We start from the raw sequence: 72089 nt of genomic DNA on the forward strand, positions 1-72089 counted from the left end.
TGTGCCAGGATTGCAGTGTTGAAGCTTTGGTTCAGAGGGGGCCCAGTGCTGTTGGGAGATATTCTCTTTTGAAGATGCAAAACCATTGTCCTGCTGACCATTTGTCATTAAAAAAATCCACTGTGTTTTGCTTGATTGTTTTGCAAGAGTAAGGCTGTTAATCCCAGTGTTGTGGCCAGCTGCCCAAATCTGGATACTGCATTCTGTCAAAGTATTACAAACAACATTCCTTGGAGATTGAGCTGGACAAGGTATCATTTCACACTCGCTGTCCTAAGCTTCTGTGTAGCATGATTGCTTAATGATAAGTAAGTGCTGCATTTTAGTTCAGATTCGCATAGGGTCAATCTGTGTATACAGTCCATAAAATTGCTTTGGCATCCCTTCAGGAGAGAGGGCAATGCAGAAAGTCTAAATTATTATTTACAATTCAGTTCATAGATTATATACAGAGAGAAATGTTTTTATTCTGTGAACTTTCAGGCTGCTGGTCATAACACTGGGAGAAAGGGTCTTTTTTAAATGTTTTAGAACACTGCTTGTGATAGAAATCAATTTACAAAATGTTGCAGCACATACAGATCAGAATTATTGGGCTATATTTCTTGTGACCGTTATATCCTAATGGTGATAGAAGAAATGAGGACAAAAGCTATTGTGATGGGGTTCCTGGGGTGCAACCTGGATTGTGGATTCGCTGAGTTCTCTGTCCCACTCCAGCCTGGGCTGCCTCTCACACTGTGATGGTGATGTCAAGGTGAAAACTTCTGACAAGTACTGCACTTATACAGACTTCCACAGGCAGGGACACATCCAACTGTGTTACATCAATGATCTCCCAGCCACTCATGAACCAACTAGAGAGAGACTCCAGCCAATTCCCTCCAGCTCCCCAGCCTTGGACCCCAGGACTTTACTGTCTTATACTGCTCAGGGGTCCCTTGGGCAGTGCAAGTTCATTAAGTAGTTCATCACTCTGACAAAATGGTAGTGGACATGCAAAAGCCCTTGTTAACTTGAACTGAGATTTCCCAAACACTTCAACCAAAACCTGCTGTTTTAGGTAAAATATAAAATAGATTTATTAACTACAGAAAGATAGATGTTAAGTGATTCTAAGTAGCAGGCACAGAGATCAGAGATGGTTACTTGAGAAAAAAATAAATTTGCAGTCTAAGTTCTACAGACTAAGCAGGATTTGAATTAAGCAGTGTCTCACCCTGACAAATGGTACAAACAGGTTACAGTTCCTCAATACACAGGCTGGGATTACCTTCCAGCCCTGGACCACCCTTCCCCAGTTCAAAGACTTTGTCTTCCAGATGTTCCTCCAGGTGTTGAGCTGACAGTGGTGACATGGGAGTTCCAGCATGCTACTCTGAGTGCAACAGCTATATATTGGGCTTCCTTGCTATAAATCATGAATTGGGACATAGCTCTACGCCCTTAAACAGAAAGAGAGGATCAAATGCCAAGTCATTAGTAAGAATGAATTCAGCAAAGTTCACTTTGAAAATAATAAAACTGCTGACCAGTATTTATTTTATATAGAGAGAACGAGAGAGAGAAAAGGAATTTCACGTGTGAGAATACTATGCTTTCAGATTTACATCTACAGAAGCACACATTTTATAAACAAAGTTGGTAACAAGCTATATCTCCACTTGCGCCCTCAGTTCTCCTTTACATCCAGATGTGTGCTTGTATGTACATATACCTCTGTGAAAGTTTTGCACCAAAACTACAATAAGGTCTTATCAAGTCACAACCAAAGATTGTTTTCCCAATTAAGCCAGCTATTAAAGGCAACTTCTTAAAAATAGCAGCCTTTAATTGGAAAGAAAAACATCTTACAATAAATAAAAGGCAGACATTCACCAACCAAAAATCTGACAAGATCTCTCAAAAAATAGCATTTGCTAAATGCCAGCTTGCTTGTTTCACAGTACAAAAGCTGCCCCAATGAACTAGAGACAAAACAAAAGGTTAGGAAAAATCAATATGAATACATGTGTTTGTCCTCTGCGAGACAAGAAACTATTCCCCAAATTGTCCTGCATCAGTTGAGCAGAATTTTCTCAATCCAATTCATTACATTTTAAAGAAACAGTATGAAGGCAGATGGGACTAACATTAGATCTCTAACTGCTGGCTCCTGGTCTCCAACAATAATATTTTGCACTTTCACAGTATCTTTCATTGGAAGATCTCAAAGCACTTCTCAATATGTTTAAAAAATACAAAAGCATTGTAAATAGGGAGGACCTAGATGAAAATCTGAAAGTGGAAGGTAGCTTGGGTGAAAGTGATCATGAAATGAGAGTTCATGATTCTAAGGAATGGTATGGGGGAAAACCAGCAGAACGGACTCAAGAAGATGGATGTTAGCAAAGTCAGAGAATTGGTTGGTAAGATCCCAAGGGACGCAAGTCTAAGGCAACAAAAGAGTTCTGGAGAGTTGGTGGGTTTTTAGAAAGACATTAAGGGCTCAAGAGCAAATTATATCTATGTGTAAGAAAGACAAAGTATGGTAAGGGGATACTCTGGCTTAACCAGATCATCAATGACCAGAAATGCAAAAAAGAGTAATTCAAAAAGTGGAAACTAAGTTAAATTACAAAGGATAAATATAAAAAACAACACAAGCATGTAGTGAAAAAATTAGAAAGGTCAAGGCACAAAACAAGGCTAAACGAGCTAAGGATATAAAGGATAACAAGAAGGGATTTTATAAATATTTAAGAAACAAAAGGAAAACCAAGGACAGCCTATCCCCATTACTCAATGAGGAGGGAAAGACAACAACAGAAAACACAGCAATGGCCAAAGTGTTCAATTCCTTTTTTGTTTCAGTTTTCACCAAAAAAAATTAGCAATGATTAGATGACTAACATCAGAGTAAATGGGGTAGAATCTGAGCCTAACATAGAGAAAAAAAACAAGTTAAGAATTCCTCAGACCAGTTAGATCTCTTCAAGTCAGCAGAGCCTGATGAAATACATCCTAGAATATTTAAAGAGCTGGCTGAAGAGATCTCTGAGCCATTAGCAATTATCTTTGAGAACTCATGGAGGACAGGATACCAGGGGACAGAAAAAGGGCAAATATAGTACCTTTCTATAAAAAGGAAAACCCATGGAATTATAGACCAGTCATCTGAACTTCAGTACCCAGAAAGATAATGGAGCAAATAATCAATCAATTCATAAGCACCTAGAAGAAAATAAGGTAATAAGTAACAGGCAATATGGATTTGTCAAAAACAAATCATGCCAAACCAACCTAATATCCTTCTTTGACAGGGTAACAAACCTTATGGATGGGGGAAAGCAGTGAACATGATATATCTCTACGTTAGTAAGGTTTTTGATACTGTCTCACATGACTTTCTCATAAACAAACTAGAGAAAAATAGCTTAGCTGAACCTACTATAAAATGGATGCACAACCAGCTGGAAAATCGTAGTCAGAGAGTAGTTATCAATGGTTCACAATTAGACTTAAAGGGTATGTCAAGCAGGGTACCACAGGGATTTGTCCTGGATCTAGTTCTAGTCACTATCTTTATAACTGATTTACATAATGGCATAAAGAGTACCCTTATAAAGTCTGCAGATGATACCAAACTGGAAGGAGTTGCAAGCACTTTGGAGGATAGGTATAGAATGCAAAATGATTTTGACAAACTGGAGGAACGGTTTGAATTAAACAGGATGAAACTCAATGAGGACAAATGCAAAATACTACTCTTAAGAAGGAATGAATGCCTAGGAAGGAGTACTGCAGAAAAAGATCTGTGGATTATAGTGGGTTACATACCAAATATGAGTCAACAATGTAATACTGTTGCAAAAATATGTGACCATCATCCTGGTATGTGTTAGCAAGAGTGTGATAAGCAAGACACAAGAAGTGATTCTTCTACTCTACTCAGCACTAATAAGGCCTCAACTGGAGTATTGTGTCCAGTTCTGGGCCCCATAGTACGAGAAAGATGTGCACAAACTGGAGAAAGTCCAGCGGAGTGCTACAAAATGATTAAGAGTCTAAAACAGTGGTTCTCAACCAAGGGCATGCAACCCTGGGGGTACACAGAGGTCTTCCAGAGGATACATCAGCTCACCTAGCTATTTGCCTAGTTTTACAATAGGCTACATAAAATGCACTAGCGAAGTCAGTACAAAGTAAAATTACAGACAGATAATGACTTGTTTATACTGATGTATATACTATACATTGAAATGTAAGTACAATATTTATATTTCAATTGATTTATTTTATAATTATATGGTAAAAATGAGAAAGTAAGTGATTTTTCAGTAATAGTGTGCTGTGACACTTCTGTATTTTTATGTCTGATTTTGCAAGCAAGTAGATTTTAAGTAAGGTGAAACTCAGGGGTATCCAGATCAATCAGATTCCTGAAAGGGGTACAGTCATCTGGAAAGGTTGAGAGCCACTGGTCTAGAAAACATGACCTAAGAGGAAACACTCAACAAAAAAAAATGGGTTTGTTTAATCTGGAAAAGAGAAGACCAGGAGGGGACATGACAACAGTCTTCAAGTACAAAAAAAATTATTACAAAGAAGAGTGTGATAAATTATTCTCCTTAACACTGAGGACAGGACAAGAAGGACTGGGATTAAATTGCAGCAAGGAAAATTTAGGTTGGATGTTAGGAAAAACTTCCTAAGTGTAAGGGTAGTTAATCACTGGAACAAATTACCTCCGTTACAGGAGATTTTTTGGAACAGATTAGACAAACATCTGTCAGGGATGGTCTAGATAATACTTGGTCCCTCCTCAATGCAGGGGACTGGACTAGATGACGTGCTGAGGACGTGCTGAGGACTCCCTTACAGTCCTACATTTCTATGATTATTATGCACGATTTACCAATGGGTAAACCAGGCACAAAGAGGATAAGCATTTTGCTTCAGAATGCACAGAAAATCAACAGCAGTGCCAAGAACAGAATCTAAGGGCTTCCCTACACTTACCGTGGATGGATGCTGTAGCCTATGTGGCAGTCTGCTGCTCTAACCACTCAATGACACCTCCTCCTGAAATGTAATAGTTACCTAGCACTCAAGGCCAACATAAAAAAATGGGAGCTTCACAGGTCACAGAAACAGTGCTCTAGTACAAGCCCACTTTATCTCCCTGCTCCTAAATAGGTGCACAGCAAAGTTTTAAAGCCTTGCATTAGATAACCCCCTCTCCTCTGCCTACTTTGTCTGTTATTGTGAGCAAACGTGGTACTGTACAATGATCTGCATCAGGACCTAGATAAATAAGAAATCTTCTTAAAAGGAAGTGTCCAGAAAACCAGTCGATTCCCAATGCAATGGGAAGAATTAGCACTTACTGGCGACAGTCATACTACTTTATTGAGATACAAGCTACAGTTCTTTCTATGGACAATCCCTCAATTTCCTGATTATCTGCATCCCAAGATACTGTGGTGTTTCTAAGTGACCCAGAGAATGAGGTCATTCTAGAGTTTCTAAAGCCTGCAGGAACAGAGCTTTTGACTCTGGTGCAGTCTAAACGGATTTTAGGACCCGTACAAAACCACCTTTAGAAAACTCAGAGGGCCAATGACAGGCAGTCCCCCAAGATATCCTGATGAAGCAGAAGCTACTACACTGAATTATCTTCTCAACTTGTATAAATTGTCATAGCTCAAATCAAGTCAACAGAGGTATGACAATTTACACTAGCTGAGAATCTGGCTCTAATACTCTTACATTGAGTAAGAAATCATCAGATTAGGAATAAAACCCAAAAGTTCCAATTCCTAGGCTCCTGACACTAATATCATTAGATGGCACAATATACAATATCAATGATACTACTCAATAAGTAATGGGCTACTGAACAAGAGTAAGGGTATCAAAATCTCAAAGGATTTTACAAAACAACAAAAATTAAATGAACACAGTCAACTTGAAAAAGATATATTTCTTTCTGAAAGCATACCTACTATTGTTACACATAACACCTAAGAGTACTGTAAAGGAAAGACTGGTTTTGCAAATGTTCTCTACTTCCCTGTTCATTTACAGTTCTTTGTGTTTGACAGCATTTTGTGTATAGTCAGTTTCACTTTTTCTGATACATAGCCCATTGCATTGGAAATAAAAGAACATTTCCAGACAACCTAAGAAGATTTCTCATTTATCTAGATCCTAATCCAGTTCACTGTTTCACAGAAATTCATCAAGTTGTCCCTGCTTTTTGTGTGGGTCTTTCACATTTAAATAAACAGGAAAATGTGACTATAAAACCAGAAAAATTGGTATGAGAACTCGGAAGCAGGTGTAGTAGAGATTAAATTACTTTAAGTTTTTTATTTTAAACGAACTAAATTTCAAATTGATGATGTCCCTTTAAGCTTTTACAACAGCCTTGAGAGATTAGCAAATGAAAGACTGGACATGAATGGAGTCACACCAAAAATAACTAAGAGTTATAGCTGACAATATCTTACTGCAAGCTCAAAATTATATGGCTTTCCCTACCAGCCATGTATCTTTCCCATATAGCAAACATTCCTTGACATCATCTCAGCTGGGTCTCATCTAAGCTGAAATGTGGTTCCTTCAGTTTTACTTCAAATATAACAATCATATATAAAAATTACTCATTTTTCCAGATATGCCAAACAACAGGCATGGAAATGGTGTTAGATGTCCAGCACATCCATCTTGATCTTAACTACTAATAAAAGATCACAGAGAATGAATTTTAATAATATAACTTCCTTTCCACCATTTATGCCATCTACTTTTCGCACTTAACTAGAAAATGAAGTTATTAATGGATCAGTTTTCCTTTCAGTTTTACGTTCAGATTCCCATGGACTAGTTCAATATTATGTCTGGATTGCAAACACTGCAGGGAATGTTTAGATCCAAAACAAGAACAGCTTCCATTGATTTTTTTATTTCTTAAATGTCAAGAGTCACTAGAACGTTTTAATATTTTCACGCCGTATTTTATCTAAATGTTAAATGGAAATTTTGGGCCTAAACTATCTATGATATCAGTGCCTCTATAACGAAAGTGCCTAGACAGGTAAAACAAACTTGTAACAATAGTAGACATTTCACTATAAACCTTAAAGATTCCAAATTAAGGTTTTGTTAGGAGATATGACAACACATTATACAAACAGACATGGTTTTCAGTTTTTAGGAATTGTGGAAAAAGTTGGAGATTTAAATCTTCCCTGATATGCTGGCATCTCAACTCAAGAGCACTGGGTTTGAGAACCATAAAGTGAAACTTAACACAAACAGAAAATAAAAACGATTCATCCGAAATTTTGCTGTCCACACTCAGTGACACTAAAAACAGCTTAAGTAGTAAAAGGTGGTCACGTTTACATTATTAAAATTTTTGAAACTGTCATTAATAAACTATAGTAAAGAATCATTTCAAAATATGAATTTTGTGTTAGGGCCCCTTTTGGTTTTCCCACTATAAACGTGTCTCTCTCTCTCTCTCTCACACACACACACACACACAATTTTTGCTTAGACATTTCATCCTCCCTCAAATTAATTCCTGCAGTTATCTTGTAGCAGGACTCTACAACTTGGTCATATGCTGCAACAAAACACACCTATGTTATTAATGTATTTGGCTTTCAATAGTTTAATGTATCTTTGGGTGGTAAATTGAGATCAAGGACACAGAAAACTTCAGGTGTGTTAAACAAATCTCTCTATTATTACTTGTGCCTCTTATTCTATTACCATCACACACTCTAGAAACTAACGTCACACATCTGGGATACTTGAAAGATCATACAACATGCCTTAGATGTGATCTAAACAACTGTCCACTATGGGTTGCTACCTTTCTGGAATTCTGTGTGGTCTCATACACACTTTTTGTATAGCTACATTGCAATTAAAACCCATGGTTGGCCTGTGCCAACTGATTCAAGCTCACAAGGCTCGGGCTAAGAGGCTGTTTAACTGCAGTGTAAATATTTGGGCTAGGACTGGAGCACAGGCTCTAGGACCCTGCAAGGTGGAAAGATCCCACAGGTCAGGCTACAGCCCAAAACTGAACATCTGTACAGGTGTCTAATTGCAGTGTCAACATACCCATAAAGTTTTAGGCCAGAAGGGACCATCATGATCATCTAGTCTTGACCTGCACACTGCAGACCACACAACCTCACCCACCTACTCCTGCCCATAACGAAGGCTAAGATTTTGGGACGTGTATTTTTATTATAAGTCACAGACGGGATGCGGGCAATAAAAAATAAAATCACAGAAATGTACACAGGGCTAGTGCTAGAGGGTAGCAAGCAGGGCAACTGCCCAGGACTCCACGCCTCATGGGCCCTGTGAACATAAGTTATGGGTGGCAAGGCTCTGACTTCAGCCCTGGGCAGCAGGGCTCCATCTTCAACCGAAGCCTGAGCCCTGCCACCCAGAGCTGAAGCCCAAGTCCTGCCACTCGGGGCTGAATCAGGGGAATTTCGAGGAAGCCACAGAGCTCTCAAAAAAAATCACTGAACCCATGATGTTCGTGACAGACTTACCCATAATCTGTCACTGACTTACTGAAATCCTCAAATCTTAAGTTAAAGACTTGACATCACAGAGAATCCACTATTTAATCTAGTTCAAACCAGCGAGTGACCTATTCATACTGCAGAGGAAGATGAAAACTTCACAGGATCTCTGCCAATCTGATCCAGAGGAAAATTCCTCCCCAATCCCAAATAGGCTGATCAGTTAGAACCTCAGCAGTTAGAACTTGCAGCAAAAAAACTTCAGGACCAGATTTCAAAAAGAAACTGCTAAACTTCAGTTCATCTGCAAATTTGACACCATCAGCTCAGGATTAAACAAAGACTGTGAATGGCTTGCCAACTACAAAAACAGTTTCTCCTCCTTGGTTTTCACATCTCAGCTGCTAGAAGTGGACCTCATTCTCCCTGATTGAACTAACCTCATTATCTCTAGCCTGCTTCTTGCTTGCACATATATACCTGCCCCTGGAAATTTCCACTACATGCATCCGACGAAGTGGGTATTCACTGACAAAAGTTCATGCTCCAAAACGTCTGTTAGTCTATAAAGTGCCACAGGACTCTTTGCTGCTTTTACAGATCCAGACTAACACGGCTATCCCTCTGATACTTAACCTCAGCATGTGGGCAAGATCCACCAACCAGACATCTGGGAAAGAATTTCTTTAGTAAGTCAGAGTTCTCCCCATCTAGTATCCAATCAATGACCTATGCCTGCAGGCCACTAAAGAAAACCAGATTTTTTTCCAGTCATTATCATTTGTATAGGGCAAGGACCCTTAAATAAGAGGCACTGTGTAAATGTAAATATTATTATTATAGTTTATTCCAGGTAGATGATACAAAGCCACTGATTTTTATAATGCATTATTAATGCAACCATCTCATAATTCACAGCAATTACAATATGATGAGTGTGTCCATGGGGATAGCAAATAATAATATTAGTAAGCATCAGTATGCGAAAGGCTGGCATCAGTAAACACCAGTGTGGGAAAGTGGCTGCCAACTCACTGGTTGTAAGCAGCATAGAAAGGATGTGATTTTAAACGTATTTTTAAAGGGACAGAGGGAAATGAGTGGAATGGAGTGAGGGGATCAGACAGTTCCAGGCACAGTAGCTGGATCATCCTCTGACACAGAGAGGAGGGATTGTAGAAGTGAGTGCAGGCAAAAGCCAGCAGAGTCACAATGTGTGACATACTGTACATGAAGTTTTTCTTTTTCATCCCATGCAAGGCAATACAATCCCTGGAAGGCAGCAACTTTTCAACTGCTGTGGTTTACAACAGGATATGAGACTGCATGTACATTTCCTGGTGCTTTCTGACCATCCTTAGTCTAATCAGTTCAAAGGCCGCTGTGCACGTAGGGTGCTCCAGCAAACACTGATACAGGGGTTCCCAGTCCTTCCAGGGCATCACAAGAATGGTACTGACTAAGCCCTGTTGCTTTCATTGAGGGACCGCAGAATAGGGCACAGGGGGCACATGAGAAAGAGTCTTCTGTGGTCACAAAATCCTTAGACCCTCTTATTTCAATCAAGTCAGCGCAAGGAGGTGGATGGGGAAAGGGGGTAGGACCTAACACACATTACAGCCATCACAGAGCATGCGGATGCCTTTACTTCCAATGAAGGGCTTCCTAAAAATTGGTGGGGAGGGGGTTGGCCTGCTGGGTTTGCCTGGTCCATACCTCTCATTGTTAATGTCAGAGCCGTTGGGACTTAACAGGGCTACTGTGGTTACGTGGGCCACAGATGCCACCCCCTAATGCCCACAAGGGCCACTGTGTCAGACAAGCACCTCTGATAACTGGGGGGTACCCTCCAGCTGCAGGGCCCGCCGGCACCCAGTGTCATTAGCAGCTTCTGAGAGCCCGGGCTCCCTGCGGCCAGAGCCTGAGATCCCCACTGAGGCTAAGCGGCCCCCTCCCTCCCCCACGAGAAATGGGGGCCTCCTGCAGCTGCAGGGTTTGCTGCTGTCCAGGGGTCCCTGGCGTCTGGGGGGTCACTCGAGTCACGGCACCACGGGCGTCCCTCAGCTCTGACAAGCGGGGCCTCGCGTGGCCAAGGGCACCCCGCTGCTGGAGGTCCCTGCTGCAACCGCAGGGGGCGGGCCTCGGGGTGGGGGGTCACCCCAGTGGCAGCTCCCCGGGGGCCTGAGGGGAAGCGTAGCCCAGCGAGCCCTGCTGAGCGGGGCTTGGAGGGGACGTGCCGCCCACATCCTCGGGGGGGGGGGGGCTGCGAGCTCCCGTCCCGCCCTACCTGATCACAGAGATGAGCAGCCCCGAGGGGTCCTTGCTCTTGCTCATGGTGCTTCTGTATCGCCCAGACGCCTCTCCCGCCATCTTGAGCCCACCCTCTACACAGGGGCGTACACCCTTGCTGGCTTCAGCTCGACCAATAGGAATAGAGGAGTTGAGCGACTAAGACTCAACGCTCCATTAAGAGCCGAAAGGAGGCGGGATATGGGCTATCAAGCTTATATGCAACGTGTGGGACTGGCCCTGGGCACGCTGGGAGTTGTAGTTTTCACGGTGTTCTGTTCCCTGCTGCCCGTGTTCGCCTAGTTGGTCGATGAAACTGAATTGATCTGGGCTAACTTGGCATAAAATGTTCTAGCCTTGGAAGAGGTTAGTGGGAGGGGCTTGGAGCCCGTCTGACGTGCCTGATTCAATAGCCTCAATATGTCCAGCATGACCCCAATTGTTATTATGATGTTGTGTTTTATGTAAGTTAAATTGCATCAAGGGAGGATAAGGTTTGACATTAGGAAAAACTTTCTGTCAGGGTGGTTAAGCACTGGAATAAATTGCCTAGGGAGGTTGTGGAATCTCCATCATTGGAGTTTTTTTAAGAGCAGGTTAGACCAACACCTGTCAGGGATGGTCTAGATAAGACTTAGTCCTGCTTTGCGTGCAGGGGACTGGCCTAGATGACCTCTTGAGGTCCCTGCCAATGATTCTATAATTCTATATAATAGGTGGGCACTTTCCCAAACACTGAAGAAAGATAGTCCTGCTCCAGGCAACTCACAATCTAATGTATTATTATTGGTATTCATGTTTAGTTTGGTCTTGGACTTTACCAAGATTTAAAAATATAGAGGATTGAAGGGAGAGAGGAGCATAAAGTCCTCACCAGGCAACACAGCATCATGATTTCATGTTTCTGATGCAATGATGTTATGTCACATGAGATGAGATGCTGTTATGTCATATGCCACGCGATGATGCTTTGGCTCAATGACATGACACTGAAAGGGAATGAGGTTTTGGCATTGCATAATGAAGCAATAGCACAATGCATGATAAAGCAACATTATGGTGTGGTATTGTAACAGGATGAGTTTTCTACATGGCATGATAACACTTTCACTGAATGTGGTGTGGCGTAATTGGATGAAGCTTTAGCACCACATGATAGCATTGCAACATGATGTCATGGAGCTGTGTCATAGCATGATAATATCTTGGTAGAGCTGTTTTTTTAAAGCAAAGTGACTTTTTTGATAGAATGGTAAGTTTTGCAGAAAATGTTGATTTTTGTTAATATATTTCAGGCTATCATCAAAAACCCCAAAAGCAAACAATTTTTTTTATTTTCAGTTGCCAAAAATTGGAAAAAAAAAGGTTTGGGGGTTTTCAGATAAACATAAGAACATAAAAATGGCCATACTAGGTCAGACCAAAGGTCTATCTAGCCCAGTATCCTGTCTTCCAACAGTGGCCAATCACTGGTACCCCAGAGGGATGAACGGAACAGGTAATCATCAAGTGATTCATCCCTTCTCACCCGTTCCCAACTTCTGGCAAACAGAGGTAGGGACACCATCCCTGCCCATCCTGGTTAATAGCCATTGATGGACCTACCCTCTATGAATTTATCTAGTTCTTTTTTGAACCCTGTTATAGTCTTGGCCTTCACAACATTCTCTGTCAAGACATTCCAGGGGTTGAGTGTGCAGTGTGTGAAAAAATACTTCTTTTGTTTGTTTCAAACCTGCTGCCTATTAATTTCATTTGGTGACCCCTAGTTCTTGTGTTACGAGGAGTAAATAACACTTCCTTATTTACTTTCTCCACACCAGCCATGATTTTATAGACCTCAGTCATATCCCTCATTAGTCATCTCTTTTCCAAGCTGAAAAGTCCCAGGCTTATTAATCTTTCCTCATATGGAAGCCGTTCCAGACCCCCAATCATTTTTGTTGTCCTTTTCCGAACCTTTTCCAAGTCCAATATATCTTTTTTGAGATGGTGCAACCACATCTGCATACAGTAGTCAAGATGTGGGCATACTATAGATTTAGATAGAGGCAATATGATATTTTCTGTCTTATTATCTATCCCTTTCTTAATGATTCCCAACATTCTGTTTGCTTTTTTGAGTGCTGCTGCATATTGAGTGGATGTTTTCAGAGAATTATCCACAATGATTCCAAAATCTCTTTCTTGAGCAGTAACAGCTAAGTTAGACCCCATTATTTTATGTGTATAGTTGGGATCATGTTTTCCAGTATGTATTACTTTGCATTTATCAACACTGAAGTTCATCTGCCATGTTACCTTCATCTGAAGAAGTGGGTTTTTTTACCCATGAAAGCTTATGCACAAATAAATCTGTTAGTCTTTAAGGTCCCACCTGACTCCTCGTTGTTTTTATCTGCCATTTTGTTGCCCAGTCACCCAGTTTTGTGATACCCTTGTGTAGCTCTTTGTGGTCTGCTTGGGACTTAGTTACCTTGAGTAGTTTTGTATCATCTGTATAAAACTTGAAACATTTAATCACAAACAAGAGAACTGTCATTTTCATTAAAATATTTCAGGGGGGAAAAAATAATTTTCCTACTAGATCTCTATTTTAGCTTACTGTGATGTCAGACTACGTAACAGAATCACAAGCTGGTCATCATGACAGATATGATTTTACTGTTGAATGATAAAAGCTGATATCATCATAGAATTATCACCTACTGATTTTGGTCTCTTTGCTCAATTTATCAGTTTCCAGATGAGCTCTGTGTTAACTGGGGCCTGGTGCATTCCACAGTATCAACTGGTGCTAAATTTGTATCTGCCTCATACAAGCAGATCATCACAACTAATGGGTCTCAAACCTGAGCCTGTAAGGCTTATGGGAGAAGCCATGCTCTAATCTTCCACTTGGCAAAATGCTAACAATAGCTTACCTGGGACCCACAAAGCCCAGCCCCAGTGAGAGGCTCAGCCCCCGCAAAGTCTGATTGTCAGAGTCCAGAGCAGCTGATTGGCCCACTGGCCCTACTTAAGCCAGAAGCAAGAATAGGAAACTGCCGGAATATTTGTTCTCCATTCTGCTGCTACCCCAGATTGATTTTGTGGCATCCTGACCTGGCTTGACTTTTGGCATCTGACTTGTGCTTCCCAATCTCTAGTTTGTCTCCTGCCTCTGACCCCCTGGTATCCTGACCCAGGCTGACACTGGTGCCCACCTTGTGATTCTGATCTCCAGCTTATCTTCTGTTTCTGACTTCCCAGTATCCTCATGGAGCTCACTTTTAGCTCCTGTCTCATGATTCTGGACTCTGACTCTGTTTACTAGGTTGGCCACCCATGAGCCAGCTATGATGCAGAGTGGTTTGTAGGTGGTGTGCTGCTCAAAATGATCCAGGGCCAGATGGAGATGCTGAATCCTGACCATATGGACAGAGAGGAAAAACAACTGACTCCTCCCCCTGTATTAACAATGTGGCTGATAAAAACGGTCCACAGCGCTCCCAGTCACAGGGTGGAAATAGATACCCTTAGCATTCACGTAGAGGCCTCTTCTGTGCCTCCAGGGTGACAGAACCTTCCTTGTCTCAGAAACCTACAAACATTATATATAGCTTGCTCTGCAATAGCTATTCTGGTCAATTTCCCCTTGTAAATAAGCCCTCAGCTCTAGAACTTGCTTCCTATCTGATCTGGGAAAACTCAGCTTTATTGACTTTCTGGGAAGATTTACTCATGCCTTTGCTTGAAGATGATGTGTTGAATTAGAGTATTTATATGCTGGCTGGAGGGAGTTTTTCCAAATTGAATTTTTGCCAGTGTTGGGTTTTCTTAATTGGTGATTCGTATTGATTATGCTGTACACACACATTGCAGAGATTACAGTGGGGCTGCAATCAGTAGGTCCTGCCTCTTGATTCCTGGTGTCTACAACAATCACCTTATTCAGGAGGAGCTTCATCAATCCAAAAGTGAACTTTTCCAAGAATTGTAACTTTCTTGGCTTTCAGTCCTTTATGCTAATTGCTAGATCACAGCCGTACTGCATTTGCAATCCACTTTGTCCCCCACACCACTGCTTAGCTCCCCCACTCTCCTTGCTCTCACTCTTTAAGCCCTGCCCCCCTCTCCCTGCAGGTGGGCCATGATTACTGCCAAACTGGTGACTGTATGCTCACTGACTCCGGTCGCTTTCTTCACGCTGCTGCTGTCCAGATCCTGCTCCTCAGCTTGCTACCTCCTGCAGAGGGGAACTGGGAGTGGTAGCCAAGCAGCAATAGCAGTGTGGAGGAAGCGGCCAGAGTCAGTGAGCAGACAGTCAGCAGCCTGTTCCTTTATCATGTGTGCCCCTGTGGCGCTTCTTCAGGACTGCTGCTGTCTGGATCCTGCTCTCCATGCCTCTGCCTGCTGCTCAAGAGAAGTGAGAATGTGGGGGTAGGAGTGAGCGCCTCCAGGGCACAAGTGACCCCTTTAGACCCTTCACATGATCCGTAAGTGGGTTGGGACCTACCATTTGGGAAACACTAATATAGAGGGAACCTGATTTCAGGACCTGTTTTGTTAATAATACATAAGCCTACAATTTTGTCATGGAGGTTGCAGAAGTCATGGAATCCATGACTTCCATTGACCTCTGTGACTTCAGCCTACGGTGGTCGGGAGCTGCCGGGTCCCCCGCTGTCTAAGGGCCAGGGAGCTGCGTAGTACCCCCGCCACCTCTGGCGGCCCCCGAAGCTCCCAGCCACCACAGGCAGCAGGGAACCCTGAGCTCCTGGCCTCTGTGGATGGCGGGGATCCCCAGAGCAACAGGCGGTGGGAGAACCCCAGGCTCCTGGCCACCAGGGGTAGCGGGGAACCCCAGAGCTGCAGGCAGCAGGGGAACCCCCAAGCTCCCGGCTGCCACGGGTGAACTCCTGAGTTCTCAACTGCCATAGGCCCCCAGAGCTGTGGGCGACGGGTATCCCGCAGCTTTTGGTCCCTGCGGGCAGTGGAGGACCCCTGGAGCTGCAGGCCGCAGGGGTACTCCGCAGTCCCCAGCTGCTGAAAGTGGCTCCTGGCACCTGTGCAGCTGCCCCACTTCCGGCAGTGTGGGGACCCGCAGATCCCCATTTTGTCACGGATATTTTTAGTAAAAGTCATGGACAAGTCATGGCCTCCATGAATTTTCCTTTTTTTGCCCGTGACCTGTCTGTGACTTTTACTAAAATTATCCATGACAAAGTCTTAGCCTTAGTAATACATGATGCAATGAGGAGGGAGAGTTATAAGAAACAGTTCTTGCTATATGTGTTGTATTTGAATGTATTGAGCAAAGTGCTGAATCTGTTTATGTGAATTTGCAGTTGTAGTTTCTAAAGCAGATGATCATGTTGAATCTCCTGTTATATAGTGTGACTACTTTGTTTTTTTTCTTCCTCTGTGCAATACAGAGTCAATCAGCCATCATGGCTCCAACTGTCTGCATAGTCTGCATGTGTCTGTGTTTGTAATCCGGGATTTGTGCTATGTTCACTATACGTAACCAGACTTAAAAGTGGCCATTCTTCAACAGAAAAACAGACTGCAATGAGAAACTGCAGAACTGGAATTAATTTGCAAACTTGACACCATCAAATTAGGTCTGAATAAAGACTGGGAGTGGCTGGTTCACTACAAAAAGTAATTTTCCCTCTGTTGATACACTCTCTTGTCAACTGTTAAGAATGGTCCACATCTACCCTGATTGAATTGGCCTTGTTAGCACTAACCCTCCACTTGGTAAGGCAACTCCCATCTTTTCATGTGCTGTATATTTATACCTGCCAACTGTATTTTTCAGTCCATGCCTCTGATGAAGTGAGTTATAGCCCACGAAAGCTTATGCCCAAATAAATTTGTTAGTCTATAAGGTGCCAAAAAGACTCCTCCTAGATTTTGCTGATACAGACTAACACGGCTACCACTCCGAAACCTAGGCATCAGAGTAGCAAAACAATCTGTAACCTTGCTTGCAGTCCCCATGGGAAGAGATGATTGCTACAGCTATGCATACTCTGAACAACTAAACTAATAGCAGTGAGGTAAAATGGCAAGCTATACTGGAAAAATTGAGGACTTCAGTATTGGCCCACATGTATAGAGACTGGAGCAGTATTTTGAAGTAAATGAGATTCCCCCAGAAAAACATGTAGCACCATTACTGAGTGTGATGGAAGGGAAAACATACAGTTTGCATGCAGTCTGATCACCCCAGAGAAGCCAGCCAGCAAAACCTTTGAAGTGATGGTGCAAATTGTTCAAGAGTACTTGTCCCCCAAGCCCCTGATCATAACAGAAAGGTTCAGGTTTCATAATCGGAATCAGGTTGAAGGTGAATCTAGTTCCTTCTTTGCAACAGTTTCAAGATTATCAGAATTCTGTGCTTTTGAGGATGGGTTTTACAAGGTCCTAAGAGACACTTGTGCGTGGACTGCTTACTGAAAGTGTACAGAAGAGGCTCTTAGCTGAGGAAAATCTTACATTTAAATGTGCAGTAGAAATTGGAATAGCAATGGAAACTGCAGCTAGAGATGCAATATAATTGCATAAAAGCACTAAAATAGAAGTAGGATTGCATAAACTATCTGTAACCCAGTGCAAGAGTCAGTCCACTCAAGCAAGCAGACAAATATGTTTTTGGTGTGGAAAAGGGTCCCGTGCTCTTTCTGATTGTCAGCAATCTGGATAACACCTTGGGTGGTGGGAATAATGCTTAAAATGGAATTGGACACAGGCTCCGCAGTGTCTCTTATCTCATGTTCAGAATATGAGAAAACTGTTAAAAATACCAAAATGAGGGAGATACCGATGTTACTAAAAACTTATACAGGAGAAAAAATAGGATCAATTGGAATGATGTAAGTAGGGTGACCAGATGTCCTTATTTTATAGGGACAGTCCCGATTTTGGGGTCTTTTTCTTCTATAGGTGCCTATTACCCCCCCACCTCCTGTCCCGATTTTTCACACTTGCTGTCTGGTCACCCTAGATGTAAGTGAATGTGGAGGATAACAATAAGCAGTGTTTATTAAACTTATATATCATTGAGAAAGTGGGGCCCAGGCCTGTGGGGCCATGAATGGTTACGTAAGCTTCCTCTGGATTGGAAATCTATGAAGATGCTGCAGTCACTTTCAGCAAACTCCACTAAAACAGTCAAACAGGTGGAAGGGATACTAAGTCAGGCATCAGGAGTATTCAATGAGGGAACTCTAAAACACATGAAGACTGAAATAATCCTAGATGAGAAGGCACAGCCCAAGTTCCATGGAGGTTGATCTGTCCCTTACAGTGTGCACTCAATGGTAGATGTTGAATTGGAATATCTGGAAAGGGAGGGCATAGTTTCAAAAGTGGCCTGCAGCAAGTGGGGAACTCCTATCATTCCAACAGTTAAAAAAAAAATGTGGTGCAGGAAGGGTATGTGGAGATTTTACGGTCACCATAAACCCTGTACTGAAATTTGAAAAATACACCTTGCCTCGAACTGAAGATATTTTTGTTACACTGGCAGGAGGACAATGATTCGGGAAAGCTGATTTGTCATAGGCCTACCTACAGATGGAATCTGAAGAAGAATCTAAGGCATACTTCACAATCAACACACAAAGGGATCTGTATCAGTACAACAGGCTAGTGTTTGGTATTGCTTCGGCTCCTGCTATATGGCAACAGGCAATGGACCAAGTTTTGCAAGGTATCCTGAGAACACAGTGTTATTTGGATGACAGCATTGTGATTCGTGGAAGTGAGGAAGCACATATGGAAACTCTGAAAAGGGTATTAAAATGTCTAGAATAATATGGGTTATGAGCTAATCAGATAAAATTTTTCAAGGACTCAGATAGCTTATCGTGGTCACATTATTGATGTGCAGAGCCTACATAAATCTCAGGAGAAAACTAAAGTAGCCCTGGAAGCTCCACTGCCAAAGGATGTGTCACAACTTAGATCATTCCTGGGATTTATCAAACACTATGACTATTTGTACTAAACCTCGCAACTGAACTGCATCCGCTAAACTGTTTAGTGCAGACTGGTCAAAAGTGGGTTTGGTCACATGAGTGTCAAAAACCTTTCCTGGAAGCAAAATAACTGGTCACCTCAGACAGTGTACTTACACACACTTTAACCCATCCTTTAGCATGTGATGCCTTCTCACATGGAACTGGGGCCGTTATATTGCACACAATGCCAGATGGCAGTGAGAGACCTATAGCATTTGCCTCAAGATCTCTCACAGTGGCAGACCATAATTATGCACAAATAGACAAGAAGACTTTAAGGCTGGTATGGGGTGCGTAGCAGGTGGTCACCCTGCTCCTGCCCTGAGGGCTTAAAACAGCCCTGAGAGAGGGCTGTGCAGGGCCAGTGCTTCCATTTAGGCGACCTAGGCGGTTGCCTAGGGCACCAAGATTTGAGGGGGCGGCAATTCGGCGGCGGGGGGTCCTTCCGCGCTCCGGGTCTTCGGCGGCAATTCTGCAGTGGGTCCTTCACTCGCTCTGGGACCCGCCGCCGAAGTGCCCCGAAGATCGGGAGAGCGGAAGGACCCCTGCCTAGGGCACCAAAAACCCTGGTGCCGCTCCTGGGGCTGTGGCAGCGGAAAAGATGGGGGAAGCAGCCACAGGTGGGGCCATGTCCCCAATCAGACCACAGCTGGTCCTATAAGAGGGAGGAGGGCCAGAAACTGAGAGACACTCTCTCTAGTTTCCTGAGAGAGAAGGACCTGGCTGCCTGGGAGCTGGGAAGGGTACCTGAGGTGGAACAGTACTGGGGAAGGGATCTTGGGAGCTCCAGCCTAGTAAAACCCCAGGCTGCAGGCCTTGCAAAAAGGGCCAAAAAGGTACTGGGGCTGCGGGGAGCAGCCCAGAGAGAGGCAAAGGCAACAGATCCTAACCCTGCTTTCTGATGATGAGTGGTTTACAGACTGCAGTCTGCTCCAGTGAGCAAGGGCTAGATCAGGCCTGCACAACATATGGCTGGCCCGCGGAGGCTCACTGTGTGGCCCGCAACAGGGACTCAAAGGGCTCTGGGCTTCCTGCAGTGGCGGGGAGACCAGAGCTCTTTAAATCTCAGCCGCGGTTGGGATTCATAGGGCTCTGGGCTGCCAGCAGCCGCGGGGAGCTCAGAGCCCTTTAAATCCCAGCCACGGCAGGGATTCAAAAGGCTCTGAGCTGCCTGCAGCAGCGGGGAGCCCAGAGCTCTTTAAATCTCAGCTGCGGCCGGGATTCAAAAGGCTCTGAGCTGTCCGCAGCAGCAGGGAGCCCAGAGCCCTTTAAATCCCAGCCACGGCTGGGAATCAAAGGGCTCTGGGCTGCCCGCAGAGGTTCCCAGCCGCAACTGAGATTTAAAGGGCTCAGGGCTCCCCAGCAGCTGCAGGCAGCCCAGAGCCCTTTGAGTCCTGGCCGCGGCTCCAGCGGATGGGCTTGGGCTGGGATTTAAAGGGCTCGGGCTCCCCTCAGTGGCAGGAGCTCTGGGTCCTTTAAATCCCTGCCCCAGCCCCGCAAAGCTCTGGGTTCCGCCAGCCGCCAGAGCCCCCGGTCCTTTAATTTGCCCCTGACAGCTCCCAGCCACCTCTTCAGCTGGGAGCCCCTGATTGATTTAAAATCAAGTATCACCTCCCCACCCCCAACCTTCCTTTTTGGCCCACAGCTGTTTTGGTGGGGCGGCGCTGGGGAAGGAGGGTTTGTTTCTGCAGGGCTGGGTGATACTGGAGCAAAGTGTTTCAGTGGGCCGGGAGGTCCTGGGGAGAGGTGATTCCGGGGGGCTGGGGGGTTTCGGCCCTCAGCTGTTTTCTTTGGAGAAATGTGGCCCTTGCTGCTTTACAAGTTGTGCAGGCCTGGACTAGATGGAGACTGGCAGTAGCCACTGAGGCAAGGTGGGGATAGAGGGTTGAGGGTTCCCCTGGGTAGGGAGACCCAGATTGTGGGTTACTGCCAGGAGCAGAACCCTGTTGTAAAGGGCACTGGGGTCTGGGAAGGACATGGGGCCACTGGCAGGCAAGACACCGGCCTGCAGAGGGCGCTCCGGGCTGGAAGAGCTAATTCCCAGGACGACCAGCAGGAGGCGACACACCGGTGAGTTCTTCCAGGGGTGTGAAGAAATTCAAGAAGTATCTATATCAGAGTGAATTCATCATTGTCACAGACCACCAACCCCTTGCAGCAATCCTTCATCTGAGGAAGGGAGTTTCTGTGACAAGGGCAACACATATGCAATGCTAGGCTTTCTTCTTACCTGGTTACATCTGTGCCACTGAGTTCAAAATAACAAAAGCCCATACAAATGCAGATGAGCTCTCCCACTTGCTCGTGCTAGTTGAAGGACCACCTGTAACAGAGACAAAAATCTATCGAATTTGTCAGTTTGTTTCAGATTGAATGTGCCCTAGTGACTTGCAGTTTGAGCAAGAAACCAAGAGGGGTCCCACACTAGTTCAGGATTATGCAGTCACTTTGAAGGGTTGAAAATACACTGACAGCCCTTTTACACATGCAGAGGTGCTTCCCATACATCAAAGGTGTATCACATGAAGAATTTGTGTTATTATACCTGGTAAACTGCACACAAAAGTATTAGAAGAGCTCCACGTAGGTCACCTAGGGGTAGTAAAAATGAAAGCTCTTGCCAGACGTTTTGTATGATAGCTAGACATTGTCCAACAAATACAACAGCTTGCTAAGGAATGTTCGAGATACCAACAGATACAGTGCATGCCTAAACCAGCACCATTACACCTCTGGAAATGGCCTTCAGCTCCCTGGCAACATCTGCATGTTGATTTTTGCAGGACCATTTTTAGGAATGACATGGATGCACACTCCAGATGGCCAGAATTTTTTTGCATAAGAATCACCATAGCTCCACAGACAGTAGAAAAACTTTGAAGTTTGTTTGCAAGAACTGCACTGCCAGAGCAAGTTGCGAGTGACAATGGTCTTCAGAAGAGTTCCAGTGATTCATGAGGAAAAATGTGTTTGACATATTACTGTGACAAAGTGGGGTTTTCCCCCTTGTTATGTTGTAAGTGAGCCTGTAAGAGTCTTACTTTTTTGCATGAATACTGTGTGTACTTCAGTATCCCTGTGTATTATGCCAATACCTAAGTGGTGGAAATAAGGGTGCGTGACTTTTGCTGAGACCCTCAGGGTCAGGTGAGGCTGCATCAGCTGTCTGCCCATAAGCGATGGCCAATGCCCTTTGGAACCTGAGAAGCAGGAGGGGGATGTGAGCAGGTGACACTTTGCCTGGGAAGCAAGACAAAGGCCAGGAGGAGGGGCACTGAGGTGTCGGAGGTCAGGATGCTGGAAGCAAGTCAGTCTCCTGTTGGGCATCGGAGGAAGCACCCAGGGGGCACCAGGCCTTGGGTCCTCCCAAGATGACCTTTGCTGATTGGTCCTGTTGTCTGTTTTAACAAGCTCTGTTCTACTCTGTGTTCCTGTTGACTAATAAACTTTCTGTTTTACACACTGGCTGAGAGTCACTGCTGACTGCAGAGTTGGGGTTCTGGTCCCCTCTGACTTCCCCAGGGGTCCCATCCAGATGGACCTACTGCGGGAGGTGCACAGTGAGAACAGGGGTGCTGAATGCTCCTAGGTCAGACCCAGGAAGGCCATAGCCAAAGAGGATCATTGCCCTGGGTAGAGTGCCTGGAGGTGAGTGACACTGCCCCAGAGTCCTGTCTGGCTTCATACAGTGCAGTTCCAGAGCATCAGACCTGTGACTCAGTGACAATTACCACAGCACCATATCACCCAGCCACAATTGGCTTGTGCCATAAATATAAAGGGAAGGGTAACCACCTTTCTGTATACAGTACTATAAAATCCCTCCAGAGGCACAAAATCCTTTTGCCTGTAAAGGGTTAAGAACCTAGCTGGCACCTGACCAAAAGGACCAATAAGGGGAGAAGATACTTTCAAATCTGGGGAGGGGGAAAAGGCTTTGTTTTGTTTGTTCTTTGTCTGTCTGTTCTGTGGCTTTGGCCGGAGCAAGATCAAAGAAGCAAGCAATCTAACTCCTATAGAGTTAGTAATTATTTAGCAAGGAAATGTGTTAGATTTACTTTTATTTTAGCTTGTGAATTTTCTCTGTGCTGAGAGGGAGGGTATTCCTGGTTTTCTTTTTGTAACTTTTGTGATACAGCATGGCCAGAGGGCAGCATGAGAGTGTTAGCAGGGGGCCTCTGATTCCCTGCCAAGGGAGGAGATTTGCTTTAGGATTAACTAGAACACCTGTTAGCCATTGGCACTAGAGACCTGCTCAAAGCGCACTATTCAGTCATGTGAAAAAAACCCTGCTTCAGCCAGACAGTGTGGGAGTTGAAGGAGAAGTTTGATTGGAGCAGATGTGCAGAAGAAAGGAAGAGAAAGCGAAAGAAAGAGAAGAGAAGAGAAGGAGAAGAGAGAAAAGAGAAAGTTTGAGAGGGCTGCAGGGATGTGAAGTCCAGAAGAAACCTAGTTAAGGGCACCAGGTTGTGTTAGAAGGGAGGCAAGAAGCCCTTCACAGCTGAAGGGTAGGAGAGGGAAGTAACCCAGGGGAAGGAACCCTAGTTCAAAGTGTTCACCACAACCCTCAGGCCCCTGGGTTGGACCTGAGTAGGAGGTGGGCCCAGGTCCCTCCCTCTCCACTCCCTCCTCCAAGGACATAGTGGAGATATTAAGAACCGATTCGAGCAAGCAATAGCGCCCTGAACCTACCCAGAGGAAGAGAAAGCGTATAGACCCGCAGAACAGTACCAGTCAATTTGCCACACTTTAAAGTTTTGCCCGGGGAACCCTCTGTTTTGATCTGATTGCCTGTGAGATCATCTTCCATTCTATTTTACAGGGTACTACTCCTTTCACCTTTTTCCTTTAATTAAAATTCTTCTTTTAAGAACTAATTGATTTTTCCTTGTTTTAAGATCCATGGCTTTGGGTCTGTGTTCACTTTACCAGTCGGTGAGGATATTATTCTCAAGCTCTCCCCAGGAAAGGGGTGTTAGGGGCTGGGATTATTCTCAACCTGCCAGAAAAAGGTGTAGGGCCTGTGGGGATTTGGGAAGGTAGGCTCCAATGGCTCTCCCTAAATGTTTTGTTTAAATCATTTGGTGTGGCAGCATACCTAATCCAGGTACAAGGAAAGGTATTTGTGCCTTGGGGAGTTTAACCTAAGCTAGTGGTAATAAGCTTAGGGGTCTTTCATGCGGGTCCCCATTGACTGTACCCCAGTATTTCCAGAGTAGAAAAGAACCCTGACAGCTTGGTTGAAAAGTTTGTACAAACTTTTCAACAAGTCGCAATCCATGATGTTGGTGTCACTAGCATAATCTAGGCCTTAGTGAACCAAATCCTCCATGTTGAACTCTACTTATCTAGAAGCTAGCAGCTGTGAAATTAAATGTGTAACAGTAAGTTATCAGTTGCAGCACCAGTTGAAACCTGTCTGCAGTAGTGATAAGGCCTGTGCACCTTTAGCAGAAGGACAAGATAACTTGCAGAAGGAAAACTTACTACGAGCTGCCTGGCCAAGAAATACTTAATGCCCATGCACTTCCGTAACTGCTATAGGGGGAGGGAGAGGAGGAGGAGGGGGGAAAGAAGGAGGGAAAAAAACTTATTAAAAGGGTAAAGCCGCTTTGTTAGGGGTGCATGATTGAGGCGTTCGTCTTCCTTGCACCGCTTTGAGATCTTAAACTTTGCTGTCTTCTATCACCTGTTGTGTGTTTCTATTGGCGCTTCGCACTCTGGGCAATAAACCACTTGGCTGCCTTGGCACCCTTTGTGTCGCAACTCGATACGGGAGAGAAATCTTCAGCAGGAGCTATCACACTTGTGGCCAGCATATCGAAAATGGTGCGTAACATACGGCCAGGTCTACACTACACTGGTAAAATCGATTTTAGTATACGCCATTCTCAGCTACGAGAAATAGCGTAGCTGAAGGTCGAAGTATCTAAAGTCGATGTTTACTCCCTTCTTGCACCGGCTCTGTTGTGAAGAGAGGAGTCTATGTGTGCCGCGGGCTACGCCACATAGTCGGATCGCGGAACTCCCTGTTGGTTTGGTGAGTTCCGTGAATCAGATAGTAAGCAATGCGTCAGGGGATATTGAAGTATCCTCCAGTCTAGCATCAGACGTGATATATCGATCCCCGAGCAATCGATTTTAACGTGCCGATAGGGCGCGTAGTCTAGACGTGGCCTGCCACGACGAACCAAACACCTGCAATGCTGTTTATGGGCCAAAATCTCAGGTCACACTTGGACTTGTTAAAGCCAGATCTACATCTACAAGTCAGAAATTGTCAAATAAGTCAAGCTATGGTGAGAGAGATCAGTGCACCTTGTCAGCTGCAAGTGGGTCAAACGGTACAGGGACCCAGTACATGGCTTCCAGCAATTGTCAGTGCATTCAGCATGTGCATTCGTGCCCCAGCTTGACACAAGAGCCAATAACATCAGACCAAAAAGCAGCTGTGCTGAACAACCAGCATCTTCTGAGGGAACATCTAAGTCAGACATTGCTTCAGACACACCCCTTGCTCAAGGAAATGTTCAAAATCTTGGCAGACACTATCCAGAAAGAAAACGCAAGCCACCTGAAGGACTTGACTTGTAACTGGCTGACAAACACTTCTGAATTTGTGTACCCATTTCATTGGTGGGGAGGGGGATAGATATGATGTATTTGAATGTATTGAGCAGAGTGCTGAATCTGTTAACGTGAATTTGCCATTACAGTTGCTTAAGCAGTTGTGTATGTTGAATCTGATGTTTATAGAGTGCGGTTACTATGTTTCTCTCCTTTGTCTATGCAATGCAGAGTCAGTCAGCTGTCATGGCTCCAAGGGACTGCAGGCTGTGTTTCTAACCCAGGATTTGTGCTATACTGCAATACACGACACTACACTCATTAAGCCCCTGCACCACATGGTTCTCTCCCCTCCAGGAGCAACCTTACAGCCTAAGGGCCAGATTCTCCCGTCCACTTTAGACTGTGAGCTCTTTGGGGAGGGAACTGTCTCTTTGTGCTGTGTTTGTACAGGCCTAGTACAACAGGGTCCTGGTCCCTGGTAGAGCACCTAGGTGTTACCATAATAATAAGTGGCCTTAAACGATCAGTGAAGAATTCCCCCTGGACAAGGGAACAATCTGGCATAGGCAGCCTTGCTGCCCCCTGCCCCATCATTAAGGAGAGGGAGTTCCAGAGATGGGCCTGGGCAGGACAAGAGAGGGAGCACGATGAAGTACCACTCTGCTCTGTCTGATCCTCCAGACACAAGGGACCCACAATTGTGTAAAGCAGAGCTACACCAATGCAGCCCTAAGTTGTTCTGGAACCAGGCAGCCCTGTACCAGGCTCCCTGCAGCCCCTGCCATCTGAACACAGCCCAGAATCAAGCCCTGTGCCTCCAGTCACGCAACAATGTATGTCCCTCTTGAAGCTTGATCTTTTTCCATCATGCCACAGGAGGACCCAAACTTCCTCGCTCCCTGAGTGAACAGGCACTGGGATCATCATAGAAACAGTATGTCCTGCCCTCCCACCTTTCCCCATCCCCCCAGAAATGAGAAGGAGCACCCTACACTGCTCTCAAGCAGGCATTCCAGGTGACTCAATCACTATGAGGCATGTTTTCCAATCAAGAGCAACTCCACTGATGTCAGTTGCGTTACACTGAATACAATGGGTGAAAGACCAGAAAATGCAGTCCCGTGCTTTCTGCTCCTCCAGACGGGTAGAATCCTGATATCTTCACTCAGTTTTAATACAGTCCTTAAAAGTCTGCCTGAGTAAGAACTGAATTAAGACTTATCAGGATTTGGCCCTATGATAAATTGTGTCTGAGTGACCTTGTCTTTCTACTTGGCATTATTTATATCTGTGTGAAAGGTCTTTTGTTTTTAATCTGATTTCCTGTATAACAACAATCCCAGCTCATAGCTGCCTTCAAGACGCTGTGTTTCTGTTTGTGAATAAGAACTAAGCACTCTATGGAGCAGATGAAAAAGTCACCTGTCTTTACACTGGGAATGAAGACGGAGATATGATTCAAACATATTTCTTATTGTTCTTTCCTTCCGACATTTCCCCAGGCACATTGTGTGTCTCTTCCCCAGAAAAATAGTAATGGAGATTAAGTTAAGTGGAAAAGTAGGGCTGCATTTCAACTATCAAAGCAACCAAACCTGGATACTGCAATCCCTGCAGAAAATCAGATCAGAAGTGTGAGGTATTTCCCCTTTAGAAGCAAGTGGAAATCTCTGAAGAAAAATGGGCTGTTCTCCTGGTGGAAACTGTGAAAGAAGATTCTTTGAGGTTTTTTTCTCCTTCACTTTATTTATTTTTAATCAGGAAAATTTCTTTTAAATGATGGGTTTGATAGGAACACACTGTTGCTATATTAGGAAGCTGAGAGGGGATAGGATTGCTCTCTAAATACATCCAAGGGTAGGGTGACCAGACAGCAAATATGAAAAATTGGGACAGGGATGGGGGGTAATAGGAGCCTATATTAAAAAAAAGACCCAAAAACTGGGACTGTCCCTATAAAATCGGGACATCTGGTCACCCTATCCAAGGGGTAAACACCGGGGAGTGAGAATTGCTCTTTAAGCTAAAGAATAATGTTGGCACAAGGAAAAAGGATGTAAACTAGCCATGAGTAAATTTTGGCTGAAAATTAGAAGGAAGTTTCTAAGCATCAAAGGAGTCAGGTTCTGGAATAGCGTCCCAAAAGAAGGAGTGGGAGCAAGAAACCTAACCGGTTTAAAATGATGCTTAGTAAGTTTATGAACAGGATTCTATTGAGTTGCCTGCAAAAGCAGAGTATTGAATTCGATGACCAAGTGGTCCATTTCTGTCCTTTGTGCTTATGGATCTGACCAATTGGTTTTATATCCCTTCTCATTTTTTCATCCTATTGAATATAACCATGGATATCTTTTCTTTGTTCTTTTTATGTAACCAGCACTTTCTAGCAGCAAAAAGACTAAAACTTGGCTCCATATAACTAAAAATCCCAATGCCTCAAATCTGCTTATGTATTTCCAGGGAAAGCAGAGGTGGAGTCTACCATGGCAGCTGGGGCAGAGGCAGAGGCAGAGGGGAGAGAGGGAGAGGGAAGGAAAAGAACTGAGACAAATTTGGATGCGATTTGCAATTCCATACATTTGAAGAATGACTATTTTGTAGGTTTTTTAAAAAGACATCTCAGAAACTCAGCAATGACTCTTAGAAGGTTTTCCACAATCTGCTGTCTGCCAGAAATATTGTCATCCACAACATGTGATTGATATTTTTATTGCACTGCATTTTTGCATTGAGACACACACAAACCATTTATGTGATGGGGAAGAACTTATTTTCTTTTGTTTATAAATAGTCACACAAGAACCACAGCTTGAAAGATTTCAGAGTTACTCCTGAGAGGTACTTAAAAAAACTAGCTCGCTTTTAGGAAATAAATTCTGTGTGGGGAAAATTTATTCGAAGAAAAAAGAAGAAGAAGAAGAAAGGAAAAAAAAGTGCACCAGACTGATGGGGCATGATTCTCAGTTAATTTATTCCTGAACTTGGGACAGGGATGTACAATGTGGGAGCTAACGTGACTTTAATTCACTTTTGTACTGCCTGCATTCTGGAGTTATGGAGGAGACCTCCATAGCCTCTGCCTCTAGAAGTTAGAAGACTGCTCTAACTTCCACTCTGATTCCCGTAGAAGTCTATGAGTCCTGGGAAGCAGAGAATAGCCATAATGCAGAGCAGCAGTTCTCAGCCAGGGGTCTGGCGTCTCCTGGGAGGCCGCAAGCAAGTTTCAGGGGGTCCACCAAGCAGGACCAGTGTTAGATGCACTGGATCCCAGGGCAGAAAGCCAAAGCCCTGTGGTGCAGAGCTGAAGCCTGGGGCCCCTGAGCTCTGCCACCTGGGACTGAAGTTGAAGCCTGAGCAACTTAGCTTTTCAGCTGCTCACTCGTTCTTCGTCCATGTAAGTTGAAAGCCACACAGAAGGAGTTCATGCAGTGAGGAGTGGCATTAACCTACACAGCAATCTGCACATTCATTGCAAATGGCAGTGGTCATGATGGGGAGTGACCATTCCCCAGCACTTGACTCTGTGCCTCGGCACTGATTCTTAAATCTTAATGTTAATATGCGTGTTACAGGGTCAGTTCAGCTGCATCTTCAGTGCCCTCTCAGGATCAGGGGTAGCTCTCAGCATCATGCCTGAGTTTTCCCTCTTTGTGGCTCCTCAATAAATGCCACACACTGGCTTCTTTCTGTCTAAACACCCCTCATTTGGGTCTCATAAAGTTCAAAAGAAAAAAGTCCCACAATAAAGTCTACAAAGTTCAGATCAATTCCCTGCTTTGAGCAGGCCACTCCCAGCCTTCCCTAGTTGGAGTGTTCTTTTCTTCTTCCCAGAGTTCACTCGCAACAGCTTTTCCCTGCCTTGGCAGATCTCTCTCAGCCCTACCAAGCTGAAGTCTTTTTTCTACTCCCCTGGCATCTGTGCATTTTGGCTTCCAGGCGCAAACCCTTCCCCATGGATCATACTGTATTTGACTTGGCCGAAGAGCTGATTCTCCAAAGATCCACCAGAAGCAGAGAGCGTGCCGGCATGTGCACTTGGCCAGGGGGTGCTTGTGAGAGGTGAGTGTGACCCTGTTACAACCACCTAATCAGGGACTCTAGAGATCTCCTGTCAGGTCCCTGTGGGTGGTATTTTTAGTGGCGCATAAGGCCTGAGGGCCCCCAGTTCTCCAGTCACTGGTAGAGCTGCAGAGATGACCTGTGCCTGCTGATAGCAAAGTGGCAGAGTGAGGGCAATTGGCTTTGGCAGTGTTATTGAGCATGCTCAGTACAAGTCAAGCAGCAAATCGGGGGGGTGGCAATGTGACACTGCATGCCCCTGCCACAAGTTGCTGGGTGGTGTTGTGGACATGGCAGCAGTCCAAGGACCTGGGTTCAGGAGCTGGGTATCCTTACACCCAGTTCAACAGCTCCAGTTGCTCTATTATTAAGCCAGAATGCAACACCACTAGGGAGACTGAGGGAGCGACCCCATCAGAATATCCCATAGCTCAGTGGTTAGAACACTTTTCTGAGGAGTAAGTAACCCCTGATCCATTTCTCCTCCAGCAGAAAGGAGGAATTGAACCTGGGTCTCCCACATCCAAGGTAAGTGCTCTAACCACTGAGCTAAAAGACATAAGGTAGGTGCCTTCTCCAGCCATTGTGTATGAATCAAGCAGGCCTTAATTCATTCCCTCAAAAAGCAGCTTAGGTGCCTGAACCCACCTGACTCCAGGAGATGAGTTCCCCTTCATGAATCACTAAGCTGATGTAGGGCACCAGGTGCTCCGCACAGCTATGTGCTGCTCCAGCCCTTGCCCCACCTCTTCCTCATGGTCTCTTCCTGCCCCCACTCCCCCCCTTCCCCAAAGCCCCCCTGCTCCACTCCTGAGGAGTGCAGCAGGGCCAGGTCTGCACCCACCAGTGGAAAGTTCAGTGACCCAGATCCAGACGCGCTGCTCGTGAGTGGTCCCCCCTAACACCCCACGTGGAGGTCTGGGGCCAGCCTGCTTCCTGCACTGGCCTGTCCCCCTATGGGGGTGTGCGTGTGTGGCTGCATAGGGCCCCAGAATAGCTAGGGATGGCCCTGGGCTTAGCATACACCCTTCTTGGCAGCATCTTCCACTGGTCACCTTAGGTGGCTCGGACAGGCTAACACTTGTGGCTCACATTCTTAGATGCCTGTCTCTCCCTGTTCATTGCCTAGGGAGGCTAGGCACCTAACTCAGCTTTGTGGAATGCAGTCTCGTTCCTGTGATTTTTCTAGACACAGTGACGCTCAGTGTTGCAACATCTAAGTCCCTTGGTGGATCCCAAGGTTCTCCTAAGATCACTCAGCAAGTCAATGCCAGAATTGGAATTTAGGAAGTAGCATTATCTGTGGCCCTACAAAACCCAGCATATGTCATAGGACGGCTGGCCCTTAAGGGGAACTGGGCCCAGCTCCACCTGTGAGTAATCAGCTGCCTCCTAGCTAATGCTGTGAGGTCAGTGACCAGGTGATGCTTGAAGATCACCTGGGGCTAGTTTCACAACAGTACTGAGATGCCTAACACTCCCCACATAATGTATAAGGAGGCTGGGTGCCTAGCTTAGGGCTGATAATTCCATTAGGGGGAAGGGTGCTAGGAGTTAGGTGTTGCAATGCCTAGATCTCCTTTGTGACTCTAGCCTTGTGGGCCTCATAAAAGCCAGCAAATAGTTCAGTTGAAGGAGAGCTGTAGGGAGCAGGTAGGCTCCTACAGGAGTGCCTAGGTCAGGGGGAAAACCTTGTTTACATGTGGCTCGTAGACCTGGGGAGTGTAATCCTGTACAGAACAGGCTAGGAAGGAGAAGGGAACAGAGAAACTTGCCCTGAGTCCCAGGCAGATAGACATCTGTGGAATGTAATCCTGCAGAGGGTAGGTCGTGGGAAGGAAATTTGCTTTGTTTTGATAGTACTCATAAGTTTTATGCTTACTTAATAAGTTGTACCCTGAGGCAAGGGCCTGGAATGGAGGGAGGAGGGATAGCTCTGTGGTTTGAGCATTGGCCTACTAAACCCAGGGTTGTGAATTTAATCCTTGAAGGGGCCATTTAGGGATCAGGGCAAAAATCTGTCTGGAAATTGGTCCTGCTTTGAGCCGGGGGTTGGCCTAGATGACCTCCCGAGGTCCATTCCAATCCCAGTGTTCTAAGATTCTATGACATGAGCCTGGTGTTGATTCCCTCTAGGGGTGAGGAGAGAGAATAACCACTGGTGATGCTGTTCTGGGTCTACCACTCAAGCAAGAAGACTCCACAAACAGTTCTCCTGACATACTTCCTGCAGGGTAGCATCTGTCCCAGCCTTATGTAGAAGTTATAAAACTATGAATGTGAAAGAGGAACTTTCACAAGTGGAGATGAAACTATGTGATCTGCAAACAGGGTGACCAGATGTCCTGATTTTATAGGAACAGTCCTGGTTTTTTGGGTCTTTTTCTTATATAAGCTCCTATTACTCCCCACCCCCAGTCCCAATTGTTCACACTTGCTGTCTGGTCACCCTATCTGCAAATGATCCAGAAAAGTGGTTGCAAATACCAATTCAAGGCTGGTAAAGCAACATTAAACACTGAGCAAAACCCAAAATGTAGCCTGTATGTCCATAAAACAATACTGAGTGTGATAAAAATCAAACAAAGCTCTTTTCTCTGGTTAAAAATATTACTGAGTGGGATGGATTGTTGACAGTGAAGGTTCACAGTCAGTGACCCCCAGCACTTTCCCACCAGAGAGCATTGCAATCTATGCAGCATCTTCCCTCCCCAAACCCATCTGGGCTTTGGGAAGAAAAATTCCAGGGACCAGCCAGATGCTGGGCTGGGGAAGCTCAACCCAGTATAGCAGGCACAGAAGCTGGAGAAGGGACTGTCAGATGCTGACGTCATCAGTCAGGTTTCACACTGGCCGTTCTCTCCCTTGTGCTGATTGGTTGTTTGCTCCAGCCACCTCTCATCCCCTCTCATAGTCTCTTCACTTGAGCTCACTACCACTGTGCTTCATGCTTCCCTTTCTGTTTAACTAATTCCCCTTATAACTGAACCCCAAAGATTTTTTTTAAATGGCATTCACATGATGTGTGCAAACCATCACTCTGTTCCCTCTGTCTGTGCTATCCCTTTCCTCCCCCTGCTTACTTATCTGTCTTGTCTTTTTAGACTGTAAGCACTTCTGCCTCTTATTCTGTTTTCTTCGGTGCCTAGCACAGTGGGGTCCTGCGTGTTGCAGTATCTTATTGACAAGCAAAACTGGTGTTAAGAAACACTTTATTGGTATCGATGGTCTCCCTTCTTCATAAAGTAAAAACTTCCAACTGTTCTCTAGCTGTAGCTTGTAACTAAACCTGCCCTGTTTGCCTTGTTTTTTTTCCATATGGCTCATAGGAAAAATCAAATGACTGCAGCAAGAATGTACAGAGATGCCACATTTCCTACACTTCCTGGAGGGCTGACTTATAGCACAGGTGTTTCTGTAGTACAGATAAACAGTGAAATAACTAAGGTGCATCCTAGTGAAGACTGAACCTCAAAATCTGGAGTTCAGGTTGAGTTCCTGGAATCCAAGGCCAGAAAGGACCATTATGGATTATCAACCTGACCTCCCATATAACTTAGGCCAGAGAACCTCCCCCTAGTAATTCCCACTTCAAGACCAGTTGTGGATATCTAGGTGTGTGTGTGGTGTTTTTTTTTTAAAGAAAGTTGTCCAGTCTTGATTTAAAGACTGTAGATGGAGAATCTACCACATCCCTTGGTTAATTGTTCCTCTAATTAATTACCCTCACTGACAAAAATGCATATCTCCTCTCAAGTCTGAATTTGTCTTGCTTCAACCTCCAGCCATTAGCTCTTGCCAAGCTACAAGTGCTGATGCTTTCCCAGGTTTTATCCAAACCTCTTAAATCTGCATGTCTGGATTCTAACCATTGCGATAAGAATCTTTCTTGTGAGATTCCTACTCTTTCCAGTCCCAACCAGAAATGTCTGAGGACAACCACACACAGCAAGCCCTGGGTGGTGCTAATTGGAATGCAGAATCTTCCCATTGTCTTCAGGGAGCACTGGATCAGACCCCGTATTGTAGCACTTGCTGTTCTGATCTTGAACAGAATAGCAAGAGTGTATACAAAAGGCCATTAGGCTCCTCAGGAGCTACCCGTGTGACATTCCATCTATCCACTCATGGGTGCTCCTGCGGGTCAGCAGTCCAGCAATAGAGAAATCAGACAATTGGAAAAAGAAGAGAGCAGCTTGCTGCAGAAACTATTTCTGCTTCCTACAAACATGGCTATGTAGCAAGGTCTAGCTGGCACGCTTTTCCAGCAAGCACGCTGGCACAGGCAGCAACAGTGCATGCAGGCAAGTCGTGAATTAGATAAGTGGGTAATGTACCATGAATTCAAGCATACAAACCGAAGAGAATCAATAGCTGCAGAACAGTGAGCAGCATTTTGGTAGTGTGGCTTTCTCGGGGAGAGGAAGGGGAACTGGAATGGGTGTAATAAAACACACATTGACTTTTATTTTCTTACAGAAAAAGCAATAAGTACGTAGCCTTAGGTAACTAACATTTCCTTGAGATCACTCAATCTCGTCCTCACCAGTTGACTGCAGGCAATATAAGCTCAGTAAATTTCAGAACCTTTGGAAAATTGCTGCTTCCTTTGCAGTTTTTTAAAAAAAAATAATACACAATCCCCCGTTCATCTGAGGTGTAATCCCCTTCTGGATAGTTAGCTGTGCTAACTTAAAAGGCACTGGGACATGATGGGTGAACAAGCCCATTATAACCTCTATGAGTTTCTTATCAGATGCTTCCTTTAATCCTTCCTCAGGCAACATTCACACTGTAGTCATGTATGTTAAATATGGCTAGGATGTCCAGTAGCATTTTGTACCCATGCACAAGCATTTCTTTGCTGTATGAATGGTAGGTTCAGATTCTACAAGTTCTCTCACTGATGAAATTCAAATATGATTGCTGTGAATGTTTGTGTCTTACTGGCACTGATCTGGTTCAGTGTTTAGGGGACTAGCTTGAGACTTGGGAGATCTGGATTCAATTCTCTGCTCTGCTACAAGCTTCCTGTGTGATGCTGGGCAAGTTGCGTAGTCCATGGGAATTAGACACCTAAATAACCCTGAGTTACTAGGCCTCAGTTCCTCATCTGTAAAATGGGGTTATAGTACTTTCCAAGCTTACACTGGAGATTGTGAGGTGCTCGGATACCACAGTAATGGGGTTCAATTAAATACTTGAGATATAAAGGCAGCAAAGCCCGCAGATCTCCCTCCTGGGGAATACATCTGATATAAGACACTAGGCCAGCAGAATGACCATACATGGCACCCTTCACAGCCCCCAGAGTAGGGTATGTCAGACAGATGGACAAGGGGGAGGGAGGTGTGGTCCAAGCCCACTGCAGTCCAACTTTTCTGGCGTGCTGCAACAGAGCACTCACCACCCAGCATCCAGGTGTGTAACGTCACCATGCAGAATGCAAAGAACGGGGACCAACAGTTCTAACAAACAGAGAAAGGTGAATATCCCCAGATATTCACTTGTTCTTCACAATTTCTTCTCTATTTAACTTTGTTTTACAGAGGTTTTTTTCCCTGGAAGTCTCCATAAATAAGTATGAAACAAACAAAGAGATCAGGATGCTGCATCTAAATTTCCAGTGTTCCAAGCACAACTATCAGAGGAGAACCAGTGCAATTCAGGTGAAGAAAGTGGGCTGTGGAAATCCTTGACTAGAAAAGCCTCAGAGGATCCCAGAAAAAAGAATGAAAACATTTCAAATGCATGAAAGGAATTGCTCTGGAGTTGAATACCAAGAAACATCCATCCAAATGCAAAAAAAAAACCTCCCAGGGAAAATCCTACAAGAGGGAGAGAAAGGTGCTTGAAAATTTTTTCCTAGGTTCATCTTCTGGAATTAATTATCATGACATTCCCCCTTCAGTAGGGACAGTGTTGTAACCACACAGAAAGAGTGGAGGATGTGTCCTAGGAACTCCATAAAGCTAGAGGATATATGAGGAAAATCAGCTTCCAACTCAGCTGGACCCCCACTCTGACATCCTTCCTTCTTCTTGTCCATCCTCCTGATCCACATAGATCTGCACAGAGAACCAACCCTCTGTGCTTTGTCTCAGCCATGCCCCAACAACATGGCTCACTCAGCAGCTGTTCCTCTGGCACTACCCTCCACCATCATGCATGCTCCTCTTGGAGATGATAGAAGTTACAAAAGGGGAGATAATGCTGCTAGCACAATTATTCTTGACTGGATTTCCATGGGAGACTGCCAGGTGTTTAGGGGAGCATGCTTCTTGCTCATGCCCCAACATAGCAAAAATCCCATCTTGTTGGCATAGGGATGGGTCATCTGAAGGTTCAGGGCACAGGGGAGCATTCCAAGGAGCTGCAACATCTCATTTGGTTTGGGGAGTGGGAGTGGGGGCAGAGGGGGGCTCATGCACTTCTTTGCTCCTGTCCATGCTGTACAACATTTAGCCACATACACATAAAGTGTCAGTGAATTGCAGCTACCTCTGAGGTGGTAGGAAACAGCCAATGTACAGCATGCTTTGCCTGGGGAGAATGGGATATTATTAACCAGGCACCCCTTCTCTTAAAGGAAGTGCTAGGGGTCTGTAATATTCACACAAAGCAGACAGGATTTTGAAGTTTTATATATGTCCACCAGCTTCAAGCAGGTTTCACCAAACTCCTGGCATAACTCAGAGTAGAATTTAGCCAACAGCCACTATTGAAATGACTTAGGACGTTTCATCTTAGGGATCTCTTCTTTGTTTTCATTTCCTCTTTCTTTTATTATTGTTTATTTCATTTCAATCCTGGCTCAGATTATTCTACTGGAAAATTTGAACCTATTTGAAACACCATCACAAAGATTAATAAACAAATGGACAGCTACATTCTAAATATATATTGCTGCACAGATGGCAGAATCCATTGTCAGATGTACTGGAAAACAAATGCACATGGAGGTCAGAGCATCCGTTAAGGACTAATCTGGCAATTAAATTAGTCTATTTTAGGGGGCAATGTGGGGTGCTTTTAAGATCAAACAAACTAATGATCATATGAATGTTTTGACTTGTCGACATCAGCAATAACAAATCCACCAAGTATTGAAAAGAAGTTTTAGGAGGCAGTTCATTCATCCCTCTTTTCTCTTCTTTGACTACACTATTCATTGTTCACTGTTCGCATGTACACATGAGACAATTTTACCTGAACAGCTTCCAACTCTGGAAGACATCAGATCCAGATCAGAATCTTAACTCTGTAGGTGAGAAGCCAGAACAGCAGACAGGAGTTATGGGGTGCAATATCTGAATGCTTAAGGTGACGTGATTGGGGGGCAGATTTTCAGAAGATGTAAACCAGCCTAATTCCATTGAACTCAACACAAATACATTCTCTCAGGAGCTAGTAAATATTAATGCAGTGAAACTTCGTATTTCTTTCCTGGTTTTTAGTAGCAATAACTTGGCAATGTCAAGCAACCTCATTTGGAACTGCCTCTTACTATCGCTGTCCCTATGACCTAGTGGGCAAATTGTGCAGTGCTGTACAGGAAATGTCAGTTCATTTATCATCTCAGGGCTTCATCTGGCTCCTATTCAAGTTACTGGCCAAATACCAATGGAAGCAGGAATAGGGTCTCTGTCAATCCCCAGGGAAGGAGGGCAGGCTGTACAGTCAGTGTTTCCTCAAGAAAATGAATGTCACTCAGGGGTGGGGTTTACAGTCTTGGCTTTGGTTTCAGCTGGGAAGTGACTGGTGAGCTTCATCCATAGTCCTGGTGCTCTACGGTTGCCAGTCAGCAGGAGCAAAGTGGATGAGTTTTGAAAGGAATCCTATCAAGCCTTCCTCAAATGGCTGTCCCCAAGGTATTCCTAGGGGGTGGAAGAAGCTTAAGTTGTCCAGCACCAGCTGGTTTGCATCACTGAAACATTAGCAGACCAGACATTTTGGATGCTGAAGCAAGAGACTATTGGATAATAAATAGGGTTGTCAAGCAATTAAAAAAAATTAATCACAATTAATAGCGCTGTTAATAATAGATTATTTAAATATGTTTGCAGGTTTTCTACATTTTCAGATACATTGATTTCAATTACAACACAGAATACAAAGTGTACATTGCACTACAGAATTTCTATTAGTATTTTTCAATTCACCTCTTTTTTACAATGCAAATATTTGTAATCAAAAATAAAGTGAACAATGCACACTTTGCATTCTGTGTTATAATTGAAATAGATATATGTGAAAATGCAGAAAAACCTCCAAGAATATTTAATACATTTCAGTTGGTATTCTATTGTTTAACTGTGATTTAATCACGATTAACTTTTTAAATCGCGATTAATTTTTTTGCATTACTCAGATGAATTAATTGTGATTAATTGACAGCCCTAATAAGAAAGTTTCCCCAGAGCATCTTGTCTGGTCAGACCCACTGTGAAGGGCCAAATATGAAGGGAACCCAGAAGATAAAGTTTCAGGTTAGAAGAAAATACTAGATCCTGGTCACTATCGTGTAGTGAAGGTCTCCTCTCATATCAGATTCTTCAGGCCTCCTTCCTGGCTGTCCATTCAAGGAGGATGCTGGCATAGGTCTGGCTCTGTTGACAGTAATGAATCACAAGAGCCCAGTGCTGGCCAGATGGTTGCAGTCAGCTGTTGTTTACACCAAGAATCCAGAGAGCAGCTCAATCAATCCCTGTGACCCTAACACAGTCTGTCGAAAAGTAATCAATTTACAAGGCTGGGATGGCTGACCTGTTAGCCCTGTTTGTTGATCCAAAACATATTGGCTCAATAACTTTAATAATTAAAGTCAGCGTAGACAGTCATTGACCCAGTTACTTAGCCTCATATCACTGACACCGGTAAGTGGGGCTTAAAAGCAAGGACATTTGCTGGGAAGGTAAGAGAAACAGTAAGCAACCTGGAAAGGGTGATCCAAAACAGCTCAGATTTGGAACCTGGTAATTAAAATCTTTGGTGTAAGGAGAGGTGGTGAAAGATGATGATACCAGAGCAACTAACTGTCCAGGATGGGGCAGTCAGACCCAGTAGTTAGAGCAGGAGTTGGTAGCCAGGAGTCAGAGCTGGGTTACATGGCATGAGGCAAGGCTGGGACCAAGGCAGGAATAGGGCTGGGAAAAAGCAGGCAGAGGAGCTATCTCCTCCACGGTCAAATGCTTTGAGCAGCCACCAAACTGCAGCTGGGCTTTAGAGTTGGTCTGTTGACTCTTCCCACCAATCAGGCAGTATAGCTAGTCAGACCACTTACTGCCAGCCAGCTGCATTTGTTAGGGCGCCTGGAGACTGGCTCTAATGCATGCCCTGCTTCAGGTCACAGACCCAGGAGTACAATAGAATGGACTCTTTGAAAGGCCTGATCCTGGACCACTGAAGTGAATGGAAGCTGTGCCATTGATTAAGCCTGAAGTCAGGCATAGAGTCCTTCCATCTGCTTCATTAGACTCATCCCCCCACAAAAAACCCCCAAAACAAATGATGATGCTTCCCAGAAAATACAAGCCCCTAGACACAAGCCTATTGATAGAGATGACCCAGATCATCTTTTCTCTCCAACAGTTCAAAAGCAATCAGCGTAAAGGCCGTTAATAGAGTTGGTGCCAAGAGGTAATTGAAGATACTAATTGCTCAGTTTCACAGAGCTGGAAATGAAACAACAAAAATAAAATCAAGTAATAAAGGATTTTGGCAGGGAGATCCCATGATGCACACAGTTTAGCTAAGGACCTGTCTTTTTTGGAAATACATTGCTTGTACTTAATACATTGGTGCCTTGCTGGGACATCTCTCCTCAGTTTTCAGAGCTGTGATGGCCACAGGAGGTAGAACAAGTAGAATAGGCTTAATCTGCAATAAAGAAGAGTTAGAAAGTGTTTCTAATATCTAACCGAACTCTAAGGGTAGTTAAGTTCTGGAACAGGCTTCCAAAGGAGGTTGTGGAATTCCCATCACTGGAGGTTTTTAAGGACAGGTTGGACAAATACCTATCAGGGATGGTCTAAATTTACTTGGGCCTGCCTCAACACAGGACTCTATGACGTCTCACGTCCCTTCCAGCCCTGCCTTTCTATGAGTCTATGCACTCCAGCCATACCACCATTCCAGCTAGCTCCTGCCTAGGGCAATACATCACCTCATACAGGGATCTGGTTGTACCTAGAGCCCAGAGTCAAACAAAACCATTGGGATATAACTTGCTCCAGCTGTCCCCCAAATATGTACAGCCTATTACCAGGAAGTGACTCCACTCCTGCAGGGAGCCTTTCTGAATCAGCCTTTGTTGACTCCTTCATTGCATTGCAAGGCTAAGCTCTGCTGCATAGTAAATAGTCTTTTTCCTGATAGGAGCCACTTCCTCCTGAGAGAGAATCATTTCATACCCTTACCAGGTCCAGCTGGACTATTTCCTATTTCTCTGTGGCTCCCTTTTAACCCCTTCCCTGCTATGTTGCATGGAGAGATCTATATTCTCCATCACAGAAAGAGAAAGGTGCATTTGGGTTTGTTACCTCTGGTGCTAGATTGCAGCATTTCAGTGTTCTTTGCATCAGATACCTAATCATAGGTTTTTACTCATTGCTCTCATTAAATGTGATTGTAGGTTTTTTGGGGGGAGGAGCTTAAGCCCTCCTAAAGGATCCTTTGTCAGACCATTCTGGCATACTGTGACAGGGGGCACTCACCTCCTAAGTGCCTCTTAGTGGTGCAATGTGGTGCTGAAATCCTTTTCCCCCCCGACTCCTTGCATCCCCTGTAGGTTGTTGACATTGCTGGGGAGGCTCAGCACACCAGCCAAGGCACAGAGTAAAAATGGATGAACCCCTTCCCCAAGTAGCAAAGAGTTCAAACTGTCATCCCTCACCAAGGTCTTCAGCCCCGTCTCTGTAACAAGCAGACTTCTAAACAAGACGTGTCTTCTCAGGGCTTAAGCCACTTTCACAGTGGCCAGTGGGGAAAGTAGGGCCCACCCACTACTGCATGTCCCAACCATGGACCCTATAAACAGCAGTCACATACCACTTTTGCTGCTGTTACTCCCTAGGCCTAGTCCACTGCAGCCCTGTAACAGGGTACAGACTCACTGTTGGCACCTCCAGCTGATTGCTCCGGGAATTAGCTCGTCAGCTGTGGAGCACCATCTGTGCATTGTCTCTCACCCATTGTCTGCTTTGGGAACCGCATTGCTCCCCGCTTGGCGGTGCCCACTACTCCACTCCTACCCCGTTCTGGGGGGTGGGAGGAGAGGGGGGAACCACAGTCCTTCAGCCTGCACCTGCCTCAGTGGTCAACCACAACCCCAAAGTCTAGCCTCTCACCTCAGGGGCAAGTTGCAGTCAGTCTCGGCTACACTCCTCCGCAGCCAGGTGCGGTACAAGGAAAAGCAGTGGGGGGACCCAGGCCCACCCACTATTTTGGGTCTCAACCCAGGGACCCTCTGGTGGCATCTTCTCTGCCCTCCTCTCCCCTTGTCCGACTATCTTCCCTAGGCCACTTCCCCTTGGCCCCTTGCACCTTCCCTGCCCTTCTAGTCCAGGGCCACAGCCTGGCAGGTAATGGGCCAGAGCTCTCATCTGCTCCTCCTAGCCTGCCCAGCACTGCTCTGTCCAAGCTGCTACAGCCTTACCTCAGTAGCCAACCCTCCTCCCTTGCTACTCAGGGAGAGACTGCCCTTTCCTTTGCTAGGCAGCCTTTATATAAGGCCCAGCCCAGCCCTGATTGGCTGCCTCTTTCTTTTCCCTGATTGGCTCTCCACAGGCCTTTGCTGATTGGCTGCTGGTCTGCACAGCCTCTCTAGCCTATTCTAGCCCTTTTCCTCATGGAGTGGGGCAGCTACTCCACTACAAGCCCCTTTCTCTTCACTCTTTCCTCAGGGCTGAAGTTCTCAGATCCTCTTCCTGCTCACTGAATGCCAGTACCACCAGAACCCATCTTCTCTCAAGCTCCCATGACCAGCAAGGAGCCCCCTCTCTTGTTCCTCTAGTCTACCCAGGAACTGACCTGCTCAGCCCCTGCGACTCCTTTTATCTGAGCCTGCTGAGCACTGATTGGCTGATAACTAGCTCATCCCCCGTTCCCCCTCCCTCTTCCGTCCAGCTGTAGACATATACATTTTATCTAAAAACGACCTCAAGTTCATTTCAGCCTAACTCCAGTCTGTTACAACAAATCACTGGCTGCTGACACTACACTTTTGCAGCTGTTAACACATTAGGTTGCACTAGGTTACACAAAGTGTTAAACATGGAGGAACAATGGTTCATTGAGGCCTGAGCAGGAGGGCTTTATCGACACTCATGGTCTTCCATTTTTCCGAGTTACCTAGATTTATGCCTAGTGACACCAACAACTCCCTCCTTTGAGAATACTCAACAAACTTTTGGCTGAGTGTTCTCACATTCAAAGAACAACATGCGATTAAGCTTTAGGGAGCTGGAATGATCAATGAGGGGGTATAGTGGAATTTCCTGGGAAACGGGGAGGTACAAATTCTATGTAGGAGTGCTTTACAGCAAGCAAGAGGAGAGTAATGATACACAACACCACATCAGTGAGCAGGAGGTGAACAATGCCTCCCCCTAGTCTCCCCAGGTTGGGTAACCAGCTCCAGAGGGAATCAGAAATAGTGGGTTCCCTTTCCTGGGCCTTCCACTGTTCAAAAGCCTGTTTGGCGGACAGGATGTGCTTGTTAATAACCTGTGCGTTTTCTGGGACATAAGTACAGCATTCATCCCCTATAAGGGCGCACACCCCGCCCTTTGAAGCCACACTTCCACCCAGAAAATGTCCAAGTATGTCTTCATGATCACAGATCAGATGGTATTCCTGATGCATCTGTAAGGGCAGTGGGCCAAGTCTGGTACTCAAGATCACTCCGAATGGCCATCAGCTGGTCATTCAGGAAATCCTGAATTCCTACACATACTAGATCCCACTGCAATGCCTTCCCAGCCTCAGTTATATTCAATACCATCTTCCTTGGTGTTATTGGACTATAGGGATGGTTATTTGTAGCCATATCTCACGTATTTTCAAAGGCATTAACATTAATAGCATAGGAGTGGTTTACATTATTAGTCACATGAATGGTTTCAATACGGGTAAAATTTCTAGCAGGCGATAACTCTTTGGGTAAATTGTGTATTTAAAATCCAATTAGGGAGAGCAATACATGCTGAATTTTTGGGATTTATCAAAACAACAGGGCACAAGCCTGTATATAAACCCGCAAAATCTGAACCAATACCTACATTCCCAAACATGGGTCACCACAAATGTCCTCCGGGCAGTGGGTATAATTCTTTTGTTTCTTCACCAGGGTCAGTTTTCGTAATGTCCTTTCTAGTCAGGAATTCCTGACTTTGGCAATTTTCAGTGGAGTGAGTGTTCCTTCTTCTTCGCCGAAACAGTTGTAGTCGCATCCCCTACATGGGGAAGGAGTGGTTACTTCGAGCACATGCACGCCTGGAGGGTGGCTTCTTGATTCTTTCCACGAAGAATTCAAAAGCATAGTAGACTCTGTAGTGGGGGAACAGGGAGAATGGTTTAATAGCACTTCCACCTTGTAGCTTTTGTCTGGCTGTGCCAGAAGGCAGAGTGTGGAGCTATCGATGGGGTGACGCCAAACACGGCTAATTTATCAGTAGGAGAATAATTTCGCATGGTGGAGGGGTCTTTTTGCAGTGAGATCGGGATTAGGGTACAGGCAGGGTCGAGGCTCTTGGACTTCACAGCGGCTGTTGGTTCACAGGACCTTAAATAAGGGCTTTCCCAGCATGGAGCCAAGGCAGTCGGGTAAATTGGGGTTTGGCCCAGGGTTAGCCGTTAGTGGGACCTGTTATATTGATCGCAGTCTTCCTGGTCCAAGGCAGTGGCTGGGTGCCTAGGGTCTTTGGTAAGTGCTTCTTGGTGACCATGTTGAGTAAAAGAAACCTAAGCACAGGATCATTAGTGCCTGGCAGTTTGGTTTTGCAAACCTTTATAGCTGCGGGGGGTCGGCGCAATACCTTCAAGCCCTCCTTTTCCTGGTTTTCGAGGCGCAAAGTCTTACTTGTGTAACAGTGTCCTTGTAGTTTGAGGGGTCAGGAGGGGATCTATACCTGAGTTTGTTAGCTACTTTTTTTTCCAAAGTTAACTCTTCTGTTCTTTGTCCTTCTTCCGCTTCTTGACTTCTTCAACCTCACATATGATAACTTTCCACTTCGTGTAAACACTCAGTACACCTTTTCGGCAACAATGGAACTGAGAGAGGCATTTGCCATTTTTTATACAGTACATTTAGTCTTATTATTCAATGTTAAGACCAGGAGTAAATAGGCCCTCATCACTAAAATAACCTATGAACGCAACTTTTGAGCCAACAAGCCAGGAAAAGACACACCACTTGAGGAGTTCAGTCAATAACTTCTAGTCCAATAGCTTCCCACATTCCCAGTCCTCTGGCTAGAATGGGAGATATTAAGGCAGAAGGAATCCCGGCGTAGCAATATGGGGAAGTGGGTTACTTTTCAATGTCCCTTACTTCAAAGACTGTTCGGCAATGCAAATTTTAACCTGCTTGTTTTTTTCAATTAAAACATTTGGACGAATGAAGTTTGCTTTTGGGCTTACTTAAGGAATGATGTATTAGACTCTAAGTACGAGGTTACATTTCCTGAATTCCAAACCGACCATGGGCCATGAAACACCAAACACAACAACTCCGGCCACGAGACGAGGGCCCACCACACCATAAGACAGATGAACACAAACATAATTCGCCTATTGGTGCAGTAAATGCAGTGGTACGTTTTGAATGCAGTAGCGATGGGGCAGTTGGCGTTATTGATTATCTGAAAGACAAACACACAGGGAGGCGCCCTCAATCTGGCAAGCTTAATTTTGCTTAAAATAAAGCAAATACCGTTGTGTGACTTCACGGCAAAATATTCGAGTAGGAATTACCCCATATTTTCTTGTATTTGTTTCATAGGCAGCCCAGGTTTCAGTGGCTCCTACCTTATCAGTTAGATAATTTGCATTAATACAGATGTTTTCTGGCTTGCTTTTTACTTTTAACTCCTGCTTTCAAACACAGAAATCACCACCACTTATAGTGCCCTTAGAGCCTATTAAAATTTCAATTACATAACACTGTATACATTCTTCAGCTAATTTAACTAAATTGTTCATAGCCAAATCAAATGATTGCAATCGAATAATTTCTTTGCCTGAATTTATTTACGAACATTTCACAGACACCAAGAACTTTCCTCTTTAGCATTTTTACAAATTTCAACTGCTGTTCCCTCCAGCAACTACAGAGTTAACTTCTCCCTCTCCCTTAAATCACTTGCTTGTCTCCCGACAGCCACTTTTATCAACCTAACTCACCATTCCAAGTAAGTCCTGGGTATTTGAAATCCCCATGCTTACACTTACTGACTCCTTCCTTCCACTACACCCTCAAAGTTTTCCAACCCGTTTTCCAATCTCTCTGTCTGTTGCCTGCCTGGGCCCGATCCTGCTTTTCTTGCTGAACCGTCCCTTCCATGGGCATCAACTTGTTCCACCGCCAGTTTAGCTAGGAGGGTGGGCTTCTCAACTAGCCCCCACCCCTCCTGGTCTCTTCCCTTCAACATTTTTACTCACAAGACTACCTGAGTCCTCCCTCGTGAGGCTTGCCACCTGGACAAAAACACATGGCCCATTGGACAAAGGCCATTTACTTAACATATAATTTAAAGGACTATCCTTAGAGGGTTTACCCAGAGACCCACCCATTTGTCTGCCGACACTTAAACAGAAACGAGAATTACACAGAAAGCAGAGGAAATTACAGTCTAGGCCAGGTTTTCCCACTTCTATACACTGACCGCTACGGGGACGGGACAGAAGGATCTCAATTTGATCTCAGAGCTTCCTCGCACGCATGGCTTCCACTCCGAGGAATTACGAACGAGAGGTTCAGTTCCGCCCACACTCCTAACGCCCAAACGAACAGAGCAGAAAAACAACAGTAACCGGTTAAACAGAACAGAACCAGAACCAGATAGCGTTTCCTTTATCCTATTAGGGCTCACTTTTACTCATGCAGTTCTCACATATAACACTAACTAGTACCATAAGCAAGCAAGCTAAAAAACAAAAAAAATGGGGTAAAACAAATAGATGGTGTAAATTCTGCAGGGCTCCCCCCTTCTTATTGCTCACCAAACTGTGACAAATTTCTGTTACCAGTCTATATCCTCTGTTCAAGTGTCAGAGCTGACACTACAGGATCGTTGGGGAAGATAAGAAAACACACCATAAACTGAATTTTAAAGCTTCATTAATAAAATAATCAAACAACAACGGAGAGTGTTGGGAATGCTCCACATCACTCAGGTAAAAACATTAATGCCCCAAGACCTAAGCCCCTTTCATACTCACACACGTACGTCCAGACTGGCCACTTCTGTGTATAATGTTCAGAGAAGGGCGAGAGGTGGCGGGAGATTATCCTGTATACAGCTTGTCCAGAATTTCCAACATGCTTCTGCTCTTGGGAGGGCTGTTTTTTACACCCTGGGAATCTCCTGCGGCGTCTCTTTCAGAGATTCCAGTCCAGATCAGCTGCCTGTGGCTTCTTTGGTGTCACCAAAGGCCACACCGGCTACCGGCGGCGGGGTCACAAAGGCACACTGTTGGACCTTACTGGACAGTTAAGCTTTGCAAATGTAATCTCAGTTCTTTAACTTATATTGCCTTTGGTTCGCCTCTGTCTATATATATATTTCTTTTCACAGCCAGCTGGGCCAAAAGCAGTTTTTCTTTGTACTTAGCATAGTCTGCATTGATTCTTGAGCTTGAACGCAGAGCAACTTTCTTTTTATCCCTGGGCCAAGCTGAATTTCAAATTAACCCGTTCCTTTCCTCATAGACAAATTTGCTCACGCTGTGTCAGGGTTTTTGGTGCTTAAACGCTCCTCTTAGATTATGATCTTATCTAGATTGAAGTACCTTCTAGTGGGCATTGTTTAGATGAAATATTTACATGCATGAAAATCCAATTCTCTAAATACCGCAGGTTGATGACCATAATGTACGTACAGGTAATATGCTGGGTACCCTGTCATAGTATACTTTCTCAATCTGAACCTTAGAGTCCAAAAATGATAGGGGTACTAGCATGAAGTCCTCAAGCTTATTTACCAGCTTAGATCTGATACGCTGCACCCAATCAGATCTTCTGAGTGTCTGATAAACTCTGGTCTCCCCAAACCTTCCCTGGGGACCCCCAAACCCAGACCCCCTGGATCTGAATACAAGGAAAGTAAACTCTTTCCCTCACTAGTGCCTCTCCTAGGCTTCCTTCCCTGGGTTACCCTAGAGATCACTGGGATTCAACTCCTTGAATCTTAAAACAGAGGCTTTCCACCACCAGAGGCAATATAGATTCAAGCTCCGTGAATCTAAACAAAGGATTCCCCTTTCCCCCTCCCTTCTTTCTCTCTATCTCCTTCCGCTTCCCTGGGAAGTACAGACTCAGTTCCTTGAGCCTTAACCAGGAGAAAAATCAACAGGTCTTAAAAAGCAAAACTTTAAAAAAAGAAAGAAAAATAAAAGTTACTCTCGTAATCTAGATGGTAAATATATCAGGGTCTTTCAGCAATAGACAATGGAGAAAAGCCTTCTCCAGCAGAAATACAATTTAAAATACTTTCAATTCAAATACATATTAAAACTTTATGAGCCAGATACACAGTTGCAAATACAGAAACAATCAAAAGATTATAACCACCTTCTCTCCAATACTCACTATTGAATATATAAGAGACGTAGCAGGGAGATTGGCAGAAATCTGCGTTGCACATCAAGTCCCTTCCAGGACTCAGAGAGGAAAGCAAACCCCAAAACCCCAAACAAAGGCTTCCCTCCACCGAGATTTGAAAGTATCTTGTTTCCTGATTGGTCCTCTGGTCAGGTGTTGCAGCTGTCACTTTTGTTAACTCTTTACAGGTGAAAGAGACATTAACCCTTAGCTATCTGTTTATGATATACCCTAGGGGTGAGGTGGAATGTTTAGACTGTCCCCCCCATTTTCACCTTACACACATAGGGAGGGAGCCCTGTCCGCGCTAGCGGCTCAATAATTAAGGATTTTCCCTGCAGGGTACTCACACAGGAGAGGCTTAACGAGGATGGCCACGAACCCCTACACCTCCCTTCAGCAAAAAGTGTTGGCTAGTCTCTGGGAGGACAGCGCCGCTTACTCTGATTGCATCCAGTGAGATGATCAGACTGTCAGTCGCCCACATGGAAAGGAAAGGCGGAAGGGAAGATGGGTCACACACTTCTAGATCCAGGTAGCTTCCCACGGACGATGCCAGCCGAGTCAGCCCACCGTGGGTCGGACCTCCTAAAGATCCATAGTTACCAGTGGTGCGTTAGAGTAGTCGGTCACGAGCTTTTGCTTCACAGGGTACATCTGGCGTCTTCCGGTAACAGTACACTCAATTCCCCCAGCTACCATTCTGCATCTGATCTTGCTTTTTAGTTACAACAGGGAGAGAGTGCACTAGGACACAGGGTCTCCCCTTTCTAGGCAGGTCCCTCCTTTGTCCCTGAACTATCCCTAACCTGCTTTTGAATCCTTGTACTCCACCAGACAGGGGGAAGAACAGGAACAAAATTGTCCTCCCGATGCGGCTCTGGGGCATATGGTGGGGGATTTTTACAAGAGCTCTCCCTACAAACAGCTTCAGAAGCTACCTGTTCGCTGACAAAACAGGAGTAATTGAAGGATTGTATTATATTTAAGTGATCCTTCCGGTGGCCACCTTTCCTGGTTCTCTAGTTGATATTGAGGCCAGTCTACTGTACAGAACTTTTTCAGTTTATTCGTAGTCATCAGATCCAATCCAAACACTTTCCAATTCGCCAGAATGCATTCTAAGGGTGTACACCGTACCTGGCGCCCCATACCATGCCCTTGACCCATTATATGCTAATAAATCAGTAGGTGCTCTATCACCTCTGATTTCTAACCAAAGCTAATGGGAATTACAACGACTGGGCGTCCCCAGCCTTGAATTACAACAACTGGGCGTCCCCAGCCTCAGGCAAAAGTCCACACCACTGGACTGTTCCTACCTTAGCCAAGGGACCGGTTCTACACCGTCGCCCGCAACTGCTTCTCCACTACTCGAGTGCGTTGCACCGTTGTGCCCTCCGGGGTCGGTCGAACTCCGTCTCTGCCGAGGCCCCCAGTGGAGTCACCGGTGCGCGCTGGGTGTCGGTCGTCACCGCAATTGGTCGACCACCAGGAGGGATCAGGGCAAGGTTAATTTTAGCCTCGAGCCCACCCAGGGACGCCAGGAACTGTTCCCGGCACAAAGTGCCTGAGGCCAAGCAACAGCAGTTCGTTGCCCGGTGTGCGTAGCGCCAATAAACACACCAAGGTGGAGAAGCAAACAAAGTTTATTTGAGATCTCAAAGCGGTGCAAGGAGACTGATGCCTCAAATCAAGCACACCTAAGACAAGCGGCTTTTCTCTTTTATACCCGAGTGTTTACTGCAAAACCTGCTAACTAGCTCATCTCCTATTCCCCCCCCCTTCCGTCCAGCTGTAGACATATACATTTTATCTAAAAGCGGCCTTGAGTTCATTTCAGCCTAACTCCAGTCTGTTACAACAAATCACTGGCTGCTGACACTACACTTTTGCAGCTGTTAACACATTAGGTTACACAAAGTGTTAAACATGGAGGAACATTGGTTCATTGAGGCCTGAGCAGGAGAGCTTTATCGACACTCGTGGTCTTCCATTCTCCCGAGTTACCTAGATTTATGCCTAATGACACCAGCAACTTCCTCCCTGTACTTAATTTTCAGATGATCCACATTTACCCATACTTTTCAAACTTGGAACCCTAACGTTAGCCACATAAATCTGTATGACTTCAGAGGGAACTGTAAATGCTTAAATTTTTTTTATTTGTGCTAGAGTAGCACCCAGTAGTGGAGCTAATTGGCAAGTCGGGGAGGAAGGCAACTTCGCCCTCTTGTGGCCTTTAGATGTATGTGTGGCACCTTTCACTCTGGGCTGCAGAGTAACCCCACCCACACTCACTCAGCAGTGGCAGCTCCTGTACCCCGGGGCTGGGCCTGGCTCCCCACTCCAGGCATTGCCACATGGTGCATGGGGTCATGTGGCACTGTGACCCATGTGCCAGGTTGCAACACTCACAGTAGGGAGCTGGGCCCAGCCTCGCAGGAGAGGAGATGCCACTGCTGGGTGAGCATGGGATTGACTCGCTCTTCAGCTCACCACCAGTGACCCATCATCCCTCACTGCTGCAAAACCTGGTTCTGCCACTTGCAGTATCTAGAGACCCTAACTGAGATGGGGAAACTCACTGTGCTAGGCATGGTACTAACATAGTGAGAGACAGTGTCTGCCCTAAAGAGTTAACAATTTAAATAGAACACACAGCCAAAGGGGAAACAGAAGCACAAAGAGTTGAAGTGACTAGTCCATTGTTACATGGTAGCTCTCTGGGCAGAGGCAGGTATAGAAACCAGGTCTCCCAAGGGCCCGCTCCATAGGACCATGTTAACTTGGTCGCAGCAGGCCATTTTCCTAGACATCTAAACATAGTTTGAAATTTTCAGCCAATTTCTTTTTTTAATCCATGTTCCTTCAAAGCATCAGGCATAGGCTACTTCCATAGGCAGGGTACTGGACTTAGGCCAATGTCTAAGTGAGTCGAGCATTTCCAACATTCCTAATTCATTTGGCCTGGGATGTGATTTCTTGACCACTTTAACTGAGTAGCCCTTCTCTGCCAAATCTCTCTATTATATACGGAGTGTTCTGTCCATATTTTACATAATTAGCTAATTTAACCAGCTAATTTAACATTAATAGTGAATTTGAGCATGTGTACATCAGCAAATGAACTCATTAAAAAGAAAACGGCTGGCTTCCCCCCCCCCCACTTTTTTTCTTTTTTGCACTCTGAGCAAGATGCTCTGGGGAAATCAGGATCTGATCGGATTCAGACAATCAAATAATTAGCGTTTTATTGATGGACCAAGAAGGATAGTATCAGAGCATTGAAAGGCTGCTTCACGAGGGGCAGGCCTGGTTAAAAAAGACCTGAATCTAGCAGTTCTCTGGCTCAAGCACGGCCCTTTCTTTATTCTTATTCTTTTACTGTTACTCTTATACACTGTTAAGCTGCCCACACGCCCAATGGTGGCCTCAGGAGGCCAGAGGGAGCTGGGAACACTGATCCTTTGCTAGATAGAATGCCAGCACAAAAGACAAGTGTGGCAACCATTTTACCTCCGAGGTTGGGACTGTTTTCTCCTTCAGTGAATGAACTTCACAACTTATGACATTCTGATAGACAGTAGAAAGTTTGTCAGGGAGAACTCCTCTCTACTTCTATCTCCACCAATGAATTCCCTCTCTGCTTCTCTCGACACATGCATAGTTGCCCGCTTGCTCCCTGTTGTATGCAACCCTGCTCACCCCAGCCCATATTTGCCCTGTTTAAACAGCCATAGACTCCTACGCCCTCACACAATCCCCCCCTCAACATGCTCCCTGCTCATAATTCAGCTCTACACTCACCTATCACATTCAGCTTTTACATGTGCCAATGTTGATAAAGCTGATACCTATCGATATGGATCAACATTTAAAAGCTGAGCAAGGTAGGAGAGTATGGGGCATATAGGGAGTTGTGTTATGCAGGGAGCATACAGGGGAGTGAGATTGAGGGGCCTGTAGTGGGATATATCAAGGCGGTGTGGTACCAAAGCCCTGGTACACTAAGCAACATGGGCATAAGTGGGGAACAAAGCAAAAATTGAGTCAATTTTCCCAGAGAAGTATGGAAGGGATGTGGGCTTAAGTCTGACCTATTTTTCCATGTATAAGCGGGGGGATGGTCCTGCTGTTACGGGGAACTTTTCTGGCTTCTATACTACCCCTGTGGAATCAGATAGTGAAAGGGTGTGAGTTCCCACCCCAGCTCCCTTTACCTGAAACCCTGCCTGATCTCGACGACTCCTCTTCCACTCTCCCATGTGGCAGAGTCCTTATAATCCCAATAAGGCTGCACCCAGGATTCCTGGGGGGCTTAATCTCCAGTCTCACTGTGGGTTGCTTAGGAGGATAGGTGCTACAGGGTACTCTCTCCACACCAGCCACTTCCCTGGCCTAGTGACCACTACACTGAGCTTAAACCAAATACAATTTATCAAATAGCAACCGTATTAAAAAAAAAAAGGAGAAAAGTTTAAAGGAACAAGGAACCCCCCCCTATCGGCACAGGGACACCATAAACAGCAGTCTCTGGACATAAGGAAAGGCCACTGTGTGTTCCTCACATGTCCCAGGCCTCCCCGAGCCTGGTTGCACTGCAGTGATACCATGGGTCAGACACCTGCTCTGGTGGCAGCTACATGCCCTCAGGCTCTCGGTGGCAGGACCCTTCTCTCCAGTATCAGCCTTCCTTTTGGGGTTGAATGCCCCCTACAAGTCCAGCTCTTGTCTGGTGATGTCTCCCTCCGCTGTGCCCTTGCTGCCCAGGGCTCCTCCTTGCTCTCCCCAGCCATTCACAGCGCTCGGCTCCAGGGTTACTTGTGGCACAGCAGGCGTCTGCTATCCTGGCTCTGGTCCTGTGGCTCCCCCTGAAAATTGGCCCTGGCTTCCTGTCAGCATGGCTTATCTGTGCTGCTCTAGGTTTCCTGCTCTGGGCTGCTCCAGCTCAGCTCTGCCCTGACTGCTGCTCTGGCGTACTGCTCTCTCTCCACCTGCACCCTGCTTGGATCTGCTCTACTCTGTCCCTGGCAGCCCCAGCTCACATAGAGGATGGGCCCACTGGGTTCTTGACACCCTTATCAGCCTGCCCGCCCTGTCAATCTGGCTGACTCCAAGTGCTGGCCTCACTCCATTGGCCCTGGGGACTGTCAGCTTCAGGATCCTGACTCCTCTTCAGTCCTCCACCTTTCTCCTGATATTGGTAGAGGGCCCATCAAAAATCCACTATGTTTCAGTAAGGCATCAACAGCCCCCTCACACGTGGACAAATCACCCATAAGGTGATAAGTAACAATCAGCATAGGTTTGTCAGGAACAAATCATGTCAAACCAACCTGATATCCTTCTTTGACAAGATAACAACCCTTGTGAGTAGGAGGAAAGAGCTGATGGGATATATCTCGACTTAAGGCAGGTTTTACTCATGTGTCTCACATGATCTTCTCATAAACTAGAGAAAAATAGCCTAGATGAACCTACTATAAGGTGGGTGCACAACTGGCTGGAAAACTGTGCTCAGAGAGTAGTTATCAATGGTTCACAATCAAGCTGCTGGGTATATCGAGCAGGGTCCCACAGGGATCTGTCCTGGGGGTGGTTCTATTCAATATCTTCATAAATGATTTGGATAATGGCATAGAAAGTACACTTATAAAGTCTTCGGGTGATACTAAGTTAGGAGGAGTTGCAAGTGCTTGGGAGGACAGGATTAGAATTCAAAGTGATCTTGACAAACTGGAGAAATGGTCTGAAATAAATAGGATGAAATTCAAAAAGGACAAATGCAAAGCACTACACTTAAGAAGGAACAATCAATTGTACAAATACCAATTGGGAAATGACTGCCTAGGAAGGGAGTACTGGAGAAAAGGATCTAGGGGCCATAGGGGATCACTAACTAAATCTGAGTCAACAATGTAACACGGTTGGAAAGAAAGCAACCATGGTTCTGGAATTCATTAGCAGGAGTGTTGTAAGCAAGACATGAGAAGTAATTCTTCCACTCCACTCAGCACTAATAAGGCCTCAGCTAGAGTGTTGTGTCCAGTTCTGAGCACCACACTTTGGAAAAGATGTGGACATACTGGAGAAATTCCAGAGGCGAGCAACAAAAATGATTAAAGGCCTAGAAAACATTACCTATAAGGAAAGATTGAAATAATTTGTTTAGTCTGAAGAAAAGAAGACTGAGAGGTGACATGATAACCGTCTTCAAGTACATAAAAGGTTGTTACAAGGAGGAGGCTCATAAATTGCTGTCCTTAATCACTGAGGACAGGACAAGAAGTAATTGGCTTAAATTTCAGCACGGGAGGTTTAGGTTGAACGTTAGGAAAAACTTCCCAACTGTCAGGATGGTTAATCACTGGAATAAATTACCTAGGGAGGTTGTGGAATCACCATCATTGGAGGTTTTTAAGAACAGGTTAGACAAACACCTGTCAGGGACTGTCTAGATAATACTCGGTCCTGCCTCAGTGCAGGGAACTGGACTAGAAGATCTATCAAGGTCCGTTACAGTCCTACATTTCTATGATTTTATATCTAATTCCACCCAACCTAAAGAATGCCAATATTGTGACCATTTTTTAAGAAATGGGACAAGTCAATGTGTTGCTGAGCTGTTGCCCTCCTCTCCATTGCTGAGAAGATCCTTGCTCATGCCCTTTTGAACCGTCTCCTCCCTCTTGCTGAAGCCATCCCAGTGTGGTTTCAGACTGTCTCAGGGCACCACTAACATGATTTTTGTTGCACAACAGATCCAAGAGAGGTGTAGAGAACAACACCAGCCATTGTTTATGGTATTTATTGACCTAAGGCCTTTGATTCCATCAATCATGAAGCATTATGGAAGGTGCAGTCTAGGTTTGGTTGTCCATTGAAGTACATTCATGTTCTCAGGCTATTTCATGATGGAGTGACTGCCACTGTCCTCTGTAATGGGTTGGAGATGGACCCGTTCACCATCCGTACTGGTGGTAAGCAGGGCTGTGTTCTTGCCCCAACCCTTTTTTCTCTCTATCTTGAAGTAATCTTGATTCTTACTCATGATTGCCTTTCTTCTGGAATTGGGATTGAGTATCTCATGGACAATCAGCTCTTCAATCTGTGCCGTCTTCATTCTAAACCTAAAGACGCCAGGACTGTTATTACCGACATTCAGTATGCTGTCGACTGTGCTATGCTCAGGCACACCAAGGCTGAGTTGCAATCCACCCTAGATCTCTTCTCAGGCACCTATCGCACCTGGGACTTTCCCTCAACAGTGGGAAGACTAAGATGCTCCAGCAGCCTGCCCCAGCCACAAGTTGCTGCCAAGGTAAGGGAAATGCTCAACATTTTCCAGGGGTTCTCCCACAAATTGTCATCAGTAGTGAACCCCTGGAAAATGTTGAGCATTTCCCTTACCTTGGCAACTGCCTCTCCCATACAGCCAATCTTGATGTGGAGATTGAACATAGGATCTTGATGTGCCAGCGCATCCTTTGGAAAGTTGCTCCATCCTGTCTTTATTGACAGAGATCTGTAGATGGAAACTAAGATCCTGGTCTACAATCCTGGTCTACAATGCAGTAGTCATCCCCACTCTGTTTTATGGGTGCAAGACATGGGTGATATACCTAAGCCATCTTAAGCATCTGGAGTGGTATCAACAGCACTGCCTTAGGAAGATTCTCTGTATCAGATGGGAAGACTGTCATATCAAGGGCAGCATTCTCTCTGCAGCTAACATTAGAAGTATTGAAGCAAAGATTTTAAAACATCAACTTCGCTGGGCTGACCATTGTTTGGAATGGCTGATCCTTCTCTTCCAAAGCAAGTCATGGTAAGAGGACCCACAGGGGACAGAGGAAATGCTACAAGCACACCCTGAAAGTATATCTTAAGTAGGGAGGCATTGACCCCCCCTCAAATTGAGAAGAGCTGGCTGGAAATAGAATACAATGGTGTTGCATCATACATCAAGCCTGGGTTCATTTTGAAGAGAATCACCTTGCTCAAGAGTCTGAGAAACAGCATCCTCGCTGGCAGTTGTGCTCTCTCCAGGCAACCACTGGTCACACAGATAGAAGCACCTGTAAAGAACAAATTGGACTCCTTAGCTATCTTAAATCTCATCAATGGCTTTCGCCTCTGGCAGACATCATCCTCGCATTGAGGGATAGCTGATGACGATCTAGCAATTGTCTCCACTGACTGCTCAGTCAAGTCAAATTTCCTAGGGTGGCAACTCCATGGAGTGGAAGAACAGCCTTTGGGAATAATCTTGGATTTGTGATTTCAGTGCGCTAAAGGCAAAGCCACTGCAGGAGTCAGCACAGAAGACATCTGAGCATTAACTCCTGCCAACAGCCCTTCCTGGATAAGCTGCTCTGTGGCACTGACTTTGGTACTGTCTTGGGAAGGTTCAGTTTGCCTGATACCCTAGGGTATGATGGCAAGGTCTGCAGAGACTAGGTTGATGTAAAGGGGCCACAACAGAGCTCTATATCAGGGCCCCCATCTTTAAGTTTAGCAATCAAATTATAATGGTGACCCCTTTATGGTGAAACAAAGGGGAAGCAAAAGAAGCATCTATCTGAAGGGAGATGGATGGCTCTATTTTGCTCTAATTTACATTGGTGCAACTCTGTTGTACTCAGTGGGAACAGAATTTTGCCCTAGAAGTGGTCTTTCTGGGCCTGGGTCAAAACCCATAACTGGGGTGGAGATAAGTGTGTTCTGTGCCTGTCCTTTGCCTATGATTTTGGGCTGTTGGGCTGTCAATCCTTTAACCTCTACCAGCATTAAATTCAATCCCAAATTTTTGAAAATGGCTCTATTATATATTTCCCTGCCAGGAGGAGAGCAGAAGAATATTTACTTCTGCAATTCACATAATGCCATTAGTTGAATGACTTGTGAAGGTGCCTATTTATATTCATAGGCTACTTCCCCTACTATTAAAAGCATCAGTGCTCTGTGTGTGTGTGTATGTGAGAGACCTCTTCCTCCAGATGATAGCTCCACTTCAAACTTTTCTGACCTTTAGATCTGCAGTTTGATGAGTTAAATCAGTGGAACAGCCCATAGAGTTGTGAGGTTACTTTGACAGGAGCATAGAGACACTGTCAGTTCTGTTTTTCATGCTTGAAGATATCACTGCTACCGTACAATGCAATTTTCACTCCCCTCACTCACAATTTCTCAGTGCTGCGGGAACAGCAAGGGGCAGGGTGCTCTGCTCTCAGATGGGCACAGGTGATTGTGCTGTATGAGCTACAATCTTGCACTGGCAGGGACATGAACCAAAAGACTTCGAGTAGCAGGTACCTTCCCACCTCTACCGCCTATGCTTCACAAATCCACTTCAGGGGATAACTATCAGTAGAAGAGAAAAGAAAAAAACCTCCTAACGAAAGGCTAATTTAATTTACAATTGATTTATGCCCGCTGTACAAGACACTCAATTTTGTAACATTCAGCAGTAGCATAAAAAAATAAAATGAGCATCTAACATTGATTAATATCACAGTCATGAATCGCTGGGTTACATTACACCAACTGAATGTAGCTGTTGCATTGGCAATGTTAAGTTTTCCTGGCATAATTTAATAATCCTCCCTTCATTTGTATATCTGTTTGGCCCATGGTCCCCAGAGTCGGTATGATGACTTTACCTTATATAAAAGACACACTGCCATTTCATCAATAAGATTTTTATTGTTCTGTGACAGAACAATGCACTCAAAAACCAGGCTCATGATAGCTTCTATCAATCAGGCACTCTGTGGAAAATCAAAAATGACAATGAAACCTACAGCATTAAATAACCCATGGTGCTGGAAATTAATCAGAAATCTGGTGTTCTTGAAAACAAATGTGTTTTTAATAAATCAAGTTTAAGAGTCACTTACAAGCTGTGGATTTGAATGGAGGCTGTTTCTGAGTTGTATTCACAAATCCCAATGGAGCTAACACCATATACATATTCAGGGAGATAATGTCAGTGGTGAGGTTATCACTCAGAAGGAAAGTAGCAAATCTGCTTGGGCATACTGAGATCTTGGTGGTTTGGAAGGAAAGTTAGATTTTTTACATATGTACATACAAATAAAGGAGAGCAACCCTTGTGACAGAACGTTCTACTCATCGCTGGAGGGCACCTTCTCCTGGCAGTTCTGGGGATTAGCTGCCAGGTTGACACCCCTTCCAGAGGTTGCACTCCATCTCTCTCTCTCTGTCTGCAGCCTGTCTCTCACTCCAGGAGCTGCTGCTGCTTCTTCTTCTTTGGGACTTAGCCCTCTGGCCAGGTCACCTAGTGGTTTCCCATTCTGGTGTGGTTTTTCAAGGTCTTTTTCCTCAGGCAGCATCAGGCAGGCCTAATGCCAGGTGCCCTGACTATGTCACTCCAGCAACAACACCTGCAGTCGCCGTATCTGCTGCTCTTAGCCATACGGCTCTGCAGTGACTGGTAGTGGAACCCAGGCCCTCCAACTACTCTGGGTTCCAGTCCAGGGCCCTGTAGTGAACAGTTAAGGTCGGCATCTACAGCAACCTTACTGCTCTCACCCCTGGACTCCTTCCAACTGTACTTCTTCTAGGGACTTCAGGCTTCCTCCCAGCTGCTTCCCTACACCATTTCCAGACTCCTGGCTCTATAGAAGTCCTACCTGTTCCCTCAGAGCAGGGGAGGGATTGCTCAGTGGTTTGATCCTTGGCCTGTTAAACCCAGGCTTGTGAGTTCAGTCCTTCAGAGGGCCATTTAGAGAACTGAGGTAAAAAGCTGTCTGGGGACTAACCCTGCTTTAAGCAGGGGGTTGGACTAGATGACCTCCTGCAGTCCCTTCCAACTCTAATTTTCTATAATTCCTTCCAATTAGTTTCCTCCACACAGTCAAAATCACCCCCATTTGCAGCTTAGCTGGCTGATTGGCCCTGCTTGGCTTAATTCAGCTCTTGCTGGGCCAGTGCGGGGAGTACAGCTCACCACAAACTCCCCTCAAAAAAAACAAACACAAAACACTCTACTGTGCACACAATTGACCATGGATGAAAAAGAACAAACCACATGTGCCAGACGTAACTCACATCACTTATCAGGGGGTAGCCATGTTAGTCTGTATCCACAAAAACAACAAGGAGTCCAGTGGCACCTTAAAGACTGACAGATTTATCTGGGGATAAGCTCTCACATCTGAAGAAATGATTTTTTACCCACAAAAGCTTATGTCCAAATAAATCTGTTAGTCTTTAAGGTGCCACCAGACTCCTTGTTGTTCACATCACTTAATGCACAACTGGAAGGCATTCAGCTACTGCAGGGGTAAGGTCAAGATAAGTACCACTATAGAACAGAATTAAACAAGTTTACATTTATACTACATTTGGAGTTCAGATTTAAGAGAATGCTTAGCATTAACTCACTAGTCATAGTGAGTGGGGAAAGATTAGCCATTGTTTTAGTGATGCCAATCTCTCGCTTCAGAGCAGAGGCAGATATACCATGAAACATTGTGGTGGCACAGGGCCTCCAATGACAGGGAGGCCCCCAAAATGCCAGACAAATCTCATCTGACAACCTGTTCCCAAGTCCCAGCCAGCAGCGCAGCAGGGCTCAGGCAGGCAGGCTGCCTGCATTGCATGGCCAGCAGCCCCACGCCCTCCCAGAAGCAGCTGGCTGCTGGCACATCTCTGCAGGCCCCTGGCAGCAGGGGGGGACAGCTTTGCACACAGCCCCCACCCCAGGCAGCGCACAGGGACCTGCTGCCTCCTCCCCATCAAGGGGAGCACAGAGACGTGCTAGCAGCAGCACAGCAGGGCTAAGGTGGCTCCCTGCCCATGTTGCCTCCCTCACTTCGTGCCGTGCTGCGCCACTTCCAGAAGCGATTGGCATGTCCCCATAGCTCGTGGGGGGCAGGGGTGTCTCTGCACATTGCCCTTGCCCCGAGCACTGACTCCGCAGCTCCCATTGGCCAGGAACTGTGGCCCATGGGAGCTGTGGTGGCAGCGCCTGCAGGCAGTGGTGCGCAGAGACCCCCTGGTCTGCCCCACCTAGAAGCCACTGCCAGAGGGGTGTGCCGGTCGCTCTGGAAGCCATGCCACCCAAGGTAACCACCACCTTCTGACTCCTCCCTCACCCCAACCCCCTGCCCCAGCCCAGAGCCTGCACTGCACACCCAAACTTCCTCCCAGAGCCTGACCCCCACACTCCCTCCTGCACCCCAGCCCCTGTCCCAATCATGGTACCTCACTTTATTTTCATTTACTTCCTATGACTTATAATATAGGAGAAGGATGAAGAAAAAAGAATGAAAAATGGTGGGGAAGATAAGAGAGAAAGTTCTTTTTCTTGGCTGGGTCCTGAGGGGGCCCCCCCCCAAAAAATAAGCTGCAAACAGGGCCTTACTAATTCTAAATCCACCACTGCTTCAGACTTAGGCACCTGGGAGACATTTTTTCAAGGGCTCAAATGGGAAAAAGGTAATCAGTTCCTACTCAAGTTCAGAGAGGACTGGGTACCTAATAGCCCTTTGTGCCTTTGAAAATCTCCCCTACATTATAAATTCGCTGATTACAAGGAACCTCCCTCATTTCACATCCAAACTAGTTGCTAAATCCCAAAGCCTTTACCCAGTTCTTACTCAAGCAAAATTCCCATTGAAGTCAGCAAAAACTGAATATTGACTCCAGTATTTGGCTGTAGGAATTTAACTTTGAAGAATTCCAAAGAGCTGGGACTGTTCAAATTTTCCAAAATGTGGGAACTTGTCTTTGCAGTTGGCAAAGTCCTGAACTTTGCAACTATCCGAGGCAGTCAAAGCTCCTCCTAAGCCATGGAAGATGTCAGGAAGAAGACAATGGCTAAGAAATGTAAAAGAAGTCATGGGCTTGCAAACCAGACCACTGGACAGGGAAGGATTATCAAGGCACAGATGTAGCTCCATGGAAGTCAATTTGCATCAGCTGAAATTCTGGCCCCGGATGTGCGTAATGATGTTTGATGAAGCACAGCTAAATATAAGATCCCTGGAACTTTATAGCCATTCCCCCTAAACTGCCATTTGTAACTTTTCCTGACCGAACACTTTCACTTTGGTAACAGACCCGCCTACTCGCTTTAGCAGGTGGGTTTAAATAGACAGTGGAAGGAGTGACAGCAGTGTTATCACGGTACTCATTCAGCTTGACAGAGATGGTCTGTACGTTTGAATAAAGCCAGGGGAAAGAAATTCTAGAATGCTACGATTTCTGTCGTTTTATTGCTCTATGACTATATCACTTAACGAACCACACTGTGACTTGTCTCACTCTGCTGTTGTCCGTGTTGATCTGAGGAAATCGTAGAAAAGGGAAAAGGTCAAACACAAAACTGAAACCTGAAGCTCAAAAATGTCTTAAGTACATGACTCTCTAAAGCCTTGGTCTGCAGAACATTCATAGTTGGATGAATCAAGTCCTCAAGGTTTACTTGGCTTCCAGCTGGTAACTATTAATCATAGAATCATAGAATATTAGGGATGGAAGAGACCTTGGAAGATCATCTAGTCCAATCCCCTGCTCAAAGCAGGACAAACACCAAGGGTTGGTATTAAAGGTTTCTGGCTCCTTAGTGGGCATATAACACATGCCCAGGGTGGCTATTACTCTACCATCTACATCTTGTTGCACTGGGATTGGGATTGGGATTGGGAGGAAGTAAAGGGTTCTTCATACTAGATGGGAAGAGAGAACTCAATAATAATATATTGAATAACAAATAGTTATGGAGAAGGCAGACCGTAATCTCCCTGTTCATCCTCTCATAATATGACAACAAGGGATATTCAATGAAACTGAAAGGTGGAAAATTCACAATTGAAGAAAGAAAGTACTTTTTCACACAATGCACAGCTACCTGGTGGAACTCATTGCCAGAAGATATCATTGGGGCCAAGACCTTTATAGGATTGGATATATATATGGAAAATGAAAATACCCAGAGGTATAATAATAATTTTTTTAAAAAATTAGCTGAAAAGGGACATACACTCTCATGCTCCTGGATCTGAAACAACATCTGATTCTTGGGGGTCAGGCGCAAACTTATCCTGGAGGACAGGTTATCCCATAACTGCTCACAGCTAGGTTTCTGTCTCAGAAGTGGCTGGTAATGGCCACTGTCAAATAGGATACTGAACAAGATGGTCCGCTGATCTGACCCAGTTTGGTAACTCCTATGTTCCTATCAGAAGAGCCTGTCTGGTTTGGGAGACAAGTCATTGTTCATGATGACTGTCTCCAACACCATTATACTTAATACTGGGTAATTTTTGGAAGTAATTTCTCATCTGTAACAATTTGATGGTTGGCATATCCCCATTGACTTCAGTGGAGGAAAGATTGGTCCCTTTATTCCACATAAGGTTAAGCTGTGGTGAATAGCAAACTTCTCCTTTGTGTACATATGCAAGTCCCTTTTGTCTCAATGAAAGTTGCATGTGTATCAACAGGAAAAGAGACAAGAGTCCTAGCTGCTGTAGTTTGTTGTCCAGCCCGACTCATCTCATGCTCTGCTCTTTCCACAATTAGACTGATAATTAAGAAATAACAGCATATTTTCCCAATATAAATTGATGGATGCTGGCTACCACTGTTTGCATCAGGGATAAATTGAGCAGCAATCTGCAAAGGATGTTATTGCTATTATAAAAATAAAGATCTGTCTCCCCATCCAATCAATTCAGCAGATAGATACCAACAATCAAATTGTTAAAAATGACTTCTATAAATTACTCAGTCTTCCATTTAATGGAGCTAGAAACAGCTGTGAGACAATTTGGAACTGATATAAGCATACATCAGGAGTGCTTTTTCATCCTGATGCCTTGCCATTCTCTTCAAAGCTGTTGTACTATAGCCCACGTCTTTGTTTAATGCACCCATGTGAAAACAGACTGTATTTCACACCATGGGTTAGCAAAGTAATTTTGGCAGAAAATGTCCACGAATATATGCATTTAATATGAGAGGAATAATTCAATTTCCTTCCTATTATTTCAGCTATGCGGTTACAATTGCCTTAATTCTTCATTAAACCCTCTGGGCTTACGGGATGTTGCTGTGCTTTATGAGCTGCCATACCTCTTTCAAATGAGCCTGGAAAGATACACAAAGGAGCAGTTATAATCATGTATTTTTTAGTCAGATATATTGGTGAACTTCAGTTAAATCAGAGCAATTTAGCCCTTTGCAGCGATAGTGGCAGCACCAGCAGCACGGGATGCTTGCACCACTGGTTGCTCCTGTCGGTGCCTAATCACAACCTGTATAATGCCATTTTGTGGGTGTCAGACTTTCCCTTTGTCTCTCCATTCCAGCCACACTAGCTGCTAAATGCAGCATGTGCCAGCAGTAATCTTTCCAGCTAGAAGCCAACATGCAGCAAGACTCTCTCTTTACATTTATGCCAGATTGCTAGCTTTTTGGACAGGGTGTGGGACCAAAACTGTCCCTGCTGCCCAACTTGAGTATAAAGAGAGCTTGATGGGATGATCTTTCAGTCTAGGCCATTGAGTGGTTATAGAGCCACTGCTAGCCCCAGATGTGGTGCACCCCTCTGGAATGTGGGGGGAAACAGCCAGAGGATCTGCAGAGTGGCAGCTCCTCCAGCTGTTCCCTATTCCCACAAAGTACAATGAGTGCTGGCTCACAGGCAGCCATCACTGGGCTCTGCAGGGAGCCAGTCAGACCTACATTCTTAGGGTCCCTGGAATTCTCTTACCCATAAAGCAGAACATATCAGTTCCACTGCTACCAGGAACCTCCACACTGGCAGAAGAGGGAACAGCAATTATTAAGAACATTAGAATGGCCATACTCCATCAGACCAATTGTCCATCTGGCCCAGTATCCTGTCTTTTGACAGTGGCTGGTGCCAAATGTTTCAGAGGGAATGAACAGAACCAGGCAATTACTGAGTGATTTGTCTCCTCTTGTCCTGTCTCAGCATTTGGCAGTCAGAAGCTTAGGGACACCCAGAGAATGTGGTTGCATCCCTGACCATCTTGGCTAATAACCATTGAAGTTCTTATTCTTTTTTGAACCCAGTTATAGTTTTGGCCTTCACAGCGTCACCTGGCAATGAGTTCCACAGGTTAACTGTGGTCATGCCCTTTACCCTTTTAAAATCTTGGTGCAACTTTAACTTTTTTTCCAATTTTCTGCAATTTCTCCAGTGTTCCAAGATTTGTTAAAAATCAACATTAATGGTTCACATTGTTTCTTGACCAATTCTTTTAATACTTTTGGATGCAAGTTATCCAGTCCTGCCGACTCAGAAATAGTTAACTTAAATAATTGCTATTTAATATCCTACATAGTTACAGCACAGTTGGAATAGTGGTATAAAATATGAACACATCATCCTGCTTCTTTCCAAATTTAGACCAGAAATATTCATTAAATACTTCTGATTTTTCTGAATCATGACTGACAATTTTACTATCCTTATCTAGTGTCAAGTCTATACCATTATAAAGATTTTGTTTGTTCTTGCTATAATTAAAGAATTCCATTTTATTGTTCTTAATCATACTGGTGATCAATTTTAAAAAGAGTTACTTATATTTATTTGATACCTTTAGCTTCCTTTTTCAATTGTCTGCATTTCCTAACTGCAGTGTACTATTTGCTATAAACACTATTGCTTCAACAACACCACTGGCTGACAACATCCCAGAGCAGACAAGGCCTTCCTATAGCTTAACATGCAGAACCAAGCCGAGCTCTTAACTTGTCCCCTGCACAGTTTCACTCACACTATGCTGGTGTGCAGCAGCCTTACTCCCCATTCTATGCACTTCCAAAAACAAGGCCCTTGAATCAGTATAAGATGGAACCCAACAGCTTGGTATGAAACAAAAGCGTTTCCCCGAGTCTTTCATGTCTTCCCTGTGACAAGAGACTTGTAAATGAAATATATTTCATACTGTAAGTTGGAGATGCGATTCATATTGTAAACTGGAGAAACAGGGGCCACGGACAAATCTCTCTGTAATGAGCGCATCATGGTGTATTCCTGCAAACCTCAACTTCTGGATGCAATGTGTAGCTCCAGCCATGCAATTTTCCATTTGTCTTTTCCTCTCAAAAGTGATTTGACTATGTGTTTGTAGCCTGGGTTTTGAAAACAAATGCTAGTATCATGACATAATATTTAGCAGCTGAGCATCAGTTCTGGAAATGCCCACTTTATGCTGCTTAAATGAATTATCCTTCAGCTGCAGCTAGAAATAGAAGAAGGTATCATCCTAGAGAAGAGTTTTATTTTATTTTATTTCTTGCTGTGGCTCAGTGCATTCACATATTGCTTTGCATTCCTGGCATGTAGCATTGAGGTGACACAGACTGTTATGTTGTATCACATCAGCCTAGGTCATAATGGGGTCTAACATTTGAAGTTATGACTCAGAGAACTTTGTAATAACATTGGATCATTTAAATCTCACAGGGAACACACACACACTGCTTTTTAGACTGAATACCCATTTTAGTGGTTATTTATCTACTGAGTATACTAAATATACTAGCTAATACTGGTGTACATAACAGAATATTAGTGAGTTTGCTAGCAGTACAATAGAGCTGGCAGGCCAGTCAAAAAGAAGGTGTGCAGTAGAAATGAAGTTTGTTGACCGCCATGAATTATTTCACCTAGTTTATCACATCACTGTTTTTTTTTTCTATGTCCCTTAACTGCTTGTTTGCTACTGAGTGTTTCAGTGATGTCCGTGTAGGAGGCACCTGCTGTTCTGTGGAATGTTTCAGGCCCATCCATGTAGGATACACCTGCTGTGCTGGCTTAATGGCAGCAGAAGAATGCTGACACTTCAAATGCACTCCAGCTGCTCTTGGTATACCACTGAGAGCAACTTCTCTAATCGTATTAGAAAAGTACGATAACCAAAACAACCCAACTGGGTACATCTACACTGGTGACTGTTCACATGCCCACACATGCAGTTGTGCCATAATCATCCCCCTACTGTCCACACCTAAACCCCAGAAGCACAGGTTTAAAAATGAGGAGAGGGGGAGTAAGCTATCATGCTAAGAGATATAGGTAAGTAACTTAATTGATAAATTAAACAGTAATCAGTCACCAGGACTAGATGGTATTCACCCAAGAGTTCTGAAGGAACTCAAATACGAAACTACAGAAGAACTACTAACTATCACATGAAACCTACCATTCAAATCAGCTTCTCTTCCAGATGTCTGGAGGACAGCTAATATAATGCTGTTTTTTAACAAAGGCTCCAGAGGTGGACCTGGCAATTACGTGCTATTAAGTCTAACTTCAATACCAGGCAAACTGGATGACACAATATGTTGGGGAAGAGTTAACATGGCTTTTGTAAAGCGAAATCAGGCCTCACTTTCTCTTTTGAAAGTCCAAATACTTTATATCAACTACCAATCTGTTTTGTAAAGGAAAATGATGCCTCACCAATCTATTCTGAAAGCCCAGCTACACTGTATCGACTGGATTACTGGACATTTTCAGAAAGCCTTTGACAAGATCCCTTTGACAAGACTCTTAAACAAATTAAGGAGTCATGGGACAAGTGGGAAGGTCCTATCATGGATCAGCAACTGGTTAAAAGATAGGGAACCAATGGTAGTCATAAATGTTAAGTTTTCACAATGGAGAGAGGTAAATAGCGGGATCCCCCAAGGTTTTGTAGTTGTTCAGCGTATTCATAAAAGATTTGGAAAAGGGGGTAAATAATGAGGTGGCAAAATTTGCAGATGATACACAGTTACCCAAGATAGTCCAAAGCAGACTACTAAGAGTTCTAAATGGGTCTCACAAAACTGGGCGATTGGGCAATGAAATGGCAGATGAAATTCATTGCCAATAAGTGCAAAGTAATGCATGTTGGAATACATAATCCCAATTATACATACAAAACGAAGGGGTCTAAACTAGTGGGTTGCCACTCAAGAAAGAGATCTTGGAGTCATCACAGATAGTCCTCTCAGAACATCTGCTCAATGTGCAGCGGCAGCCAAAAAAGCTAACAATGTTAGGACCCATTAGAAAAGGGATAGAGAATAAGACAAAAATATCATTATGCCACTATATAAATTCACAATACACCCACATCTTGAATCTTGAGTGTAGTTCTGGTTGCCCCATCTCAAAAAGGATATATTAGAACAGGAAAAAGTACAGAAAAGAGCAACAAAAATGATTAGGGGTGTGGAACAGCTTCCATATGAGGAGAGATTAAAAAGACTGAGACTGTTCGTCTTAGAAAGGAGATGACTAAAGGAGGATATAATAATGGTCTATAAAATCATGAATGGTGTGGAGAAAGGGACTAAGGAAGTGTTATTTACCTCTTCATTGATTTGGAAGCAGTAGACAATTTCATGGATGCAGTTACAGCTTGGGCCCTACAGATTCCTCTGCTATGCAAGGCCACTTCTGCCACAATTGAAACTATTGATGGCTCCCTATGGTCTTGAGGTCTGGTTGTGGAGGAGACTATCCTCATGGAGGTCATTATTCAAGGACACAGAGAAAAAATACAATTTGGCATGATCTATTCCCCGCATTTTCCCCAGTACCAGATTCAGTGACAAATCAACGGGTCACCTTTGAGCTCCAGCTGCCTAGATCCTTTAGAGTGCAGCTTGTATTCCACATCTCACTTCTGAAACCAAACACTGAAAACATATTTCCCTAGAAAGCCCAGTCACCATCCCCACCGGTACAAATGCAGGATTAGGAGGAATATGTTGTTCACAAAGTCCTCGACTATAAAAAGATCAAGCAGGATAAATTATGGTACCTGAGTGAATGGGAAGGTTACAGCCTGGAGGGACACAATGGAGAGCCAGCTGAAAACATTCATGCTCCTGCCCTGATCTGGGCCTTCCACACTGAAAAACCTCGACCCATGTTAACCAGAGGGCACCCCTAAGGGAGGGGATGATGTCATGACTCCAACTCTCCACCTGGCAGCCTGCTGACAATGGCTTACCTGGGACTCACGAAGCCCATCCTCAGTGTGAGGCTCCCCCTGCAGTCTGACTGGCAGAGTCCCATCCATCTTTGGTCTGTGTGCCTTGTGCTCCTGACTCCAGCTTGATTTCCTGGCATCTGACATGTGGTTCTGATCTCCAGTTTGTCTCCTGTTTCTGACACCCTGGTATCCTGAGCCAACTGACTCTTGACTCCCATCTCATGACTGCGAACTCTGGCTCTGACTATTAGGTCTGGGTGCCCACGACCTGGCTGTAACACCAACTGCCAGAAGCTGGGATCACTTAAAATTAACCTGTTTTGTTCATTTCACTCTGAAGCATCTGACACTGGTGGCTGTCAGAAGATAGGATACTGGGCTAGATGGACCATTGTTCTGACCAAGTCTGGCCATTCTTATGTTCTTAGGGATATGCCTCAGGCAGTGGCATGGCCCCCTACCCAGGTCAGTTTGCAGTATGGACAGGATCATGGACTAGATCTCAAGTTTCAGTTGTCCTCCACTGCCATTCTCACAATGCAATTAACCCTTTTCTGCCTGACCCTTACCCAATCTGTAGAGGTCCCCGCTATAGGCACCAGCTTCCCTCCTTTTCTGTGGGTGCTTGACCCCTCCTTTGCCCCTGGGCCTGCGTCCACTCCACCCCTTCCATGAGGCCCTGCCCCTGCCCCGCCTCTTCTAACCCCTGCCCCGCCCCCATTCCAACCCCTTCCCCAAAGCCCCCTTCCCAACTCCATCCCTTCCCTGCCCCTATTCCAACTCCTTCCCCAAATCTCGGCCCCGCCTCTTCCCCTCCTCCTCCCATGAGTATGCCATGTTCCCACTCTTCCCCCCGCTCCCGGAGTGTGCAAACAGCTATTTGGCGGTGGCCGGGTGGGAAACACTGGGAGGTAGGCAAAGAAGCGGGGACGTGGTGCACTCAGGGGAGGAGGAGGAGCTGGGGTGGGGTCAGGGGGAAGCTTGGCTGCCGGTGGGTGCAAAGCACCCACTAATTTTTCCCTGTGGGTGCTCCAGCCCCGGAGCACCCACAGAGTCGGTGCCTATGGTCCCTGTCTCCCTGTTCTCATTAGTAGTACCGTACTGCCCAGACTACCGTGCTGCATTCTTTACACATCAATATAGCTGAGCAGGGATCCTGCTCTGAGAGCAGCTGCTTGGCTCACCAACCTGATTGCTGATCAACGTGTGGTTGGAGTGCACTGTCCTCCATGACTCCTCCTGGAGGCTGGAGCAGCTGAGCATTCAGCAGACTCTGGCCCAGTGGCATTGAGCACCCGAAGCTCCTGTACCAGAATGCACAAGACTCCAACAGTTGCTTTGAGACAGTTCATCGTACATGCCCTTCTATGACAAGCTTGACTGGCGGTTGATCTGAAATGTCAGTGTACTAAAACTTTGCAGTGTGTCTCTTTCTTTCTATATTATCATTATTAGCCTCTCCTCATGGGCTGCAAAAGCTGTCTGAGAACCAAGGACAGTCAGTTGCTGTCACATAGGAGGATACAGTCTAGACCAATGGGGGTATGTCACCCCTGTCTTGCTGAAGCAACTCCCACCTGGGCTGCTCACAAGTAGCCTTCCAGCATGAAAGCCACAGCCTGAGTGTCTGTGTGGAACTGCAGCCTGCCAGCCATGCTTGGGTTAAACTCTGGCTCTCACCAGCCATTGTTACTAGGCCAGCTGATACAACCATTTATCATCTCATTCCCTCAAAGCCCACTGTGTTTCTTAAAACCCCACGTGTCATAAACAGATAGCTAAGGGTTAATGTCTCTTTCACCTGTAAAGGGTTAACAGACAGTGACCTGCAACACCTGACCAGAGGACCAATCAGGAAACAAGATACTTTCAAATCTCGGTGGAGGGAAGTCTTTGTTTGTGGGTTTTGGGGTTTGCTTTGTTCTCTCTGAGTCCTGGAAGGGACTAGACGTGCAACCAAGTTTCTTGCCAATCTCCCTGCTACAGTCTCTTATATATTCAGAATAGTGAGTATTGAGTAAAAAGGGGTTATAGTCTTTTTATTGTTTTGTTTTGCAACTTGTATCTGGCTGGTAGAGTTTAATGTGTATTTGGCTGAAAGTATTTTAAATTGTATTTCTGCTGGAGGCTTTTCTCCATTGTGTCTATAAGCTGAAAGACCCTGTAATAGTATCAGATCTAAGCTGGTAATTAAGCTTAGAGGACTTCATGCTAGTACCTCATTTTTGGACTCTAAGGTTCAGATTGAGGAAAGTATACTATGACACCACTAACTTCCACAGAAAAGCATGTGCCTCTCTTTGGACATATTCCTGTATATGAACAACAAAGGCTAACGTAGAGCAGTTGTACATAATCCTTCATCCGTCACCTCATCAGCTTTTCCCCTCTTACATTTGCTTTCACTACCAGTTCCTTAGTGGAATCATAATATCCTTGGCTTTGTAGTGTGTCACACATAGACACACACCCACACATGCACCTCATTAAATTTAATACAGCTAATATTTGTTGCAATTAATTAGCAGTGCCTCTATTTTATGGCAAAACCACATCGTTCTGTGGTAACCATGTGGTAGCTTTTGCCCTAGGGCTGTGCAAAGTGTTGTATTGTTCCTTAATTATCCTTGTAATTACTCTGTCGGAGTAACCATTCTGTTTCAAAAATCTGTTTCCAGAATTCTGAAAGCACTCTCCCACCGAGCTCCCTCACTGAGCACTAAAGTGCAGTTCACAATGAGACCAGATTCTGCTGTAGATGACCCCAGGGTAACTTTGGAGCAAGTCCATTTATTTCACTCTGTGTACACTGGTGTAAGTATGATCAGATTCTGCCCCCCATATCCTTACAAATCTTCCATTTTTATATTTAAAGGAGAGTTAGCGGCAAAGAACCCATATTCTGCTTTCACATATCTCCTAGGCAGAGCCAATATAGTCGATGAGCCAGATTCTGCTCTCAATTACACTGGTCTAAATCCACTGAAGTCAAAGGAGTCACTCCAGATTTACACAGAACTCGGTCTGTCAAAATGACAGAATGTAAATGAGGGCAAGATTTGCACATAAAATAAGAGTGCTACATAACAGCTCCTGTTTAAACACTGCCACTGAGTCTATCAGTGTAGTACCTAGGGTCTGGTCTACACTGGCGGGGGAAGGGGGGCTCGATCTAAGTTACGCAACTTCAGCTACATGAATAAAGTAGCTGAAGTCAATGTACTTAGATTGACTTACCATGGTGTCTTCCCTATGCTAAGTCAACTGCTGCCGCCCCACCTTCAACTCCGCCTGCACCTCTCGCGGCACTGGAGTACAGGAGTCAACGGGAGAGTGCTTGGGGATCAATTTATCATGTCTAGACTAGACACAATAAATCAATCCCCGCTGGATCGACTGCTACCCACCGATCCGGCTGGTAGTGAAGACATACCCTAGGTGTTCTATTTGTGAATTAGAAAACATCAGTTCAGTCACCTAAGGGATCAATAATCTACATCCATCCCTCTTTTTTTGTGCAGGAATTACTGGCTCCTAGCCCCCTGTTCTAACCAATAGATCACACTCCTTCCTAGAGCTGGGAATAGAACCCAGAGGTCCTCACTCCGAGCCCCCTGTTCTAATCACTAGACCATTTTAATAGGAACATATTATTTCACATACACTGTACATTATGTTTTAGTTTCAAAATTACCCAGCAAGGACAGTCCATTGTTTATTTCTAAAAGGCAGATATCTAGAAGAAACAAAAAGTGGATGAAAATTTTCCAGTATGTTTTTCCATCCCTTGTTAGATTTCAACAGCTAGGTCAGTTTTGTTTTGTTTTTAAACGTTTATTTACTTCACACTGCAATTTCTCCTTGAAACAGAAAGGGAAAAGGATCCTTTGGATCCTCAAAAGCTCTGGCATTGCTGTGATTGCTTCAAAAGAAATTTGTACATTGTTAGGTTGGCATTGAGATGTCTAATGTTGCAGGACATTCAGCTAATAGCTCATGAGAGCTGAGTAAAGCTGCAGCTATGTGGATCTTTCTATACTTCATATCTTTAACTAATCTACTACATCTGGCTCTTTTTAATGGCAATCACTGTATATTCGCTGCTCATACAATCTTATCGACCTGACCTCTGGGGAAAATCAATTCATGTAATCTATCTTATTACACTTAAATATATGTACAGAACTTGATATGCTACAACAGCAGTGGGGCTCAGAAGGTGGAAGAAAACTAGGTATGGCGGAGGGGACAAATAGGAAAATTGTGTTATACTCTAAAGCAGGGGCCTGATTCTACTCTCAGTCACACTAGAGTAAATCATGACTATTGCCATTGATGGAGTTACTCCAGATTCCCACTATTCTAAATAAGGTCAGAATCTGGCACATACACACCCAGTCAGAAACAGGGAGTAACACACACTAACCATGTTTAACTAATTGCCAATGTAACTTCTTGGTGTGTTACAGGTCCCTCTCAGTGCCTGATCTGCAGAGGTTATGGAGGCTGTTACAGACGCAGCTAAGGAGCCTTGATTCTTTAGTACAAGCTGTAGCAGCTCATGCTTTTAGCTTTGGATACCCATTGTTCAGTCCCTGGTGTGTTGGCCAAGGTACAAGCAGCCTTAAACAAAACCCCATACCAGTGCTACAGGAGGGACACAGGTGTTACTGAAGGCATACGCCGCCTCTCAGCAGCAGTACCACACAATATATATTTGTGAGTGAAAATGTACAGAAATCCCATATTAGCCCCAGAAAGGCAGAGAACAAACTCCCTTGTTAACTCTGTTGCATTG

At 44.9% G+C, this 72089-nt stretch overlaps 1 protein-coding gene and 1 long non-coding RNA gene across 4 annotated transcripts in view; both read right to left on the reverse strand.

The window, feature by feature from the left end:
* EXOC4 (exocyst complex component 4) overlaps positions 1–10951 on the reverse strand; it is a 634239-nt gene extending 623288 nt beyond the window's left edge. For 2 of the 3 annotated variants that reach the window (XM_075063746.1, XM_075063741.1), the window contains exon 1: positions 10828–10951. In XM_075063746.1, the coding sequence (XP_074919847.1) occupies positions 10828–10910 (83 nt within the window). In that variant the 5' untranslated portion in view covers positions 10911–10951. The remainder of the gene's footprint in view (positions 1–10827) is intronic. The other variant, XM_075063737.1, reaches the window with a different exon arrangement.
* A 33801-nt stretch (positions 10952–44752) lies between these two features.
* Positions 44753–46114, reverse strand: LOC116825134 (uncharacterized). Its single transcript, XR_004373773.2, has 2 exons — positions 45919–46114; positions 44753–45460 (listed from the first exon to the last, which is right to left on the reverse strand). It is a non-coding gene; the product is annotated as an uncharacterized LOC116825134 (long non-coding RNA).
* Between the last annotated feature and the right edge of the window lie 25975 nt (positions 46115–72089).

This window comes from Chelonoidis abingdonii, chromosome 1, assembly GCF_003597395.2.
Source record: "Chelonoidis abingdonii isolate Lonesome George chromosome 1, CheloAbing_2.0, whole genome shotgun sequence".
Classification (NCBI taxonomy): domain Eukaryota; kingdom Metazoa; phylum Chordata; order Testudines; family Testudinidae; genus Chelonoidis; species Chelonoidis abingdonii.